The sequence below is a fragment of the Ceratotherium simum genome, chromosome 33 (genome assembly GCF_057802395.1).
Source record: "Ceratotherium simum simum isolate JZ-2026a chromosome 33, ASM5780239v1, whole genome shotgun sequence".
Lineage (NCBI taxonomy): Eukaryota > Metazoa > Chordata > Mammalia > Perissodactyla > Rhinocerotidae > Ceratotherium > Ceratotherium simum.
The window spans coordinates 28,758,206-28,827,236 of NC_141932.1; the positions used below are offsets into that span (position 1 = coordinate 28,758,206).

A 69,031-nucleotide genomic window follows, 5' to 3' on the forward strand; every position below is an offset into this window, starting at 1 on the left:
GCTTCTTCTTGTCATTCAAGTTTTGACTCAAGTATCGCCTCCCAGGGAGCCCCTCCCTGACTCCCTTAGCTAAAGCTCCCCGCCCCTAGCCATTCTCCTCTCCCTCATCACTCTGATTCGTCTTCTTCACGGCCTTTATCAAAAGCTGAAAAGATCCCATTTCCTCATTTGTGTGCTGGTTGAGTGTTGTCTCTGCACAGAATGTCAGCTCCCAAGGGCAGGAATGAGCCTGTCTTGCTCACCACTGTGTTCCCAGTGCCCGGCACAGCACAGAGCGCACAGTGGGTACTCAATAGATGCTTGGGGGGAACTTTGAAAACCCAGTGGGCACTGGGAGTGGACAATGCCAGCCCGCCCAGTGACCCCGTAGCCCACAGGGCTCTCTTGGTGCCATCCTCTCAGCGGCTCCCTGGCCAGGCTTTGGGGCCGGGGCCTCACTGCCCTCACAGCTAGATCCCGGGCTCCGACAGTGCCCAGCTCAAGTTGGCACTGCCCGCTGTTAGCTGAGCAGGTCTCTGCCCCAGCCTCCCCACCTGTAACACGGGCCTGCCTGCCTGGCAGGGGTCCTGGGAAGAGGAGTTGGGATAATGAGTAGATGCCTCCAGCAGAGTTTGGTTCCTCACGGGTGCCCCAGGAGTGTGGACCTCTGAGTCAGCCTCGGGGGCCCAGCTGGAGGGCCTGCAGCATTTCCCAGAGGCTGGGCACGGGGTTCCCGGCAGCCGTCGGCGGGTGACTAAGGCCCTTCCCAGGAGCAGCCGTCCCCACACCCGGGGAAGAGTGGCAGCGGGCACCCGCCTGGCGCTGGGGACCACTTCCTATTTCCAGACTGTCCTGGCTGTGAACACAACGTGCCCAGACAGGCCGGCCCGCCATCCTCCTAAAGGGCTAGAGCCCGGGGCTGGGGGACTGTGGCCTGCGGCTGACCAGGAGCGGGGCCGGGGTCCAACCAGACTCAGGCCTGGGGGCCTCGGGAGAGAAGGGGTCGCTCACCCTCAGCGCCCCACGGGGCTGTGCTAGGCAGGGTCCTCTCAGGAATCCTGAAGGCCTTTGCCAGCTTTGCATGTCCAGGTTCTTACTCCAAAGACCTAGTGGCTGCTACCACCGCCACTGCCGACCCCTGCTGGAGTGAAGCCTGGCGGGCGGTGACTGGCGCCAACAGTGGTGACCCTCGGTGGGCAGTGTTGCCAGTGGGCAGTGAGTGCCCTGCTCTGCCCAGGAGGGCAGGGAGGCCACCCGGGAAGCGCTGCATGAGCCAGAGCCCAGCACCTGCTCCACCTTTTGCAAACCTGTTGCTGCCATTCTGGGCCCCAGCCAGGTAGGGGCAGCAGCCTTGACGCTTCAGAATCCCACTGCCCACTGTGCCTGACCTCTGGGAGGAGCCCCACAGGACCAGTGAACACCACTTCCTCCTGGGAGCCCTCCCCACCAGGGCCCCACTTGCCTTCAGCGCCCCCACCCCCTCCAACTCATTCACAGATGGCCCGTGAGGCATTCACGGGAGCCTTGGGTGTTTTACAACAGAAGAATCTGGCTCCGGCGGTGGAAGGCAGGCAGATACAGTGGGTCAGAGGTCTCCGGGGCCCTGCTCTTCAGGACGGGACCTCTGCCTCAACCAGCTCAGAGGCAGGGGCCCGAGGCTGGCCTGGTCACGGCGTCTGGGAAAGGCTTTCTCTACGCCCTGGAGCGGATGGTGGGTCTTGGCCCAGGCCAGGGGTGACCCCTGTGGGCCAGGCCCCTTGCTCTGGGCACAAGATGTGGGGACCCCTCCCTCTGAACTCCTGTGTTCCAAGCCAGGAGTTCAGCAGGCTGGGGCCCCCAGGCCACCCCAGGTCAGCCATGAAGGGATACGTGGGGAATCAAAGACCGGGGTCTCTTTTGTGCGCACCCACATCCCAGGGGGGTGGAGAGAGATACTTAGCCCTGGAGGGGGCAAGAGGTCCCTCAAGGCAGTCTCAGGGAGGAGACAGCCCCCACTCTGAAGGATACAGGGGGTGCAGACACATCCCCCAGCCCCAGACCTCAGCATCCAGCCACCCACCCCAAAGTGCACCCTAAGCCCCTGACCCCCCAGCCCACAGAACGTCCCCCTAGAAGCCCTGGCCTCCCCTTGGAATTTTCCCATCAGGCATTCAGCCCAGACACCCTGCCCTCCCTGAGCTCCAGGTTCTGCCAAGTGGAGGCTGAGAGCCTCTGGGACTGGGGGAAGGGCTGTGTGGCCCCAGAGCTCCTGCGGGGTGACTTGGCTGGCTCTGTGTGTGTGTGGCGGGGCTGGATGTGTGTGGCAAGTGTGGGCAGGATCAGAGCATGGTCTATGTGTGTCTGTGGGCTATGTCCATGTGTGGCACGTGGTGTCTGTGTGGTTTCTGTGTCTGTGGGTTGTGTCGATGTGGTTCACATGTCAGTGTGTGGTGTGTGTGTCAGTGTGGCATGTGGGTCTGTGTGTAGTATGTAGGTCTGTGTGTGGTGTGTGTGGGTCTGTATGTACGTATGGGTCTGTGTGTGGGTCTTTGTGTATGTGTGGGTCTGTGTGTGGCGTGTAGGTCTGTGTGTATGTGTGGATCTGTGTGGTGGGTCTGTGTGTGATGTGTGGGTCTGTGTGTGGTGTGTGTGGGTCTGTGTGTACATATGGGTCTGTGTGTGGGTCTTTGTGTACGTGTGGGTCTGTGTGTGGCGTGTAGGTCTATGTGTATGTGTGGGTCTGTATAGTGGGTCTGTGTATATGTGTGGGTCTGTGTGTATGTGTGGGTCTGTGTGTGATGTGTGGGTCTGTGTGTGTGTGTGGGTCTGTGTATGATGTGTGGGTCTGTGTGTATGTGTGGGTCTGTGTAGTGGGTCTGTATGTGTGTGTGTGGGTCTGTGTGTATGTGTGGGTCTGTGTGTGATGTGTGGGTCTGTATGTGTGTGTGGGTCTGTGTGTGATGTGTGGGTCTGTGTGTGTGTGTGGGTCTGTGTAGTGGGTCTGTGTGTCTGCGGGTCTGACCATTTGGGCTACGTGGTACAGTGTCTTATGCAGAGTCTGGGACTCCATGGGGAGCACTAGGGGCCCCAGGAGTGTTCACCAGAACTAGGAAGAGCCTGAGTTCCCTGCGCGGCCACAAAGTCCCCAGCCCTTGTGGGGGTTGCAGGGCAGGGCGGGCACATCTCAGGGTCCGGGGCTGTGGTGCTATCTGCACCCTGTCTGTCTCCTTCCCTCCAGATGTTCCCAAAGCCCCAGGGGCCCGGCATGCCTGGGCCACATTTGCCGTCTCTGGCCAGCCAGCCAGACCATGGGCACCTGAGCGGGGAGAGGAGCACAGCCCAGACCCATGACCCGTGCTGCTTGTCTGCTCCTAGAGCAGGATTTCCACTCGGCGGCCTTGGATTCGAGTCCAGCTCCACCTCCCAGGGGCACTGAGTCCCTCCCCTCTCTGAGTCTCAGTTCTCCGGGCCTGGGTGGGGTCCCAGGCACCAGGCTTAGTCCAAGGCAGGCAAAGAGGGGTCGCCCACACACCACTACTACTGTTGTCTTTCTCACCACCTTCTCTAGTCCAGGACCCCAAGGCTGGGTTGACGCAGGCGGTTCCCACCTGACTGGCCCGAGTCCCAGGCAGAGAAGAAACAGGCTCCCCGACAGCACAGAGGACCACCTGGGGGCAGACAAGTGGCCCAGGGCATGGCCGGCCGATGCCAGGTGGGGGAAGTGGGTCTCCGGACCCCCCTGCCCCACCCACTGACCTCAGGGCTTGCTGCCCGCACACCCACCTGCCAGGGCCAGCCCAACCAGTCTCCCGCCCCAGGCCGGTCCCGTCCCTCCTGGCTCCTGAGAAAGGCCCAGGGAGGCAGCCAGGCAGGGCCTGAGGGGCCCCTGCGGTGCCCAGGAACCCCCCCAGGGCCGGCCCTGCCAGAGGCCTGGGTGGAGGCTGACGGAGTCAGGGGCAAAATGAGGACTCCTGGCCCTGCATCAGGCCCACCTAAACCACGTCCCGGCTCCTCCCCTTCCCCACGCTCTGAGCCTCAGCTGCCCCACCTCCAGTCTCCCGCACCTGCCTCTCCCATCTTAGCGGGCAGCCCTGTCCATCCTGCTCCTCTGTTCCTCTCCCCACTCTCTTTCCTCCTCCTCCTCCCCTGCCTGCTTCCTCTCCTGGGGCGGGGTTGGGGGGGGTCTCATTGCTGGACTTTCTGAGCCGTTGTCCCTTCCCCTACTGCAGATCCAGACAGACCCAGGACAGGGCTGCAGGGCCCCACGGCCTCTGAAACACCCATGTGGGGGAGGGCGTCTCCTCTTGGAAGCAGGAGCCAGTGTGGAGACACTCCAGGTGCAAAGGAAGGCAGCCAGGTAAGGGTCACATGGTGAGTGACTGGCAGGTCCTGTTGTCCTGGCCAGACCCTCTGGGGCAGTCTCGGGACAGCGGTGTCTGCCTGGGAGCCCAGGACTCCACAAATTGCATCCCAGGGTGGTTCAAGGCGTGAGGCTGCCAGGGTCCACAGGGGACTTCAAAGGGACAATGGACTAAACACCCTACCCCCCGGGCTGGAGCGGGCTGAGCAGGCAGGACAGGGTGGCCAGAGCAGTGACCTTCCCGGCTGAGACAAAGGGGACAGGGCCCAGGGAGCACACTGAGAGTCCCTTCTGCATTCTGGGGTCAGGGCTGCTGGGACCCAGATTGGTCAGGAGGATGGCTGCAGAGAGGGGACCCACTGGATGGGGAAGACAGGGTCCCTCCATCTGCCAGAGGCTTATGGGATGGTGCCTTGGCTGTGGAGCCAATATGGGCTGTGTGCCATCCCTGGCTGCGCTCCTCCCTGTCCTGGGGGTCCTTCTCAGCCAGGACCACACTGAGGATGGGGGTTTGGAGCCTCAGGCCGCAGGCCTGGTGCAGAGCAATTTGTGGGGGGAGGGGGAATGCCTTCGTTAGCCTTGGAAAGCAGATTGGCAGCCCAGGGTCCCTTCCCTGATTGCTGGACCTCCCAAGGCCTGGGTCCCAGAGGGAGCCTCCAGATCCTTCATGTACGGCCCTTGGCTGCTTGTGACATTCAGCTCCAAGCCCAGCCTCTTCCCCTGCCTGACAGGGCCCCTCACAGAACCGGCAGCCCACCTGCCCTGGGGGCAGCTGCTGACTGCGCCCCGAGTATGGAGTGCAAGGAAGAGGCTGGGCCCTGGAGACTGATGGCCTCACACCCCTTCCCCTCATCACCTGGACTGGAGCCGGGGGTCACCCCTCATCCACCCCAGAGACCAAGGCGAGGATTGGTGGAAAGACCCGTAGGTTCAGAGGTCACAGTGTGTGGCCGGGTTAGAAGTCAAAGATTTGCTGACGGCAGCCTTGGAGGTATTGATCTGGTGGGGGAGGTGACAGAACTCTGTCCCCTGCCAAGGGCTCTGAGCATGGGCTGGTGATCAGCAAGCTGCACTCAGGAGAGCCCACCCCAGAGCAGGCTTCTTGGGATGAGGGGCTAGGGGCTACAGAGCCCCTCTCATGGCCCAGGTAGGGTTGTCATACCACGAGAGCTTTCAGTCATCACCTTGAGCTGATGCTCCAGCGTGCCTGGGCCTGTGTGGCCAGGGGGACAGCAGGGACCAGGAGCCCACGTCTGCAGCCCCCAAAGCCCTCAGGGATTTGCGATGATGGGCCTGGGGGAGTCGGGAACTGAGGCGTAGATAAGCCAACCTCCCCTTCGAGAGGACAGCAGGCTGCGGGCTGGGCTGGCTTCCTGTGGGAGGTGGACAGCTCAGAGGTTCTGACCTGAGCCCGGGTCATCCCAACATGACAGTGACTGTAGCACCTGGAGTCAGGCAGTCCCCCGTCCCACTCTATGCCCAGCTCTCCTCTTTGGGGTGCAGGCACAATCCAGGCTCCCTCCCGCCTCAGAAAGATGCAGTGAGTGAGTCCACCACACTGCCACCCCCAGCCTCTGCCCAGAGCACTCCCAGAGGTGGCCAGGCCCTCCAGCTGCCCCTCACTCTGCCCACACACATCCCCCCACCAGTCCAGGTCGGGGACGAGGCTGGCATGGAGGAGAGGAGCCGCCACAACTGAGAGGGTGGAGAAGGGGCTGCCTGCCCCAGCTGAGCTCACGCCAGACTGGCCCCCGAGGTGTTTCTCCATCCATCCTCGAGGCTGCCTGGGGAGAGTGCGGAGTGTGTGCCAGTGCTTGTGTACATGTGTGTTTGCATGTGTGCTCGTTGGTGCCTGTGTTTGTGTGCACGTGTCATTTGTGTGTGTGTTTATGTGTACCAAGTACATGTGTGAACACGCGCTCATGTGCACTGTGTGATTATGCGGGTGCGTTGTGTGTGTGTGTTTGCATGTACTCGCATGTTTGGCCCGGGGCCCAAGGCTGGGCTGGCCCCCTTCCAGGTGCTGACTGGAGAGACACTCCAGCTGTCCCTTGGAATGGCTCGATCCGGGCTTAGCCAGAAACCCTCACCAGTCCCTATGGCCCCGGGCCTGGCAGCTGTCCTAGAGCTGAGGGCTTCTGATCAGCCCCAGCCAAGCTGGCCGCATGGTCAGAGGGCAGCTCTGTCCACTGGGAGGGCGTGTGGTGGCCCCTGGCTCAGAGGAGGCCCAGGCTTGAGGTCACTGGCACTGAGGCAGAGGCACGTGGCCCACTGGGGTCTGGAGCCCTCCTTGATGCCACCAGGGCCTGGCTGGGGCCTCCTTCTAGCAGCGACCCCTACTGGGAACATCAGGTACTGCAGACTGGCTCTACCAGCCATTATCAGGAAAAGGGTCCCCCTCCCTGCAGTCAGCAGTAGGTATGGTTTTCAAACCATGCTCCAAGGAACACCTGGGGTTCCTTCAGGTCCCTCCAACGGCTCCCAAAAGTTGATGCTCCTAGCTCCCCACCTTCTTCTTCAAAAGAGTATTTGTTTTTAAGTATTGGGCTTTTGAAGACATTTCTCCAAAAATATTTCTAAATCTCTAGGCTAGATTTTGACCTTTCAGCTCTAGGAGTCTGTTTATGAGTACATCTCAGTAAGATCTCTTTTTAGAACAATCCGTTGGGCTTTAACCCCATCATCTCCCACCAGGTATACAATATCACCTTAGGTGGGGTTCTGATATAAATGCCTCTTGGAAACCAGAAGAGGGGATAAGGAGAGATGGAGTCCACTTCAGAGCTGGGCAGCTTTGGGGTGCCCCGGCGCCCAGCCCTTTGGTGAGGGCCGACTTCACGCCCTCCGGTAAAAGAGCACACATGTAAGAGGCTCCCAGGAGAGAGGCTGCCTTTGCTTTGGCACGGGGAGACCTGACAATAGGGCATGCCCACCCAACTGCCCACTGGCTTCTCCCCAGAGGGGCAGGACAGTTATGGCCTGTCTCCCTGCCACATGGTTTCCTGCATCCGCCCCTGTGTCCCCAGTGCCTCCCTGTGACATGTGGGGCACACTGCGATGCCTGCACTCCACACCTTGCAGTATCTGCCTGAGGCTGTTAAAGGCTATTTGCTAGATATAAAACACGATCCACAGGGGCATAGAGCAGGGCCAGAGGTGCTGTGGTCGCTGGCTCTGCTACCCTGACCCTAGCCTGGCCTGCCACATCCAGCCCAGATCGGCCCTAGGAAGCTCCCCATGAGGGCCACCTCCCTGTGATTCCCTCCAGGGGGTGTGACAGGACCCACAGCAGACTCAGCAGAGCACAACAAAGCCTGGGGACCCCTGAGGCACATGGCACCTTGTTCAGGCCTTGGGCTCTGCTCCAGGAGGATGGATGCTAAGGCCCAAGGATGGTTCTGCGGTGGCCAGACGAGGTCAAGAGGGATGGGGACAGCCTTGTCTCACTTGTCCCCATTCACTCGTTTATTCATTCATTCAACAAGGGTTCATTGCTGTGTGCTGGCGCTGTGCCGGGTGGTGTGGCTACATCAGCGAACAAAACAGATCCTTCCGCTCATGGTCTAGTGTGGGTGGTGGGGAAGATGGCGATAAAATTAAACAAGTAAAATATGTAGAATTTCAAATGGTGGTCAGGGAGAAAAGCAGGACAAAGTGGAGAGAAGGTGCTGGGGGAGGGGGTGTGATTTGCCGTGGGATAGTCAGAGACAGCTTCCTGAGAATGTGACGTTTGATGAACCCTGAGGGAGGCGAGGAATAAGCCCTGACGATGTCTGGGAAGAACATTCCAGGCATAGGGAACAGCAAGTACGGAGCCCCTGAGACAGGAGTGTGCCTGCTTTAGGAGCCGTGTGGCTGGAGCCAAGTGGGTGATGAGATGAGCAAGGTTGTGCAGGCTGCACATAAGGTCATTGTCATGGCAACGTCTGTGGATCTACTCGGAAGGGTGCAGAGGCACTGCAGGGTGCTGAGCAGTGGAGAGACTCACCACAGGAACTCTGCTGCCTTTCCCTCTGCCCTACCCCCTCCCACCTTGCTCCCAGAGAGGAGACCCTACCCAGGAATCTGGGAGCTGAGACAGATCAGCCTGCCCTGCCTTGGGGAGCCCTGCACCACTGGGGTAAGGCCCCTCCTGGGGTTTCACCTACTCCTCAGCCCACAGCGATGTGAGGACTGGGTGCCCCACGAACTGTGGCATCCACTCCTTACAACCACAACCAGCCTCAGATAGGACAGGCCCTTCAGCCACATCCCAGCAGGAAGGCTCCACCGCCCTGCAGAGAGGATGGCTCTTAAGGTACTCTCCACATTGAGTGTTCTTGGGGAGAAGGCAACATGGCCCAAGGCCCTTTGTGATCTGTTTCCACCCACCCTCCAATCTTCATCACTGCACCCCATCCACACAGGACTGTGTTTCACTAACAGGTTTGGCTTGTTCCTGCCTCAGGGCCCTTGCACGTACTGTTCCAGCTGCCCTGAGTGCTCTTCCCTCCAGTGTTCACAAAACTGATCTTCCTCTTTACCTGTTCAGAAAGGCCCTCCCTGGGGACCCTCCAAAGCAGCCATTCCTACAGCCCTCCCAGTCCCTCCATGACTTATTTCCTGCATGGCACTCTCTCCATCACAAATTCTCTGGCTCATTTATTTGGTGATTTTCCTATTCTGTGACATTCGGGCTCTGTCGGGTGGAGCCTGGGCGCCTTGTTTGTGGCTGGATCCCCAGCAGGCAGCACTCAGCAGGTCCCCGCCAAGCATCGCATGAGTGACTGCATGGCAGGAGGATGGGGGCTGGGTCTGAGAGAGGCTGGGGAAAGGCTGAAGAAGGACAGGGGCCCGAGTGGGTCTTTGGGACTAACTGCTGAGCTGGACCCGGGTGGGGACCCAAGTGGGCAGGTGTGAGCGGGACCTACCCTCCGTCACCAGGCAGGCAGGCCAGCGCGCAGGTGGAAGTGCTCACCTGGTGGTGCCGCAGGAAGGAGCCCCCTGCAGCAGGGCGCCAGGGCCAGCGAGGGGCCTCGTAGCTGGGGTTGATGCTGCCCCACCACTCACCGGCTCTGACTTCAGCCCGGGTCTGCGTGGGGAGGAGGGGGGGACAGGGAGGCTCCGTGGAGAATGTCTCCTGGATGGGGCAATGACACCCCACCGGCTCCACACAGCTAGTGGACGTTCAGACGCCTTGACAGACCAGGAAGCGCCACCTGCCTGTGGGAGTGGGCACACCTTGGGGGACAAGGGGCTCTGGCCCCTCACCTGGGCCTGGTCTTCTGTCCCGTGGGCTCCTAGTGACACCTAGTGGCCAGCATTGCCTGATGCACTATTTCCCCCATTCTGCAAACTCCCTGCCCAGGGGTGTCCCGGATGCAAGGGCGCCCCTGCGCTAGGTCCCCACCCACTCACGCTCTCACGATCCCCATCTCCTGCGGGATCTCTGGGGCTCACACCCACACGCTCACTCTCACACTCTCGGGGCTCATCCCTCCCACACACAGCGACAGGGCCACACGGGGCCCGTGGGGGGGTCCTTGGGCCCTCTAGGCAGAGGGTCTTTGGTGCCCCACGAGGACCAGCTCCTGCCCTGCAGCCACCACGCTCCATCCCCTGGTGCACACAGGACCAGCTAGCTGGTCCACCCTGAGGACGGAGGCCTAGAGGGAGGGCGCAATGACACCCTGGACCCTCTGCCGCTCTCCTCCCGCTGGGCCTCACAGCTGCAGCTGGTAAAAACCCACCCAGGGCAGAGGCATGAGACCAAGTCAAGAACCAGTAAGAACCAGGAGGTTTCCATCCTGACCAAAAGCTAGAAAGAACCAGCCCGTGGGCAAAGCCCGCACTAATGAGGGTGGTGACTCTTGGGACACCAGGCAGGGGAAAGGGGCCTGGGAGCCAGGCCAGGCCCAGGAGCGGCACGTCCACATTGTCCAAGAGCAACCTCTGCTGAGCCAACAGCCGGGCTGCCTGCGTCACTGAGAGGAGCCGGAGGAACTGGGGAAAAGGCCTGGTAGGCGGGGTGCCCGGACCCTGCCAACTGAGGCATGGGGCACGCATAACCAGTGGCACAGGGCAGTGCCGGGGGCCTGGGACCCCAGACCCAAGGACCCTGAATGGACCAACGTCAAGTATGCCACTGGTATTCCCCAGTAGCCACCAGGAGAGGAAGACAAATGTCACTTTCTCATTTCCCAGTTGGAGGCACTGGGCCTGGCAGGAGCTGACAGAGACAGGAGGTGCTGGTGTCTCTCTTCCCAGGTGGCAGGGTGGCAGGGTCTCTCCCTCGTATGTCCTCCCAGGACCCAGGCCTCCCTCACCGCCATGCACCCCACCCTGTCAGCTTGGAGATGGCCTCATCCACCAGTGCACCCCATCCCCGAACGTCCCACTCGGCCTCTAGTCCCTGCACAGCACAGGGGACGTGTCCCAGAAGCCGGGGCACACACAGGACAGGATGGGGTCTCTGCCAAGGGCTGAAGAGTGGTCAGTTGGGGCAGCTACAGCCGTTCCCTGCCCCTGCCCACAGCCCTTGCCTGCTTGCCTGGCCTGAACCTCCGCCAGGGATGGGCAGGCTTGGGAGTGGATGAAGAGTGAGGTGAAGGCCAGCCCCAAGGAGCCTTGAGCTGCTCCCTCGCCCAGTGCTCCATGTGCCAGGGACACCTTAAGAGCTGGAACTTCAGGCTCCACAGGGCGTAGATGCCAGGGACTGGACTAGACCCTCTAAGGGATCCCCCAGGTAGGAATTAGGGTGCCCTCTGCCTCCCCAGTGCTTCCCCTCAGCCCCAGCTCCACTTTGGATTGGAGCAGGTCTGCCAGGTGAGCACTTTCGGATGGAGAAATTCCAGGGTCCACCTGAAGCCCCTTCCCACATTCCTGTAGGAGAAGGTGGGGCAGAAACTCTGGGCAGGGAGATGAGATTCTGGTCCCTCCCAAGTCGCCCCCTCCAGCGCTGTAACCCACTGCTCTCCCAGGTCTGCCCTTAGCGTGCACCTGCTTCAGTTTGTAGGGGCACTGGAGGCCTCAGGGAATGAAGATAGAATTGAACTGAGTCCCAGCCTCAGCCATGCCACCTTCTTGGAGCCAGACTCTGACGACGCCAGGGGTGGGGTGGGGGCCAGATGAGAAACATGCAAGGCGGATGCTGCCGTGGGGGCTGGGACGCTTGGAAGGAAACGCTAGCCCAGCCCATGCAGGGAAGGGGCTGCGGGGAGGCCTCCCCGGAGAAGGACACTCAGACGGAGAAAGCTCCTCCAGACTAGGGACTCAATTCTAGGGTAACCCAGAGTAAACGACACTGAGGAAGGATAAGACCCCAAGCCACTGGCAAGGGGAGGCAGGAATTAGAGAGAAGCAGGAGGGGTGAGGCGGGCAAGGCTGGAGCACAGGGGCAATGGGGGCCATGGTGGAGATGGGCCAGATGTCCCTGCAGGGGCCAGCGAGGAGGCGGTCCTGGGTCTGAGGGAGAAATCAGGAGAGCAGGTCTCACGCTGTGTGTGGGGAAAGGGCAAGGGAAGGGTCTTCTCAGCGTGGCTGCCCCCACCCCATCAGAGAACCAGGCAGGTGAGAGGCTGTCACCAGCGGCTGTGCTTCTCTCACGGGGTATTGTAGAAATGGCGGGGAACGTGGGGGGTTGTGGTAGTGGGTGCTACAGGCATTGTCGGTGGGGGCCTGGGATGCGAGGGGTGTCCTGCCCAGCAGCAAGTTGTCCTGCGCCCCACACGGTGTCTGAATATTCCACCAGATACACAGATGGGTCCGTGGTTCCCAACTGGGGGTGACTTTGCCCCTTGGGGGCCTTTGACAACGTCTGGAGACATTTCTGATTATCATGACCTGGGTGGGATACTACTGGCATCTAGTGGGTAGAGGCCGGGGATGCTGCCAAACATCCTACAAATCACAGCAGCGTGTCAGCAGTGCCGAGGCTGAGGAATCCTGGCGTCGGTGAAGACCCCGTTGGTAATGATCAGAGTCCGGAACCTACTTCCGTTTTACACGGTTAAAGACAGAATTTCCTAGGGATGTAACAAGCATGAAATCGAGGAGAGATGGAGCCTTGTTTTATTTGGAAATTTACCAAGAGGTGTTTGCCATTTTGGAAAATCGCATCCCAAAGACAGCACTGTGGCTCCAGCAGGATCTGAGCCTGGAAGGGTGCACCGGCCCCGTCTGCGTCCGCGGAAGTGACAGCGGCGACGACTCCACATAACCGGGCTCTGAGTCATCTGTAGGTCGTACTCAAGCATTTTTCAGATCGAATACACATTATGAAGTTATAGATTACCTTCCTTTTATTTCTCCCTTGTTTTATTTATTTATTTTTTCCCCCCAAAGCCCCAGTAGATAGTTGTGTGTCATAGCTGCACATCCTTCTAGTTGCTGCATGTGGGACGTGGCCTCAGCATGGCCGGAGAAGCAGCGCGTCGGTGCGAGCCCGGGATCCGAACCCGGGTCGCCAGCAGCGGAGCGCGCTCACCCAACCACCAAGCCACGGGGCCGGCCCTCTCCCTTGTTTTAAAGTTAGGACATTACATTGATTTTTTAGATTATGACCGTAGGTTATATCATCTATGAATTTTATTTTGGGGTGGTACGAAGACAAGATAAGATTCCTTACAGAAGGGCCGTAAGTCTGATTGGACTGACCAGATTGAGGTGCTCGCAGGAGGTGAGGGGTAGGGAGGAGACAAGGAGGAAGCCCCAGGGTCCTTGCCTGAGCAGCGGAATTGGGGGTCCCCTGGACAAGGGAAGGTAGGGGAGGCCCGGACGTGAAGGCAGACCCGTGGTTAGATGCTGCCTGGGGGACCCTCAGCTTGAGGGGGGCTGGGTCTTGGAGTGGCAACAGTGAGTGAAGACTGCAGACCCATAAATCACCAAGTGCGGGGGAAGGGGCCCTGGAGGGAGTCCCGGGGGCATTGTGGGGGCAGGTGGAGGACAGGAGCCATGGAAGGGACAGAAGCCACCAGGCAGTGGAGTCCAGGGTGACTCAGAGGGCAGGGCTCTGTGGGCAGCCCCCTAAGGGAGGTATGAGGGGTTCTGGGGCACGGTGCGAGCACAGCACGGGCAAACCTCCTCTGACCTATTTGGGGGCTCCCTTAATGACCACAGGCAGCTCTGGGAAGAAGAAGCCCCTGGCCCCACTTGGGCCATGAGGTCGGTCACATCTGGCCATCAGCAGACCTGGGTCTCTGCCCACAAACTGACAGGCCAGGGCGAGTGCCAGGACGGGCCCCAAGGCAGGACAGGGGTGAGGAGCCCCGGGACCAGGTGGCCCGTGCCTCCCAGGGGTTGCAAGTTCAGGATCCGGCCATCCCAGCTCCCCACTTAGCAGCTCATCAACCTGGGCTGATTATTTCCATTCTCTGTGCCTTGGTTTCCCCTCTTTGAAATGCGGAGGTAACACAGTGCTGGACCCTCTCCCATCCTCCCCAAACAGTGCTCCAGTCCCATCCTATGGCCTGGCCAGGCCAGCACCACCAGGCTGGACCCAGGCTTGGCCAGGCTGACTGGGGCCCCCACCTAGGACAGCCTGGAGCTGGCCGAAGCCCTGAGCACCCTCACTCCACACTTCTTCCTCCCTGTAAGATGGGCCCAAGGGAACACACCGTCTTCCTCTTGGGAAAGCATTCCACAGACCTGGTCGTGAGGCCTTTGGTGACGGTGCTTGGTGGGCCCACTGGTGACTCACAGGGGCAGCAGGGCCAGATTCGGACCCTCTTCTGGTGGAGATCTCAGCCAGGACAGCTGGTCTTGCGGCCAGAGAGGCAGTCTCAGGAGGGTGGCCGGGGCTGATGGTGGGGAGACCCTTCTGACACTGAGGCTGCCCCTCATCAGACCCTTCTGAGGGCACCAGGACCCTGCAGGCCCTGTCTGGACAGGGTCGCTGGAGAAGTGGGCCACCATTTCTCCAGAATGGCTCAGCCCCCACAACCCAGGGAAGTCAGATCCCCCGTGCCGCCTCGCCGCCAGCTCTGGCATCAGTCAGCACAGGGTGTGCCCCCCAGGAGGGGGATCTAGGTGTGGGTGAGTGGGGGGGGGCACCCAGAGGGCCATCCTGCCCGGGGCCCGATGCTCAGACTTTCCATGTGGTCACCCAGTGACCTTCAACACACAGTCCCCAGCTGCCGCGGGAGAGAGGACAGACCACGCCCATGGATGACCTCCCGCAGTGTCCCACGAGCCCACGCGCTTTCAGATCCACACAGTATCTCGTGATGTGCAAAGTCTTGTTTTCACATTAAAAGCGTTAGTTAGAAGTACACGCCTAGATTGCGCCAAATTTTGTAACTGGTTTTGACGTCTCTTGGTGTTTTGAGGCTCCGGAGCCTCAGAGGGGCCTGCCTGGGCGCCCAGCCCCGTGGTGCCTGCTCCCCTCCAGTGGCACCCATGCCACCGCCCGCGCCTTTCCCAGGCTTGCCGCCTCCCTGCCTGTCGGGCAGGTGGGGAAGCCGAGCCCACAGGGCCTGCTGGGCCCCTGCCCACTGGGCCGTGGTCGGCCTGCCAGGGCGGCTCCACTCGGCTGTGAGAAAGGCCGGGGCCCATCAGATAAGGCTCTGGGCCCTCCCCACGCCACCGCCACCACAGGAGGCTCGATCGCCTCCTGGTCCCTCCCAGCCCTGCCCCGGGGCAGGTGTGCTGCACGGAATGAATTTCACTACGAGATTGCTCTGGTTTCACTATGAGTCTCCTGACCCAGGCCAGCACCCACGGCCCCCGGGGCCTCCCCTGCCTCTCTCGGGCCAGAAGGCAAGCCTCCCCACTCAGGCAGCAGCAGAAGGGAGCCTGGGCAGGACCCCCCCGCCCTTGGGAAGGACTTCCCTGGCTCCCAGCTGACTCTGGTGGTCCCAGGAAGCCTGGCCTGCTCTCCCCACACGCCTAGGACAGGGTGCAGCGGAGGCCTGGATTCCTTGACATCCGGAGAAGCAAGACACCTGGGTCCAGCCCAGGGAACTGGGCTCAAGGCTGACGGGAGGCTGTCCTCTGGTGGAACTTTTTGGGATTACAGGTATGCCTGAGGCCAGGGCGAGGGTGCCCTCGTCAAGGAGGCTGGCCCCACAGGATTTGGGGCCAGGAAGAGCAAGAGGGAGAGGAGAGCCCAGTTCCACAGCAGAGGCCCAAGCCTCAACTTCTCATGTTCCCTACTGGTCCCTGTTACCCACAGCTCCCTCCACCACTGACAGGCTGCACAGGGCCACGCCCGTAGGGGCCTCAGGGGTGACACAGGAAGATATGGGAGTCCCAAACCCCCCAACAAGTAACCCCACCCCTCCATCTCCCTCTTCTGACAGTGGGCCCAGGAACCCCAGGCCTTGGGGAGCAACGGGAGTGAGTTCAGGCCAGCTCCCCCCAGGACAGGCCAGCTGTGGGCACCAAGGGACCATGTGCCACCGCCACTCCTCCACCTCACAGATGTTAAGTGACTCATCCGGTTGAGAAGTCAGTGGCAGAGCTGGGACTAGAACCTGTATGTCTTGGCTCCCAGGTCAGACACCTGGGAAACTTCATTGAGGACCTACTATGTGCTGGGAGTCAGATGCCTTTGAGGAGCATCTGGCCCAGAGGGGAGAGAACAGCAAGGAGAAGTGGGCACAGGACAGGCACGTCATCCGGTCTGGGGACCAGGATGGCTTCCTGGAGAAGATGCTAACCAGGCTGACTCACGAGGGACAACTGAGCATGGAGGTGTGAGGGGGTGCTGGCCAGGGAGACCGCACGGGCACGGCAAGGTGGGGACCAACATCTGAGCATGCAGAGTCGGGGACAGTGGCTTTAAGGAGAGTGACCGCACATGCCAGTTTGCTTGGACAGCCTGCTGTACACCCGTCATCCTGGTGTAACTATTAATGGCACTCTCTTCTGTTTTCAGAAGGGCCCCGTTTGGATGGCAAGCTTAGTGGCCTCCCTGCTGAAACAGCACTGTGGGGCCGATCCTCAGCCCAGTGGCTACACCCAGCAAGCACAGTTTGGGATGGGGGAGGCAGTGAGATTTGCACTTTGGACCAGTCCTGGAGTGGCGAAGAAGCTGTGTCAGCCTCAAGGAAAGCGTGGTGGTGGAGAGCGGCGGGTGGAAGGGCTTGTGGTATACGGTGGCGACGGGCCGAGGCGGGGGCAGTCGGAGCTCAGGGAGTGGACACGGAACCCTGGGGGGAATGGGGGAGGGCGCTGCGTGATGACACGGCCTTCATATCATCATTCTAGAAGCACCCAATGTGCAGGCTGGGCCCTTAGACCTGGGCGAGGTGGTCCCTGCCATGGACCCCCACACCATGGAGAGCCAGAATGTCACCAGCAGCAAATATAAAGTTTTTTTTTTTAATTTCAGTCTCGTAAAACGTTAATGTTTGATAACTAATTGAACAAAGGTGAATTGTGGGAGAGGGACGGATATAATACAAGGGCCTTCCAGGACAGAGGATGCTGGGCTAACAGCGGCAAGCACGTGTGTGTGCACGCGCGCACGCTCCAGGGGGCAGTCACAGCCTCTGCCCAGGAAACCAGAAAAGGAGATGATGCTTTCATTTAAAGTTGGCTGCCCTAGATCACCAGGGAGAGTGTCCAGGCAGCCCAGTTTCCCCATAACTGTGCTGCCTCTACTCCCTGTTCCATAGTGACGTTTGGAGAGGTGATTAGAATGACCTGGAAATCCCAGGTTGGAAAAGTGAGGTGGAGGAACGGGTGACCAGGCCATCTTCCCTCCCAGGTGTGCGTGCATGCCCAGTGCCCTGGGGCACTGTCCCAACTTCCACCCTGCGCTGCCTTGGTTGACAGTGGCTGTCAGGACTGGCTGGGGAAAGCATGCGCCCCGGGAGTGGGCTGCGGGGCCAGGGTGTGAGTGAGGGCTGGGTCATGGCGGAGGGTCATACCTTCTACGTATTTAGGCATATGGTATGTGGAGCCTTCTTTTGTCCTCCTGCCCTAGGAGTGTGAGGGCTGGACATGAGCAGGGAGTGTCCAGGGAGGGTGCAGAGGAGAAGAGAGAAGAAGGCAAGAAGGGGCAGAGACAGTGTCCAGGGCTGAGAACCCCATGAGACAGAAGCAGAGAGTGGTCCCCAAGAACCATCAACAAAGAGATGCTTGAGGCTTGAACAGGGAGTAGGTTGGGATCAGGATGGTGGAAAGCAAGGAGAAACTGAGGCTGCCGGAGTGGACACCTGGGCTGGACCTGCGGGTAAGAAGGAGAGAAGGCTGAGGCCGGAACAGGTGTGGGGGTGCTGAGCGAGTTCCACACCCATAAGGAGCAGGCGACGAAAGAGCAGGCCCAGAAACCCCCCATGCAGATCCCGTCCCACCCAGGGACCTCGCCCAGGACATAGCTAATGTCGTACTCTTGTTGAAGTGAGTATAATCTACATACAAAAAATTACACAAATCATAAGTGTTCTGTTGGACGAGTTTTCACAAACTGAAAATACTCGTACAACCAGCACTCCGATCAAGAAATGGAAGAAGACCAGCGAGAAATGGAACAGAGACCCCCTTGGGAACCTCCACAGTCCCTACCTCCGCGGGTCACCTCTATCTTGACTTTTAGCATTGTACATTTATTTTGCCTGTTTTAGAACCTCACGTCAATGGAATCATCCCAGAATGCAACATCACATCCAGCTTCATTTGCTCAACATTATGTCTATGAGATTTATCCACGTCATGGCACGGTTCACTTCGTTTGCAGGACAGGCCTCCAGAATTCGAATGTACTCTGATGCATTTATCCGTCCTACTGATAATGGTTATCTGAGTTTCCAGTGTGGGGCTACTATGAAAAATGCTGCTAGGAATAGCATTATAGATGTCTTCTAATGCATTAATATATTTATTTCTGTTGTGTACATACCTGGGGGTGTATCATAGCCTGTGCTCTCCAGAAAGAGTCCAAGGCCAAAGCTTAGGGGGTATCTCTTAATTAGGAGGTGCAATCGCAGGGAATAAAAAGTGAGGGGAAAGGGCGTGAGGCAGGGAAGGCAAGAAAGCCAATGTGAGGATGAGTTTCGGAGCTGGCCACCACTTGGCACCAAAAGCATCCCACTGCTGGGCCTGTGGGCTCCTCGCACAAGAGGCTTTATAATGAATGTGATTTGTGGCAATCCATCTGGAATGAGGAGTGAGGAAGAGTTTATCCACTGGCTCCCATCTGCCATTGTCAAAGAATAGGTCCAAGTGTGTTAAGCCCCCTGCATTTTTGGTTACATGTTCTTGGGTGCCATGTTGGTCCTTCATCATCTCATACCTAGGGGTAGCAGAGAAGCCCTGGGGGATGACGGGAGGTGCCCAGGCCTCCTCACAGCAAGGTGAGGCTAGAGGATCTGAGGTGGTACCAAACAGGTGTCTGATGCAGAATGGAGATGCTGGGCCATTGGGATTTAGAGATACTGCCAAAGGGTTTTCCAAACTGATGGTACCCACATACATTCCTTCCAGCAGAATAGGGGAGTCCCAGGTTGCTCCACATCCTCGCCAACACTGGTGTCTAATTTTCAACGTTCTGGTGAATGTGCAGTGTATCTCATTGTGGTTTTAATTTGCATTTCCCTGATGACTAAGGGGGTTGAACACCTGTTCAGGAGTTTACCAGCCATTTGGACATCCTCTTTTGTGAAGCACCTATTAAAATCTTTTTCCTATTGATTTGTAGTAGTTTTCATATTTTTTAGATCCAAGTCCTTTATCAGATATATGTGTTAAAATAACTTCTCTCACATGTGGCTTACATTTCCCTCTCTTAATCTTGCCTTTTGATTAACAGAAGTGTCTCATCTTAATGGAGTCCAATTTGCCACTTTTTTACCAATAGTGCTTTTCATTTCCTACTTAAGAAAATGAATCTGTTCTCTCCCTTAAGTCTTCTTCTAGCAGCTTAGCTGTTTTACCTTCACATGCACATTTACCTTATTTCACATGCACACCCATGGAATTTGTTTTAGCGTATGGTGGAAGGTAGAGATGAAGAGTCTTTTTTTCTTTCCAATATGGATACTCAATTGATCCAGCACCATTTATTGAAAAGTCTGTCCTTTCTCCACTGCTCTGCGATGTCGACTTTGTGGTGATAAACAACGAGGCCACAGGTGGGTGGGTCTGTTTCTGCATTTTCTGTTTTGTTCCACTGCTTGATTTGTTGATCTTTGCACCAATTCCATAGTCTTCCTAACCTAGTATAAGTCCTGCAGCTTCCTTCTTCTACATATATATTTTAGAATCAGCTTGTCAAGTTCCACCAAAAAAAAAAAAGCGGGGACCGGCCCGTTGGGACAAGCGGTTGGGTGCTCCTGCTCTGCTGCGGCGGCCCGGAGTTCGCCAGTTCGGATCCCGGGCAGGCACCGGTGCACTGCTTCCCAAGCCATGCTGTGGCGGCGTCCCATGTGAAGTGGAGGAAGATGGGCGCAGATGTTAGCCCAGGGCCAGTCTTCTTCAGCAAAAAAAAGAGGAGGATTGCCAGATGTTAGCACAGGGCTGATCTCCCTCACACACACACACACAAAAAATCCAAGCAAGCCACAGCAAAACCCTTTGGGACTTTGATTGTGAGAGCATTGGATCTATAGAGTAATCCTGTAGATCAGTCTGGAGAAAACGAACATCTTTTGTGTGTGTGTGTGTGTGTGTGCACGGAAAGATTCCCCCTGAGCTAACATCTGTTGCCAGTCTTCCTCTTTTTTTTTTTCTCTCCCCAAAGCCCCAGTGCATGGTTGTATATCCTAGTTGTAAGTCTTTCTATTTCTTCTATGAGAGCCGCCACCATAGCATGGCTACTGACAGATGAGTAGTGTGGTTCCACACCCAGGAACCGAACCCTGGTCGCCAAAGTGGTGACAATGCCTAACTTTAACCACTAAGCCATCAGGGCCGGCCCATGGAGAAAACCAACATCTTAAATTCCAATCCATGAACGGGATATATTCCTCAATTAATTTATATCTTTTAAATTTTCTCTCAGTAATGTTTTATAGTTTTCTGTGTAGAAATTGTACACATAATTCACTAGATTTATTTTTAGGTACTTTATTTTTATGCTATTGTAAATTTAATTATCTAATCGTTGGTTGTTGGTATATAGAAATACAATTAGTTTTTTTATATTGAACTTATATGCAGTGACTTTGCTAAATTAGCTAATTAACCTTAAGTTCACTTATAAATTATTTTTTTCAGATTTTCTACCCAATCATGGCATATATAAATGGCAGTTTTATGTCTTCCTTTCCTATCTTCATACCTTTTTACTTCTTTTCAGATTAGCTTCTTTCACTTAGTAACATGCATTTTTATGTTTTCTCCATGTCTTTTCATGGCTTCATAGCTCTCGTCGTTTTCGCACCGAATGTTATTCCATTGTATGGACATACCACAGTCTATTTACCCATTCACCTACTGAAGGACATCTTGGCCACTTCCAAGTTTTGGCAATTATGAATAAAAATGCTATAAACATCCACGTGCAGGTTTCTGTGTAAATATAAGTTTTCAACTCCTTTGGGTAAATAGCAAGGAGCATGATTGCCAGATTGTATGGTAAGAGTATTTCAGTTTTCTAAGAAACTGCCCAACTGTCTTGCAAAGTGACTGGGCCATTTTGCATTCCCACCAGCAACGAACTCGAGTTCCTGTTGCTCCACATCCTCACCAGCATTTGGTGTTGTCAGTGTTTTGGATTTTGGTCATTAAAGTGAAAAGTGCTTTTTCACTTCTTTTTCTTGCCTTATTACACTGGCTAGGACCTCCAGCACAGTGTACAGAGTCGATGAGAGCTAACATTCCTTCTCATTTCCAGTCTCAGTGGAAAAGCATTCAACATTTCACCATTAAGTATGATGTTAGCTAGAGGGTTTTTGTTTGTTGTTGTTTCGTTTCTTGGAGGGTTTGGGTTTGGGTTTGGGTAGATACCTTTATCAGATTGAGGAAGTTCTCTTCTGTGTCTCATTTGCTAAGAGTCTTTTTGTTTGTTTAAATCATGAATGTTGATTTTCTGAATCTATTAAGATCCTATTGTTTTCCTTGTTTTTCTCCGTTAATGTGGGGAATCGTACTGACTGACTCTGAGATGGTAAACCAATCTTACCAACTTTGTGTTCCCATTGGGGTTTGCAGGTTCTAGTTCAATACCACTAAAATGACCTCCTGAGCTGTGGGGCTGGATAACAACATGCAAATTCCATCCTGTGCAGTGCCCTAAAGCCACCCCTTCTCCTCAAACACACACTCCACATTTCAGGTGCCAGGAGAAGCTCACCTTCGCAAACCGCCGGCTCCCGGCCCCTGAGGCTCACGCCAAACTCTGAGCGCTCTGGCCCTGGCTGGACCCTCTCCCAGCAGACGCTAGCGTGGCAAAGGCAAACGGAGTGGGGGGGGGGGGGCTGTCAAACCAGCAGGTCGAGACCCAACCCCCAACCACCCTCGACAATCAGGAGCTCCTGCCGCTTCCCCCCGCCCCCACCGCGCCACTGCCTGCGCGAGGCTCCTTTAAGGGAGCCGGCCGCCGATCGCGTCTCTGGGGCGGGAGGCGGAGGGCGCCAAGAATGCCGGACTCCAGACTCCGACGGGAGCGCGCGGGAGGAAGCTTCGCCGCGGGCCTCCCCCTCCGCGTCTCCGCGGCACGTCCACCCAGGGTCATCCCGCCCCCAACTTCGAAGGTCCCTCCTCGTCCGCCAACCCCCTGCACCGCCACGCTGGCACCTCGGTGCTCCGCCCGCAGCCGGGACCGGACCCCAGCCCCGCCCCACACCCGGTCCGCCCCCGGTCCGCCCCGCGATCGTCGGGCCCGGCGGGGGCCCCTGCAAGAAAAACGAGGGAGAAAGACGGGGCGCCCGGCGGGGCCTCATCCACATGCAGCGGACGGCGCGGCGCGGCGGCCGCCAGGAAAGGACAAAGGCTGTTCCTCCGCCGGCCGCACCGTGCCAGGCTCGCCCCGCCCGCCGCCTTGGTGGCCCCCGACGCGGCCCCCCTTATGTCTGCTCCGCGGGCCGGGGCTGCACAGTCAGGACGACTTCTGGGAGGAGGCAGTCTCCCGGGGCCCTGCACGCCTGACCTCCTCCTGCGGCCGCAGCCCCCTTCTCGGTACCTCCCGGGTAGTTAAGGTGGCCTCCTCTCCTGGAGACCGGCTGGACTGCGCGGTGTCTTTGCCAAAGACGCGAGTTCTAGTCCACTGAGCCTCGACTTTGACCTGTGGCCAGGCGTCTGCAGATGGAACCTGCCGGCCGCAGCCGGTGGGGGGGAGGGGGCAGAGGGCGCGCGGGGGGGGGGGGGCGGAGGGGAGGTTGGGCAGAACTCCTTCCAGGACACCCACAAGGCCATGGGTCCCCTCTGGATGAGGGTTGGGGGCTCCAGAGTCTTCACCCCGACCCTGTCTCCCCAGACCTTTTATGGTAGGTGTTAGGGTCTCCTGATCCCTCAGAGGGGTTCCTGGACGAAGCCCCGCGCCTCCTACAACTATAGCTCACGTCCCACCATCACCATCTGGAAGCCAAAGAGGCATCAGAAAAGGTTTGGGTCTCGGCCCTGGCACTTGCTCTGTGGTCTGCCTTACCTTTCTCTGCCTCCACCTGTGGAATGGACCCAACCTCCACCCCTCTCCCCGCACATACGCACTCGGGGGTCGTGCAAGGATTTAAGGAGTGTGGAAGCTCTGGCACACAGTAGGTCCCAAAATGCACAGACAGCTATTATTTTTGCCCGCTTCCTCAGTCTCCTTGAGGGCAGGGACAGTCTTGCCTTTGAGTTCTGCTCCCCCACGCCCACCCCACGAATGGATGTAACTCAGGCAGCCGGAGGGCCCCTTCCTTCGCTCAACTAGGAAGTTCTGCCTCGGTCTGCCCCAAGTCCTCGCCTTCCTTCCCAGGCCAGGATTGGCAGGCGGGGTCGCGGGGGGGAGTCCCCTTTAAGGAAGGGGAGGGAGGGGGCTGCCGGCCGGCCCTCCTTCCGCCCCTCCCTGGCCCCCGCCACCCTCGGCCGGCCCGGGCCCGGCGCCAGCGCATGCGCCCGCCTGTGGGCGCAGTCCCGCTGCCAGGGCGGCGCGCGCACCGACAGACGGACGGACCGACGGAGCGGCAGCCGGTTGGACAGACCGGACAGCGCAGGAAGCCGGGACGCGGCGGGACAGTGACATGGCCGGCCATACGCAGCAGACGAGCAGGCGCGGGAACCCCGGCCCTGCGCCCTCGGAGCGGGTGGCGCTCAAGAAGGAGATCGGGCTGGTGAGCGCCTGCACCATCATCATCGGTGAGCGGGGCCCGAGGCGCGCGGCGGCCCGGGGCCGCAGGGCCGAAGGCTTGGGGCGCACAGCCACTCTGAACAAGGGGCACCCCTCTCTCCGGGCTCTCCTACGGGTCTTCGACAGTGGGACCATGGGTGAGGGGATGCTCAGGACACCTGCGGTGTCTCCCTTCACACAGCGGCTGCAGGGCTTCTTGTCCCCACCTCCCCAAGCACCCCCGAATTTTTGCGCCTGAGGGAGGTGCGGCTCCCATCCACCGCTAGAATCCTCCTCCTGCCTTTACTTCGCCGTGGAGCTTCGACAGGGCACTTACCCTCAGTTTTCTCATCTACGAAATGGAGATGAGTATGGTCCTGCCTTGAGTGCAGGAGCCTTGCATGCATGAGGGCTGGGCAGGCTGACCCCAGCTGAGGCCCCAAATTCTGGGCTGTGGCTCATACCAAGACCCTACTGTGTGCAGGGTTCAGGTGCCATACAGTGTGGGTGACTTAGTCTTTGAAAGCAGGAGGAATGTGGGTAGACTGGAGAGGTAGAGCCAGCCCAGAGGGGAAATAGGTTCAGAGTAAATAATTACTACCGGGTTTGGTGGCAGGACCCTGGGGGAAGGGGGCTGAGCAGCCAGTGAGTGCGGGGACCAGTGTTGGGGTGGGGAGACCAAGCCTGCAGAAAAGCCAGCTGCTCCCTGGGCTGGGATCCCAATAGGCTCCCCCATCCTATGACTCTCCGGCCCCAGCTTCCTCATCTGAGAGTGAGTCCATGTGTCCTGTCCCCATATGGGCACTTCTGGGTAGGCAGAGGTCTCAGAAGACAGGGAGAACAGTGGTGGGATTTTCCTCCTTCTGTCCCAAGTCATGAACACGGACTCCTCAGGAACTGGCTAACCCAAACCTGTGCCTATGTCCACACCGGGTTCCTCCGAGACCCTCCTGGGAGGGGTCTGTTCCATCCCCCTGTGTCCCAGGAGACATGAGCTGGAGGGGTGAATGACAGGGATCATGACTGCTCTTACTCTACTGCCTGCCTGGCCTTCCCCTCCCCAGCCAGTGGGAGCTGCTTGTGCATCCACTGCCCACCCATCCTTAGATGCCTGGAGATGGAGAAAGCTGGGGGCTCAGGAGGGCAGACCCTGGGGTCTTGACTTTCTCTTCCTCTGCCCCCACAGGGGGAGCTCCTGGGCCAGGTCTAGGGTCTAGCTCTTGGCCATCCGCTGTATTCACCCTGAGAGTTGCCCCAGAACACAGCCCCTGTGCAGGTAGCTCTCCTGTCTCACCCACTTGCCCCTAGAATGGTATCTTCTGGGAACTGGTCCTGATCTGGCCCTCAGACCTTGGCCTAGAGTACCTGTGCTTGACTGTCTGCTGGGAGAAGGGGTGGTTCCAGGGATTTGGCCAGGGTACTGGTGAGAGCTTTGCCCTGGCCCACACCCTCTCCTGGAGCTGTGTCCCCGGGAAGGGGGAGCCCACACATTATGGACGGGCCTTGGGGTCAAGAGGCTGACCACGTCTGGAACCAGCTACACCTGGTACCAGACAGGTGCAGGGAGAGATGCGGCTCTTCCTGGGTTGCTTCAGCTAAGCCCAGCATCCTTGAGCTATATTCCTACTTTGCCTCCTTCCCACATCCCATCCCCCTCAGCTCAGGCAGAGGCTGCTGGCTCCTCTCTCCTCCAAAGAGGGCCCTGGTGGTGGGGGGGGCGTAGAGGAGGCTAGCTCTACCATCACACTCCTTCTCCAGGACACACGCTGTAAGAATTTCCCACGCAGCCCAGCCCTTCCCTCACAGCTCCCCTACCTTTCAGTCATTCTTGCTTTTCCAGGTCCACTGCCTCTTGGCCTCTAGACCTTGAAGGCTGAGCTGGGGTGAGGGGTGACTCGGCTAAGGGTGGCAGACCCAGGAACAGAACCCAGATAACCTGACCCCAGCCCGGGACACTTGGTGGTCCAACACCCCTGCTTGGGGAGCTCTGAAGGGTTACGGCCTGCAGGAGGCTGGCCTGGGCAGGAGATGGACAAGGGGAAACTCAACTCAGACGGAAGGGGGCAGGAGGCGAGGGAGGAGGCAGGTGTGTGCTGAGTCAGGGTCTGCACTGCCCTCCCTGCCTGGTGCCCCGAAGGCCCCCACCCCCTCCCTATGCACTGTTCTGGGGGCCCACCTCCCACATCTTACCCCACCTTCCTGCGCTGGGGAGCCTGCTCAAAGTCAGAAATATCTTCAAAGTCTCATATTTTAGCTTTAAAGATCTTGAGAACTTTATATCCTACTCCATCATCTTTCTTGTTTGTTACCAGCTACTGAATTGTTATCTCCAAAACTTCCAATAGAACCTCCCAGAAGATCCTATAGTTCTCTCCCCTTGTACCCCCTGCCCTGTCCCAGGCTGAGGAGTGGGGCTTTCAGGAATGGAACAAATAGAAGGGCTTTGGGCTGGGATAAGACTCCACCTAAAATGTGTTTAGAACAGCACCTGCTGGCCACAGCAAGCATGATGGGAGGGGAGCAGGCCAGCCTAGAGGAACATGAGCCATGGGGCGAGGCTGTGCAAGACATGGCCACATCCAATATCTATTCAGACCAACACCTCTTTCTACATTATGAAAATGTGTTCTCTCTTTATCTCATTTGATTCTCATGCCCACCTTGCAAGATGGGAATTTTTATACCCATTTTACAGATGTAGAAAGTGAGGTTGGAAGTTAAATGACACTGCTGCAAGTGGTGGACTCGGGATTTGGAACCAGGTGTGGGCTCATCTCCCAACAGTGCCCATCTTCACACTGCTCTGGTGCTGGGCAACATTGGGGCCGGATTCAGAGCCCTTGATGGGGAAGGTTGGGGAGTGAGCCAGGAGCTCATTCACCCAGGATTCACTGAGCTCCCCACTCTACTGGGGATGGATGAACAAACAGATGGACAGAGGGATCTCCCCTGACTCCCCCAGCCCCACCCAAGGCTGTATGTACAGGGTCTCTTGTCCTGACTCGAGGACCTCGGCCAGCTCCCTCTCCCCATCCACACCCAAGGAAGGGACGTGCCTGGGTCTAGCAGAGGGGGAATCACTCTGGGTCTGCTGACCAGGCTGTCCTGTCCTCCACTCTCTCCCTTTGACTCAAGTATCCATCCAGCCCATGCAGGTGTTTGTGGGTCAGGTTCAAGTATGTTCAGGGACTCAGCGGTCTGCTTCATGAACCCTGTCTCCTTAGGAGCCAATCCCTGCTCATTCAGCCGTGGCCAGCTCCCTCTCGGTTGCCTCCAGGGCTGGATGTGGCTGGGCTGCTCAGAGGATGGCTCTCTCCAGAACCCCAGCCCCTCCTCCCCGGGGACCCTGAGGAGACATAAAACCACATAGGAGCTTATCTGTGCCTCACCACAGCCCCAGTTTACAGATGAGGAAACTGAGGACCTGAGGTTTCTCAGGTCAGCCCAGGGTCAGATGATCTTGGTGTGTGCTGGGCCACTGTTGGGGGCCGAGGCAGCTCCGGCTACGAGAGTAGGGGCCTGACAGCACTGGACGAGCTCACTCATCTATTCAACAATTAGGGACTGAACAGTGTCGGGCACTGTTCTAGGTGCTGGAGACACAACAGGGAACAAGATAGATAGTATCCCTATCCTCCTGGAGCTGACACTGCAGCAGGAAGTCAAAGAGCAAACAGGATAAACACGCTGAATGTTCAGCTGACAGGGCAATAAGTGCTTAAGCGAGAAAATTAAAGCAGGAGCGGGGATTGTAGGTAGGAGATGTGTCAGGAGTGGGATGGGGTCCAGTTCGTGCGGGTCTTGAAAGCCACAGTAAGGCTTTTGCCTTTTTCTATTTGGGACATGGGAGCCCTGGGAGGGTTTTGAGCAGAAGGGGGATGGCATGGCATGGGGTGTGATGGCATGGGGTGTGATGGCATGGGATGGGATGGCATCGGATGGCATGGGATGGGATAGCATGGATGGGATGGGATGGGATGGCATGGGATTGGGATGTCATGGAGTGTGATGGCATGGGATGGGATGGTGTGGGGTGTGATGGCATGGGGTGTGATGGCATGGGATGGGATGGCATGGCATGGGATGGGATGTCTGGGGTGGGTTGGCATGGGGTGTGATGGCATGGGATGGCATGGATGGGATGGGATGGCATGGGATGGGATGGGATGGGATGGCATGCCCTGGCATGGCATGGGATGGCATAGGATGGGATGGCATGGGGCTCATTATGGAGAAGAGGCTGTGGGCATCAGGGGCCGAAGCAGGGAGCCTGGTCAGGAAGGTACTTGAGTCACCTGGGTAAGAGACAAAGGTGGCTCAGAGCAGGGTGGTGGCAGTGGAAGTGCTGAGAGGAGGTGCAGTTCTGCGTGTTTGCAAGATAGAGCCAAAGGATTTGTGATGCACTGGGCACGAGGTGTGGGAGAAAGGAGGAGTCAAGGGTGACACGAGGTTTGGGCCTGAGTGTCTGGGAGCACAGTGTGCCATTTATTGATCCAGGAAGACTGCGAGAGGAGCAGGTCCAGGGGAAGGAGGGTGAACATCGAGAACCCCACTTTGAACATGTGAAATTCGAGATGCCCGTTTGTTGAGTTGGATATACAGGTTTAGTTTAGTGGCGCTGTCCGTGCTAGGGATATAAATTTGAGAGTTGCCAGCAGAAGCTGGGGGACTGGGCGAGGTCTCCAAGAGACTGAGCATAGAAAGAAAAGGGCAGAGGCCCCAGAACTGAACCCCAGGCACCCAACATCTAGAAGTCAGGAGAGAGAGGAAGCAACCAGCAGAGGAGTCCAGAAGGAGCAGCCAGCGGGGCGGGAGGAAGGCCAAGAGGCTGAGCGAGGAGGAAGGGATCGACCTGCCAGATGCTGCTGATGAAACAAGTAAGACGTGGCCTGGGGCTGGACTGCTGGATCCAGCAGCGTGGAGCTCATTGGTGGCCTTGATGAGACTCAGCCTGCAGACGGGCGCAGGCGAGGCTGGCTAGGCAAGGCCGGGCTGGGCGGAGTGAGCCAGGCAGAGAGAGCTCCCCACTTCTGCCCATCCCTCTCTCAAAAGGAAGGTGGATTAGGCCAGAGCCGAGCATGTCCTGGAAACATCCCCACTCACCTCCCTGGAGTTCCGTCAACACCTCAGTGGGCCCTTCTGTCCGCCTGGAGGAGTGCCTGACACATGTCACCATAAGGACACTCACGTGCTTGGAGGCACAGGCTTCACCCAGGGTGATGACAGGGTCCCCAAAGCAGGGCTTTGGCTGTTGACCCTAGAGTATTGAGGTCCTCTGGGGATCAGGTCTCCAAAGGCCAGATTGGGTGGCCTGGGGTGTCTCCAAGGTGGATGACAATAGCCCTTCCTGAGGTCTCCGATGTGCCAGGCGGGGTGGGAGCCTGCCCGCATCCCTGCCTCTTCTCCCCATTTTACAGAGCAGTAAAGCTCAGAGAGGTGAAGCACCTTGTCCACAGCCCCCCACCCTGAGGGATCTGGTATTTGAACCCGCATCTGGGGGTTCTCATCTAGTAAACGCCCTGCCTGTGGCTTCAGGAACCTTGGGAACTGATGCTACTTGAAGTTCTTTCCCGGTGGCCTCATGGGCCGTACCCTAATGTGGAGGTGCTAGGACTCATTGCCCAGGACAAGGGAAGGAGGCCTGGCCCATGGCCAGCCCCTGATCAGGCCCAGGAGCCCCGGAGCTGCTCCCTGTCAGGCCAGCAGGCCAGTGTGACAGGAGGGGGCCCCGTCATGGCCATGCTCGCTGAAAGAGGCAGGGATAGACAAGGCGCGTGTAAGATGCCCTAGGCCCTGTGGGCTCCCTGTCCTTTTGGGAAGCTCAGCCCCCTCATCTCAGCAGGCCAGGGCACAGACCCTGCCCTCTGGGAACGCAGAGTCCACCCAGGGTGGCAAATAAAGGAATCAGTTCCTGGCCGTCCTCCAGGTACCATGGGAGTGGGGCAGAGTCCAGGTTAGAGGGGTCAAGGTGGGGCAGGGAGGGCGTCCTGGGGGTGGTGTTACTTCTGAGAGGCCAGTGAGCTGGGGAGAGACCTGCCACAGTGGGGGACAAGGGGCCCTGAGCAGACCGCATTTCCTTGGGCCCCGAGAAAATGTGCAGGCCGTGTCCACCTGCTCAGTGCCTCTGCGCAAGTCAGGGTTGGACCAGCCCTTTGCCGCCCCCTACCCCAGTGGCCCTGGCAGAAGGGGAAACTGAGGCGCTGAAGGGCAGTACTGGCCTGAGGTCACACAGCCAACTCCTGAAAGTTTCTAGGGATGAGAGGCAGTGCCGGCGGCCTGGCCTGACAGGACCTTGCTCCCTCCCCAAATCAGACCTTGCACATTCCCCCACACACACTGAGGGCAGCTGGCTCCTTCCACCGACACGACCTCCAGGGTCCACCCCTGTGACCTCCATGGTCGGCCGCTGCCTCCCAGAAATAGGTCAGCAATACCGCAGCGGCCGGGGGGAACAATGGCCCTTTCTTCGTTCCTCCGCGGAGCCGGGTAAGCCCCATCAGGCCAAACATCTTAATGTGATAAAAGCCACCCAGCTTGGGCTGAGGGAAGAGGGGCAGAAGGAGACTGGAGGGGGGCCTCCGAGTTGGGGGACTCCCATCCTCACCCACCTGCCGAGGAGCTCTGGCCCCGCCAAGGACCTGCAGGGACCAGAGAGAAGCCATCCCTTTTGGATGGATAGGAACACGGAGGCCTCAGAACCCGCATTTCTCCCACCCGCCGTCTGTCTGACAGCTGACTGGGGGCTCAGCAGCATCTCTGGGCCCATCCCACGTTCCCTGGTTCCTGCTCCTCCTCCTCTTCCTCCAGAGGAGGATCCCCCAAGGGCCGGGCTTGTCCACTGCTGTTTCCCAAATAGGGCAGAGCTGACTCTGCTGGGCCTGAACGTGAGGACTGAGAAGGGAGGCCTGAGCCCACCACCACCGGGAGGGCTGGGCAGGCACCCCTGTAGTGCCCCGACAGCTCCAAGGTCCCTTCTCCACACCTCCTATAATCATTCACGTGCTGGAGGCCCCCACCCCTGTCCTCAGCATCCCCTCTCCTCCTTGCCCTCTGCTGCTCACCCAAGCTACGGCCCCTGTTGCTCCTTGCAGAGCCCCACCCAGCCACATGGTGCCTAGAGCAGCCAGCAGACATCAATGGAATTTTCTGCCACCTTCCAGCACAGACCTAGGGCAGATGCTGGAGTTTGTCCAGGCCCAGAGGGAGAGGCCCCCAGCGACCTCAGAGACACCAACTGGCACACGTGGTCCTTTGAGCCACGTCGGCAAGTTCTGCACTGTAGCCTGAGGCCACGTGTTCAAAACAATAGTGCCCCCACCCACCCACGCCCTGCCACCCCCTCCCCGCCCACTCATCCCCCAGATCCCAGGATCAGAGTCTCCAGCTACTGGGCACAGGCTAGTGATGTGTCCCTTTCAGACCCCAACCTCGGAGGACGAGGTGCCAGGTGTGGCTTCCCCAGCGGCTATGCCCTTGAGGCCCTGCCAGGCTGAATTGTGTGGGGTGGTGGGGTCCCCACAGGGTGGGTGGCTCGGGGCTCTGGTTGCCCCCAGCTCCTTCCAAGGCCACCCAGCCCCCGCTGGCTTCCAACCTCACTGGCTTTTGGCAAATCCCACTCCACCAGGTCCTGAGAACAGAGGCTCTGCTGCCGGATAGAGCGACTCACAGGCCCTTTAGAAACCCGACAGCCCACCCAGGCCCTGGACCCCCGTGGCAGATGAGGGAGGCAGCTCCTCTGGCCCGGGAAGCAGGCTGAGGGCACAGCTTACCTCTGGGGACTGGGGGACAGGCATTCCTTCGTCCTTATCTGGATGTATTTAGGGCTCCTGGGATGTGACTGGAAAACCAAGTGGGGATTCGTGGCTGTCCAGACTGGAAATCTGTGTCGGCCGGGGGTGGGGGTGGGGGGAGCACCGTGGACAGAGAATGCATGCAGATTGGCAGCCACAGCTGTGTCCTCATCCAGACCCGCCTGAGGACCTGGCAGGTGGAGCAGGCGGGCTCTGCCCTATGGATGTGCGCTCCCCCCAGGGCCCTGCCGGCGGGCAATCTTATTAGGGGCTGAGCCCTGGGTCCCAGCGGTGTTGCTTTTTTGTTATGTGGCCTGTGGGTTCTGGGATCATTTCCTCTTGGGCAGGCCCTAGTGCAAATCACCAGTGATGTGACCTGATTTATTTGAACAGATGGTGAGACCCAGGTAACCCAGAACATTGCCCTCTTTGCCCTAACTGCCAGGGAGCTCAGGGCGAAGTGGGCACTCAGAGTCTTGTTCATCCTGGGAACCTGCTCTGCAGCCCATGGCTTGGCCCTCTGAGCGCTTCCTATTATTCCACTCCCAGACACCGTGAGTCAACAGAGCCCCCCACACACCCATCCTTCCGAGACTCAGAGTCAACCCCTGGGGCCGCCCGGCAGGCCTTCCGTGCCCACGGCAGATTCTTCTCGCCTCTGAGCCTCAGAAGCCGGGCACCTGCTCTGCTCCTCCTCACAGTCCCCCTCCGGGAGGGCCGAGTGGAGACTGCTGCCCCAGTCATCAGGGCATTGGTACCACTGTGGGCATCGGGCCATTTACTCCATCTGTTTACTCAACAGATACGTATTGAGCACCTACTGTGTCTTGGGGGACCCAGGTGAGTGAGAGCAGGTGAGGTCGCAGACAGTACACACAGAACCACACAAAGGGGGATGCAAAGTAACCTGGATACGGCTGTGGGTGAGCTGAGGGCTTCCCATACAGTATCTCACTGAATCTTCACAATGACCCCATTGTACAGACAGGACTCAAGAGGTGACCTGATGGGGAGAGGTCCCCAGGCCTCCTGAGCCCGGCGGGCTTTCGCACTGTGGCCCTTGGATTAGAGCAGTGGCCCCCAGCAACTGGTCCCCTGTTGGCAACCCTGGGCTGTCCTGAGGGGAGAGGCAGTCTGTGTCCAGACCCCAGACTGGGCCAAGAGGCCCTGCCAGCCGGCCATTCCTTCCATGATGGCTGCTGACCAACCCCAGCCCTGAAAATGCACCAGTTCATCGCTCAGCCCGCTGGCCCTTGCCCAGGACCTGAAACATTTTACAGTGCCAGGAAACAAGGTCTCTTCAGAGTCGGTGTTTGCAGCCTGGGTCTGAGGTCAGGGAGGAGCCCAGAAAGCAGGCAGAGGGAAAGGAGAGATGGAAGGCAAAGAAATGAAGTACAGGGCAGAGTCTGGGGGACCACGGGGCTGTGAGATGGGAAGAGGAGCCCAACTGGCATGGTCAAGGAGGGCTTCATGGAGGAGGTGCCACTCCCTGACTTTGGACTTGGGCCAATGGGAAAGTGGCTGGAGAACGTCATGGTCAAGGTCTTGCTTTAGGAGGCCAGCTGTAGCCAGAGGTTGGAGGGAGGACAGGTGGCTGAAGGCAACAAGACTGGGCCCTGTGGGGATACACAGGGGTGGCTGCCACTTTGCCATCACGCGGGTGGCAGAGCCCCCTCACTTGAGCTTGCTCCACCTCATAGGATAGGTAGGGGGCAGGGGAACTCAGAACGGGACCCATCTCCGGAAGGGTAGCCTGGCTGGATAGACAAGGTGCCACTCCCCATGCCAGCGACTGGGGACAGGGAGAGGATGAGCCCAGAGTGGGACTTGCCAGGTTTAAGGGGCGCTGTGCCATCCACATGCCTTGGGGCCCACCCCGCCTCCTCCTCCAGGGAGCAGCCCAGCTCCCTTCCTCACTGCAGCATCCGGGGCCCCACAGAGAAAGCTAGGCCCCTCAGGGGCCCCTAGACCTGATGCCGCCCCATCTCTCCCCGCACAGGGAACATCATCGGCTCAGGCATCTTCATCTCCCCCAAGGGGGTCCTGGAGCATGCGGGCTCCGTGGGTCTGGCCCTCTTCATCTGGGTCCTGGGTGGGGGCGTCACTGCCCTGGGGTCCCTCTGCTACGCGGAGCTGGGAGTCGCCATCCCCAAGTCTGGCGGGGACTACGCCTATGTCACCGAGATCTTCGGGGGCCTGGCTGGGTGAGTGTGGGGCACCAACGATGGGGGGGACAGCTTTTCCAGAGCAGATGGCCAGTGGGCCCTGGACCTCGGTTTCCTCTTCTGCTTCTCACATCACAGGGAGGTCATGGGGTGGATGGAGGGAAGGGGGTGGGGGTATTAGGCCGCCTTCCAAGGCCAGGCTGGGCAGGACCAATGCCCACCCCACTCCAGCTGGACGTTCCAGCTGGCCCCTTGAGCTCTATGTTTCCTTTTATTTATTTATTTTTTTAATTTCACTTTTCTTTTTTTAAATTTTTATTTATTTATTTTTTCCCCCAAAGCCCCAGAAGATAGTTGTATGTCATAGTTGCACAGCCTTCTAGTTGCTGTATGTGGGACGCGGCCTCAGCATGGCCAGAGAAGCAGTGCGTCGGTGCGCGCCTGGGATCCGAACCTGGGCCGCCAGCAGCGGAGCGCGCGCACTTAACCGCTAAGCCATGGGGCCGGCCCTATGTTTCCTTTTAAATGGAGCCCCCTCTAAGCCCCATTCCCTGCCCAGGCCCTGGTGGGGGCGGGCCCTTACTATCTGAGACCTCTAGACACTGCCAGCATCCAGGCAAGGACCGCTGTGATTTTAGTAAACCCACGTGCCGGGGTGGGGAGCACAACTTTCCTATCCATGCTTTGCAAGAGCTCCCCTTTAAATAGTTCTCGACATCCCTTTATTCACCAGTGAACACTAGCTGAGCACCTACTGTGTGCTGAGGGCCGGGATGCAGTGATAAAAAGATCCATCCTTGGCCTCAAGTTGCTCACAGTGCAGAAGGGAACAGCCCCTCAAATGTGATGAAGACCTAGAGGATCCTTGCTTTGGGGGCGGGGGGCGGGCGGTGTTGGTGCGAGAGGCACCAGCAGCCAAGAGAAGGGGATGCCTGCCACCTAGGGAAGGCTCCCAGGGACAAACCACATTTGCACCCAGGCCTGGAGGAAGGGTGTGGATGGGAGCACGTACAGAGACTGGTGGCAGGGGTGAGCTCAGGTAGCTGTCGGCCGTGGCCAGAGGCCAGGTCAGAGCCATGCTAGAGCCGGGGCTTGTAGGGGGTGGGACAGCCTAGGGGCAGAGGGGGATCAGAGCTATTGCAGTCGTCCATGCTGAGGGCCGGAACAAAGGTACAAGAAGATTCCAGAATCACTTAGGAGCCTAAATCGGGAGGGCATGGTAGGCAGTGTGGCATGAGGGAGAGGTGGGTGCACGGGGGGTGACACCCGCTTTCCCATTGGAGAGGCTCCATAGATGGCAGGTCCTGGCATGGGGAGGGGGAGCTTTTGGGGTGGGGCTTGCCATGTTGATGGGGTCTGTGACAGGTCTGGGGAGATGCTCAGTCAGGTCTGGGTGGGGGTCTGGAGCTCAGAGGAAAAGTCTAGGCTGAAGTATACAAAGTTTGGCTCCGAGGGCTGTGGTCAGGGGCCTTTGGCAGGGTAGCCGTGGATGGGGCCCTGGCAGCGCGTGAACTGACCCTCTGGGTGAGTCCATGGGTGCTCTCCTTTGGGGAGAGGGTCCTCAAAGGGGCCTGGGACCCAAGAAAGCAGAAGAATTATGCTGTGCAGCTGTAGAGGACACTAGGGAAGAAGGTGGGAGGGAGAGGAGAGCCCAAGACTCTACCCCAGGGACCTCCAGCATGGAGGAGGGCAGAGGGGAGCATTCAGCAGGGGAGGAGGGCCATGGAGCCAGGATGTCCCAGAAGCCAAGGGGTTGGGGGATGCAAAGCAAGGGGTAGGAAGCAGGGCTACAGAGAAAGGTGAGGACCAAGAGGAAGCCACTGAGCTTGGTGCCCCAGAGGTCGATGGTGTCCCTGGATGAGGCAGTCCCCACCCTCTAGGGCTAGACGGGGGTTAGGACCACCCCCACAGACAGGCCCTCCCCTAGGTGCAGGCAGAGCCCCCACTCCCATGTGGGCACCCTGCAAAGGTGAGATTCAGACAGAAGGGACATAAATTACTCCCCACCTCCAGCCTGGGCTCTTTGTAAGGTCCGGTCCCTTGGGGCATCTGCAGCCACAGGGCTCTGCTGAGAGCTGCGGCTGGAGCCATGACTGGAGGTCCTGGCACAGCCCACCCCAGCTCAGGAAACAGCCTGTGTCTGGGGGCTAGGTGGCCATTAGAAAGGTGGTTGGTTCCCGAGTCCTTCTCGACACCTACCCAAGGGCAGTCCAGGGCTGTTTGTGCTGAATACTGTCTCTGTTGAAACAGTCCACAAATAGAGCAGAGACCTTGACAAGGTCAGCCCTGCCCCGCTAGACCAAAGCTGGCATCTAGCCTTTGGGTACCAGGGCCCAGGGTGCAGCCCCGCTCCACTCCACACACCCAGGCCGGCTTGGCCGGTGAGGGGGGCGCCAGCTGCCTGTGCCATCGGGCCCTCATTCATTCCAGCTTCCTACTGCTCTGGAGCGCCGTCCTCATCATGTACCCCACGAGCCTGGCCGTCATCTCCATGACCTTCTCTAACTACGTGCTGCAGCCCGTGTTCCCCAACTGCATCCCCCCGGCCACTGCCTCCCGCACGCTCTCCATGGCCTGCCTGAGTGAGTGCCCACCTGGGGGCCAGGCAGGGCCTCTGTCCCCAGAGCGGCCGGACTGCTCCCTGCCCCTGTGTGGGAAGGCTGTGGGGGGATCCCTCCAGCTGCCAGCCCTGCAGGGTGGGCCTCGGGGCTGGGCGTCCTGCACGCCGGCTGCTGCAGGAGCCGCCGTCCGCCCGCCCTTCCTCTGCAGTGCTCCTGACGTGGGTGAACAGCTCCAGCGTGCGCTGGGCCACGCGCATCCAGGACGTCTTCACCGGCGGGAAGCTGCTGGCCCTGTCGCTCATCATCGGCATGGGCTTTCTTCAGATCTTCCAAGGTAGGGCTGAGGTGGGGGCTGTGCCTGGGCTGGAGGGGTGACGCTGACCCTTGACCTCTGGGCCCCCAGGACACTTCGAGGAGCTGAGGCCCAGCAATGCCTTTGACTTCTGGATGACACCCTCCGTGGGTCACCTGGCCCTGGCCTTTCTCCAGGGCTCCTTTGCCTTCAGCGGATGGAACTTCCTCAACTACGTCACTGAGGAGCTGGTTGACCCTCGAAAGTGAGTGGAGCACCCGGCCAGGCCCTGGGAAGGGGCAGAGCGTGATTCTGGGAGAGGCAGCCTCCCTGCACAGACCTGTTGTCACCTGTGGCCACTGCCCCACAGGAATGGCTCTGGAAACACAGCTGAGACTCTTGTGTTCCCACCTGCCTCTGATCTGTGTGGCTGTGGACGAGTCACGGCCCCTTGCCAGGCCTCAGGAACACTGAGTGTCATTGTCCCACTCTAAATGGACCCAGCTATTTGCATTTGGCCAAAAGTGATACATGTGCACACAACATGGTCCCCACAAACGAAGCCATGACTCCATCTGATGCTCAGCCAGGCATCCCGACAGTGAACATTTGCAGCCGGGGCTGGGGCAGGGGCTGATGGGGAGTCCCAGGGGGCCCCTAAGCCTGTGGACTGGGCTCTCAGGGCACTTTTGGGATTTTCAGGGCTGATTTTGGCTGTCTGTAGACAGGGTATGATGTGGCCCCTCCCCCATCTGCCCTTCCTCCCACCAGCGTGTGCCCAGGCTGGGGCGGGGGGTAGGGGGAGACAGATAGCAGTGCTGCCTGCTTCCCTGCCCCAGGGCCCCCCAGCAGGCCAGGAGATGGAGACTCAAAGCTGCTCCCATTGCTGGGTCCCCGGCACCCCCCTCACCCTGGGCCCTGTCCCCCAGCCCCCCGAGGACTGACACTGGCGCACTCCACCACTGCCCCCAGGAACCTACCTCGCGCCATCTTCATCTCCATCCCGCTGGTGACCTTCGTGTACACCTTCACCAACGTCGCCTACTTCACTGCCATGACCCCCCAGGAGCTGCTGGCCTCTAACGCCGTGGCCGTGGTGAGTGGGGCCCCGCTGGGTCCCTGCTGCTGTGCGGCCCCCGCCCAGCCTCACGCACCACCTCTCTTCTGTGCCCCTTCAGACCTTCGGGGAGAAGCTGCTGGGCTACTTTTCTTGGGTCATGCCCGTCTCCGTGGCACTTTCCACTTTCGGAGGGATCAATGGCTACCTGTTCACCTCCTCCAGGTGACCGGACTGGGGAGAGGGTGGTCAGGGTGAGGCCAGGCAGGTGCCCAGGCACAGGAGCAGTGCCGGGGACCAGAGGAAGTGAAATCCTGCCAGGTGGGGCCCACCTGAAGCTGGGATGATGAACTCCCCAGTAATAGATGTCTGATCCCAACTCTGAGGGACAGAAGGCAAGAGAGAGGCAGGCTAGATGAGGGGAAGAACTGCCCACTGGGGCTGCTGGGGCCTGGAGCAGGGGGTCAGAGGCGACAGCTCAAGAGGGACGTCGGGTCTAGAGCTGAGGTCCGGGATCTGGCTGGCGGGGAGGCCTAAGGCAGGGCTCAGGCCCCTTCCCATCCCTGTCCTCACCCCCAGACTGTGCTTCTCTGGAGCCCGGGAGGGGCACCTGCCCAGCCTGCTGGCCATGATCCACGTCAGACACTGCACCCCTATCCCCGCCCTCCTGGTCTGCGTAAGTTAGGGGACCTGGCGGGGTGGGGAGCCGGGGCCCCCAGCAGTGTGGGTAATGGCAGGGGTCAGCCCTGGCCCCGGTGGGCAGCCTGCAGAGGGAGTGGGCAGGGCTGGGTCTCACAACGTCCTGGTCTGAGCGGCAGGCCCAGGGCAGCCGGCAGGGCTGGCAGGAGGCAGGTGGGAGGCCACCCTCAGCCCAGTCCTCTCCCAGTGCGGGGCCACGGCGGTCATCATGCTTGTGGGAGACACGTACACGCTCATCAACTATGTGTCCTTCATCAACTACCTCTGCTACGGAGTCACCATCCTGGGCCTGCTCGTGCTGCGCTGGAGGCGGCCGGCGCTCCACAGGCCCATCAAGGTGAGGCCCCGGGAGCACGGGCTGGCGCACGGGCTGGGAGCTGTCAGAGCCGCCCCTTCTCGTGTGGGCACCAAGGGCAGGCGATGGATGACAGCAACAGGGAGTCCAGGTTTGGCCACGTGCTGGCCCCACTCAGGGCTTTGTGTGCACTGACAAGTTTGGTCCTTGTGACAACCCCATGGCGGGGAGCTTTGAATACTCCCAGTTTACAGGCGGGAACATGAGGCTGAGACACGCTCACGGTCACACGGGATTCCCTGAGCGCGCACAAAACTGAAGACCCTAAAGCGAGCTAAAAGACAAGTCCTCCTGTCTGCATACAAACCCTCCGAGCTGGAGAAGTGCTCAGGGCCCGAAATGTGACACACCAAAGCATCATTGACCTTCGGCCAAGCGCAAGCGGCAGGCCCACACCGTCGCTGTGTGGAGCTCAGAGATACCGAAACTTTGACAAGTCCTCAACCATTTGGCCAACTGGCCATCCATGAGTTGGCTCCAGATGTTGGGCTGCTACCAGAAGGGAGCCCCTCAGGCCTCAGCTCCCAGGACAGGGTGGGAAGCTCCCCGTCCCCCAGGTGGTGAGGCAGGAGAGCCAGGCCGGGTCCTGCACTGTTGGCACTGCCTCTCGCTCTCCCCAGGTGAACCTCCTCATCCCGGTTGCGTACTTGGTCTTCTGGGCCTTCCTGCTAGTCTTCAGCTTCATCTCGGAGCCCATGGTGTGTGGGGTCGGCGTCATCATCATCCTCACGGGGGTGCCCATCTTCTTCCTTGGAGTGTTCTGGAGACGCAAACCAAAGTGTGTGCACAGACTCACAGGTGAGCCGGCAACCTCCCGAGGTGGCGGGGCCTGGGGATGGGACCTTCTTGGGGGCTCGCCCGAGGGCGGGGTCTCCCAGCAGTTGTGGTGGCAGCACAGGACCCAGCCACCACCGAATGCCTCTCCACGATGTGGCCCAAGTGTCCAGGACCCCCCTGCAGAGGGAGCAGCTCCCCGAGGACCTCTGCCCCCCGGGGTCAGACCCCAAGGTCGATCTGTCTGTCTGTTCTCAGAGTCAATGACACGCTGGGGCCAGGAGCTGTGTTTCGTGGTCTACCCCCAGGGCGCCCCCGAGGAGGAGGAAAACGGCCCCTGCCAGCCCTCCCCACTGCCCGCCACAGACAAGCCCTTGAAGACACAATGAGACATTTGTGGAGCCCGAAGCAGCTGTTTCTGTTTACACGTTGTTTATTAAGGAGGTGTTTTTGCAAAAAAGTTTTTTTTTCTCCTGGAAAAAAAGAGATCTGACTCTTAGAGGCCTGTGGTAAGGAAGCCCTGAAGATGTGGACTGGGCTCCCTGTCAGCGCCACCCTGCTAGCTTTCCCTGGAAAGGTCTGTGAATAAAACAGGCTGGAGATGCGCCGGTCTCAGTGAGTCCCGGGCATGGCTCGGCAGGGGCCAGCGCGGGGTGGCCGGGGAAGATGCCCAGCTGCCCCGGAGGAGGCTCTGCCGCTCGGGCCAGGCACTCCCTCCCTCCCTCATGGGGTCCAGAGCCACCCCGGCCCCAAAGGGACATCAGGATTGGGACGTGGCCAGGTGTGCCCCTCCCCAGGCCCCAAGGCCAGCCCGAGGCTCAGCCACACAGGAGAGCCCAGGATTCCCACCCGAAGTGCCTCTCTTCCCATAAATCCCCACGGAGCGAGTGTCAGGACTTCGGAGCCCACGGCCTCACCCTGGTTTACGGGGGAGACTGAGGCCGAGATAGGACGGGATGCACTTGGCCACTGTCAGTTGGTGCCTCGGCCTCTGTCCTGCGAAGGCTGAGCAGCATCTCCCAGGGGCCTCGGCCTGCAGGAAACTCATGGGCTTTCTCTAGCCCGGGCCCACATTCCCAGACCCACCCTCGTGCCTGGGAGATGGACCCCTCAGCCAGAGGGCGAAGGGCACCCGCCTGGCCAGGTCCATGCTGACACTGCAGACATGAGGACGGGGCAGAAGCCTCCTAGCGCAGCTCCTCCAGGGCCTGCTGGGAGAATGGAGGAGGGTTCACTGCCAGCAGAGCACCCACCGTGGAACAGGTCCATGTGCCCACCCACCGCTCTGTTCAGTCTGGGCACAGCCCTGGTGCCCCATGGGGCAAATGAATAGAGAAGCCACAGAAAACACTCCCGAGAGCCCTGCCCCGGCCCTCCCACTTCTCTGGAAATGGATTCCCAGAATGGAGTGGGGGAGGTAGAAGTGGGACCCCAGGGTGCCTGTGTGGACACAGGGGCCCCGCCGTGGGGCTCCTCACTCGGCCCTCCTCCCCCGGTCAAGCCCCCACAGCCCCAGCCTGCCACGCCCACCAGGGGTGAGGGGGTGCCGATGCTGCGAGCTGGCTGGGCTTCTGGGTGGGTCTCCCCGTAAGAAAGAAGGACGCGGAGGCAGGGCAGGAACGACTGTGTATTCCCTGGTTACAAAGCGGGGCTGTGGCGGTCGCCAGCGTGTCCAGCAGGTCAGCACACCAGCAGGGCCTCGTCATCACTGGCCTCCAACGCTGGGGAGCAGGGTGGCGGGGGGCTCCCGCAGATACCCAGTGGCTCTGGCGGGTGGGGGCCTAGGGTGCTGCTGGCCGAGGAGGCCAGAGAGTGAGGGTCCTGGGCCGAGCAGGGCTCCCAAGGCGTGTCCACAGGGGCTGGGCTGTCCACCAGAGTGTCCCTGCAGGCCCTTCTGTCCTTGTCCATTGGCCTGCACTCCGGGTCCCGCAGGCCTGAGGGGGGCAGCTCGGAAGGTCCCACCTCTGGTGCATGGCAGGGGACACTGGGGGGCCTGTCCCCAGCTGCTCTGGGGCTGCCCGTGTCCGTGAGGGGTGCCGGGGGGTCCGGGGCGGCCCCCAGTGCCGGCCGGAGGAGCCCATCGCCCAGCACCGTCTGTGAGGTCCGCGCAGCGGCCAGCAGCGGGATCTGGCCGCGCGGTGCCCGCGGCCGGTGAAAGAGCCGGTTCCACAGGCGGCCGAGGCGGCGGCGGGAGGGCCCGCGGCGGGAGGCATGCCGGCGCATCTGTCGCCGCATGGCCGTGCGCAGGTTCTGTAGCACCGAGACCTGGAGGGCGGGGCGGCGGCTGAGGGGGCAGAGGTCAGCACGACCCCCAAGGGACTCGAGACCCCAAGAGACCAACTTGTCCCCCCACCTGGCCATGACCTCACCTCCCACCTTCCTCGACCCCTGGACCAGCCTGGCCACTCGCCGTCCGCCCTGGCCCCTAGGCCTGCCTGTCTCGGGCCTTCTCTGAGGTCTGGCCGGGAGCCTGGGCCCTGAGGGGCCTCACACCCCCTGGCGCTCACCTGGGAAGCGCTGTAGACGGGAAAGTCCTCCACGGGTGGAATGAGGCCCTGCGCGATGAGCTGCCCGTAGGACGGGGGAGCCTCCCGCCGCACAAACTCAGCCTCTAGGCGCGTCATCTGGGTCTCGAAGGCCCTGGAAGCAATGGGCAGAAGGGCAGCATGGCAGGGACGGCCAGGACCCCACACTGCCCCTGCCCCTCCGCAGGGGCTCAGCAGCAGCACGTGGGCCCTGCCCCTCCAATGGACATCCCGAGATGCCCAGACCCTGCTATTCACGAGACAAGTCTCCGTGTGGACGGCCCGAGTCCCCATTTACAGACCCAAAGCAGTGGGCACAGGGAGCCCAGGGCCTCTCTCCAGGGAAATGAAGAAACCGCGGCTCCTGGCATGCGACCCCAGGCGCCCCGCCCTCCCACCTGTACTCCTGCGTGCGCAGCGAGTAGAGCTTGAAGGCGCAGCCCAGGGCGATGACGAGCAGCAGGCCGCAGACAAGGCTACCGATGAGGGCGGCCGTGATGACCTTGCGGGGAACCGCTGCCAGGCAGCCGTGCTCGTCGCTGCCATCTTGGCAGTCCTCCTGGCCGTCGCAGCGCCACGTCTCAAAAATGCACAGGTTGGTGCCACAGTGGAAGGTGCCAGGCTGGCAGGAGAAGCAGTTCTTCTCGTCGGCGCCGTCGGGGCAGCTCTTCTGGTTGTTGCAGCGGTCGGCAGGCGCGTAGCACAGGCCGCTGCCACCCTCGCAGGGGTACTGGTCAGGCGGGCAGGCGGGGCAGCCCTGCTCATCACGGCCACTGGCGCAGTGCCACCAGCCGTCACAGCGCTGGGGCTCCGAGAAGCAGCCCTGCTCGCCCGGGTCACCCTCATCACCCTCGCCGCTGCTCCCGCACGGCTGCTCCCATGGGAGGCAGTAGCCCTTGACCTGGTAGGTGGCGTTGAAGCCGTGGCCGGCGCTGCGGGCACGGGCGTGGTAGGCCACAGTGAGGCGGCCCTGGGCGGCCTCAAGGCTCACGGGCCGGTGGTTGCTGCGGTAGGAGAGCGTCTGCAGCAGGCGGTCCCCCCGCTCGCCCAGGCCCTCGTACACCTGCACGTAGTCGTCGTAACCCAGCCGCAGCTCCAGCTGCAGCAGCACGCGCCGCGGGTCCTGCGTGTCCACCAGCCACGTGCAGTGGAGGTCTGAGGGCCCGCGGGCCGCTCCAAACAGGTCTGGGGAGGCAAAGGAGCCATAGAAGCTGCCCAGCCGCCGGCCGCACGCCAGGTCGGGGCAGCCAGCCTCATCGGAGCCGTCGCCGCAGTCCTGCGTGCCGTCACAGCGCCGCTCCACAGGCAGGCAGCGCGTGGAGCGCGCTCCGCTGCAGGGGAAGGTGCCCCCAGGGCACAGGCTGCCCGGTGGCTCAGAGGCAGGTGCCGAGCAGTTGCCCTCATCAGAGCCATCGCCACACTCATCCACGGTGTTGCACTGCCAGGGGCCCGGCAGGCACTTGCCGTTGTCACAACGGAACTCGTCTGCCTGGCAAGAGGCCTGGCCCAGCTTCCCTGTGGGGTGAAGAGTGGGGGCAGACGGTCAGAAGAGAGCAGAGCCTCCCTCCAGCTCAGGGCCTGGGGCCAGGAGCGGGCAGGGTGGTTCCTCCATCCCAGTGGGACCTCTGTAGGGCCCGGGAAGAGGCAGGACCTAGGAGAAGGGCCCCTGGCCTCTCCACGGCCACCCAAGAGGCAGAGAGCCCTGGAATGCCAGGGTGGGCTCAGTCCCTGACCTGGGCCGGGGCAAGGGGCAAGCCCTTCACTCTAGCCTCGTCTGTGTATTGGGGTCAGTGCCCTCCAGGGGCTCTGAGGACAGGTCCCAGTGCCACCACTGTGCTCTCGCTGACGGGGCTGCTGCGGGAGACCCTGCAGGGAGCAGGCTGGTGGAAGTGCTGCCCTAGCCTGGGAGCCCACACACACACTCAGTGCTCTGTGGTGGCCCGCCCCGCCCTGCTGCTGGCGTCACCTCGGATGTATGAGAGACGGAAGCCCTGGGCCTGGCCGGAGCTGGAGGCGTCGGAGTGGAAGAAGATCCAGACGTGGTCCCGGGCAGAGATGAATGCGGGCGGGATGGCGGAGCCGCACAGCCGGAAGGCCTCCTGGTGGGGCGGGGCCGCGGGGCCCAGCATGAGCCAGTCCAGGGAGCACTGGTGAGACTCCTCCACGTCAAAGTTGCGGAAGCTGCGGGGGCGGAGAGGCTGCAGACGTGGGCAGGCAGGCAGTGCCCACCTGGCCGAGGACCAGCAGGGAATGGTCGTACCTGAGCTCACCGCGAGGACGGCCGGCCCCACCCAGCCTTGTCTTCCAAACTTCCTGATCCTCCACTCCCAGCCACTTGGTGGGACCCCTGTCACCACCCAGGGGCAGCCCCATTGTAGGGCTGTGAAGACCCCACCCTGTCCCTTCCCGCCCTCTGTCAGCACACGCACAGCACCCCCACCCCAGAGCCAAAGGGGACCGGGAGTCAGGAGCCCCATCGTGGGCAGTTCCCTCCCCTGAGGGAGGGAGGCCCAAGGGTCCAGGTCCCTCCCACGCTGGGTCTGCAGGGGCAGGCGCAGCACAAACTCACGGGCCTGTGCACTGAGAGGAGCTGTGCCCACGGGGCTGGCCTGGGCTGGGGCTGGGTGACAGCATGTCACCTGGGGAGAAAAACTGGCCCTGGACCCCCTGGCCCAGGCTGTCGGATGTGCAGGTCACAGGGCCATGGAGTACTCTAGAAGCCGCCTGTGAGGGTGGAGTCTTTGAGAAGAGCATACCTGAGAGCCAGGGCCCTGTGGCCACAGGGAAATATGGACACCAGGGCAGACCCTGCTGTTGCCGGTCCATCCCGGGCTCTGGAGCTATGGAGTGGCTGCAGGCCTTCTGGGCTTTGGCATTTAGGAGAGTGACTCCCAGCCAAATACCCCCAGGCCACCCCCTGCCAGGGTCCAGCCTCAGTCCCACCACCTAGTCGCCTCACCCCATTTCCCTCTGCATGTCCCCACAGCTCGAGCACCCGGGCCCCTGCCTTCCTGCCGAGACCACCCTGAGGCCCAGGGGAAACCCTGCTCTGGGCTCAGTGCTAGCCTGGCCTCAAGCCACCCCTGCAGGATAGACAGGACACCTCTGCCACCTCAGAGACAGCTGGACTATGCCCACCAGTCCCCAGGGCTCCCCTCCCCGGCAGCCCTCGCAGCCCTCAAGTGCAAGAGGCTCAGGGCAGGACGAGGCCCAGCTCCAAGCAGGCAGCCACAGAGGCCCAGAGAGACCCAGGGAGCTGAGCACACACATGCTAACATGCACACGACTCACACATGTTCACACGTGCACTCACACGCATGCTCTACACATGTACTTGCACACATACCCATCTGTTGACACATGTGCCCTCCACACCTACTCAGACCCGTGCTCACATATGCACACACTTGCACGTGTCCTCTATGCCCGCTCAGATGTGGGCTCATGCACATACACAGGCACACACGTGCTCACACATGTACTCGTGCACAGGCACATCACACACACGCGCACACTCAGCACGTGTAAACCCACCTAGATTCCCTCTGCCACCCCGGGGCCCCCATACCTGATGGTGATCATGTCCCCACGGTCGCCCTGGATGTACCAGCTACAGTTGGTGCCGGGCGGGTAGTTGAGGGGCCAGGCCGGGCTGTAGATGACGCCGCGCCGCTCTGTGTGCTGCTCCAGCTTCCCGCTGCAGGCAGCTGTTGGGAGATAAGGCTCAGAAGCGCTGGCCTCACCACTGGGTGGGAAGTGGCGTGAGGGAGGGGGGCACTAGAGGCCCCCGTGGCTTGAGCACATGTCCTCCCCAGGGAGGGATCAAGGCCAGTCACGGGCCCATGGCAAAGGGCAAGACTACAACTGGAGACTTCATGGGAGTGGTGTGTACGGGGGCCAAGGAGAACCCACGTGGACTCGAGCAGCCCACCCTGTGCCCGGATCCTGTGTCCCATCCCCATCCCCGCAGGGCTGGGAGCGAGCCCACCAACAACTCCCTCGGCACCTCCAGGGTGCAGCCTCTTGGCCTCAGGGCCTCAGCTTAGTGGAGAATTCTGCACCCCCAGGCCCATCAGCCCTGCACAGGCGATCCCACTGGGGTTCCCTGCCTGCCCTCCCTGGGACCTGCCAAACACAGACCTCAGCGCCGGGAGGGGAGGGGCTTTGCCCACCTAACAGATATTTACTGAGGACATACTATGTGCCGAGTGCAAGTATTAGGCCCTTTGAGTAAGACAGGCAAAAGCCCCGCTCTGCGGAGCCCGCAGGCTGCAGGAGCAGCAGACGGACTTCATGCAGATGATCTGCGTGGACTGAAGACTATAGAACAGGCCTGGAGGGAGGGGCCAATGTCCAGACCAGCTGGAAACACAGGCTGGGGCTGATCACAGCTTGTGTGGAATTGGGGTTTTATCCTGAGCATAAGGGGGAAGCCACTGGAGGTAGGTGTGGCAGCCAGATGAGAAAACTACCCCTGCGCTTGGCTGTGCCCACCCCTCACAGTCCCTGCACCCCACTGCCCCGTCTCATCGTCACAACAGACTATGGGGCAGGCGGGGTCCCTTACACAGATGGAGAAACTGAGGCGCAGGGAAACAAGGATGACTTGCCAAGCCCAGTGACTGCACCTCCTTGTTCTCCCCCTGCCTGGCACCTTCACTGTTGCCCCAGAAGCACGGGTCTCTCTGCTTGCTGTCAACAAGACTCTTCAGACCGCACACAGCAGGGCTGCAGAAGGAGAATGACAGCCCTCCGTGCCCGTGGAGGTCCGGGTGACCCAACACTGTGACTATCAGGGAGTCAGTAACCCCCAGCGACAGCTCACAAGAGCGTCAGAGGACTAGGAGAGAAACACACACCCTTGACCCTAAAGCAAGGTGGCCACCCTCAGGTCGCCATCAGAGCCCCAACAGTCATCGGGTCATCGAGGTACCAGCCAGGCCTCTCCACTCAGCACTCACCCTGAGCCTCAGATTTCTCCCCCATAAAACAGGAGCATGTGCTCTGCTCGCAGCCCAGGAGGGAAAGGACTAGAGTGGCAGCCAGGGCCCGAGCAACGTGTTCACTCTGACGGGCGAGGCCACCGGCTTTGTGGACCTCACAGGGGCCCTGGGTGCTGACCTGGGGATGCCCTGGGAGGTATGCGGTTATGAAACCCAGAGGAGGCTTCTCCTCCCGGAGGGTGCTGGGTCGGGGGTTCACAGGCAGGGAGGGCCCAGCACGGTTGGGGGGCATCGTCCCCTGTGTCAGGTCTAAGCACACATTACACCCGGAGTCAGGAGGCTCCGTCAGCTGGGGTGGGGACCACCCCTTTTCCCCAGTACCCTCAGCCCGCAGGACAGGGCCTGGGCAAAGCAAAACCTACCCCAGCCCGGAGGCCTTCCCTAGGGGACGGAGCCCTCAGAGGCCTGGCTCCTCACCCACACTGATCACGGGAAGCCAGGCCTGCAGGGACCTCTGTCTGTCTTTCAGGGATCGGGAGGCCTGTCTCCCCAGACCACCAGATAAGTCAGGAGCAGATGACGGGACAGCTGCCAGCCTGGCTCTGCCTCTCAATAAAGCCCTGACAACACACCCCCCCGAAACAGCCTCACCCCTGAGCGCCCCCACAGCTGCCCCAGAAACCCCCACATCGGGGGCAGCAGTGTCACCCGGTTACTGTTGGCTCTTCTCCAGAGAGGGCCCCGAGACTGTGGTGTCTGCAGCCGTCAGCCTGGCCCATGCAGAGTGAACATGGAGAGGAGGGACACAGGGTCCATGCAGGGAGCCGGGAGCTCTGGGCGTGGCCTCTTGACCGGGTACCGCTTGGCTGTGGGCCTGGGGGCACCACCAGCTCAGACAACCAGCCCCAGGCCTCTCTGTGACAGCAGGCCTCACCCCACCCCAGCATCATGCAGGACCCAGGCCCAGGAGGGGGAAAGGGCCTCATGAATCGGGTCCTGGGGCTCACACCGCCAGACACACCCACCATCCTGGGCCTCAGCTTTCCATCAGTAAAGTGGAGTCAGTGAGTGCCGCTTGTCTCAGAGGGCAGCTGGGAAATCTGAGGAGAGCAGCCGTCTCCAGGCAGACGTCACGTGATGGGGGGCTATGCCCTAGGGAAGGCGAGGGTCCTGACGGGGTGTGTGATGATGGGCGGGCAGTGAGGGGAGCTGAGAGGACTGCGTGTTTGGGGAGATACTGATGCAGGAGAGAGGGTTTTGCGGGTGTTTGCGGGCAGTCAGAGAGCACTGTCTGAGCTTTAACTGGGCGTGACCCGAAGATTCCCTCAGCCCCTAGGCTGAGGTGGCCGCTCGAGTGGGCAGGGATGACTGAGCACTTTCAGACCAGCCCTTCTTTCCTGGCCCTAAGAGCCGTCAGATACCCCGGAGAGGGCCCGAGCAAGGCTCATGAAGCACAATCTGCAGATCCGGTTTCCAGAGGCGATCGATACGCCGGACAACCTGCCTAGTGTAACCGGATGACGGGGAGCCAGGAGCCCCACTTGGGGGAAGCTGCCGAGTGAGTGGAGAACAGCCTAAAGACCGCGCCCAGGCTGCCCTCCCCAGGTTACATGGGCTGCATGGCAGAGCCGGCGGAGCCCAGAGTCCAGGATGCAGGAAGTGGGTCATCTGACCCAGTTGGTGCCTGACAACCTGGGGCAGGACGGGGGCTGAGGGACAAAACCTGTGAGGTCTCTGGGCAGCCCAGCTGGGCCCCCAAGAGTGTCTGAGCCCAGTGAGGGCTGGGAGGGGGCAGGGGGCACAGTTATGGTGCAGGCTCCTCACAGTAGGAATTGCCCAGAAAACTCTGAAAATGCAAAACCATGGAGTCTTGGGCGGGGGACACCCCAGGCAGCTAGAAGCTGGTCTCCACTTCTCTTAGCAATGCAGGAGGGATCAGAGCTAGGGCTCCAGACCACCACCTGTGGCCACACGGGCTGTGCATGCAGCTCAGGACACTGGGGGCGCCATGCACAGCCACCTTGATGTGATTAGTGGCCCCTGGAGTTGGGCGACGTGGACCCCATTGCGGCCTGAGGTCTCGATAGCTAAGAACGCCCAAAGGTGTGGACCTGGATGGCTGTTGTTCTCTCCCTGGCTCTGTGAGTGATCCTTGTCCCTGGAGCATCACTTCTCTACACCTGAGACACATGCATGTGGCAGGCACATTTGGGGCAACATGCTCCCCCATCACACCAGCAGGAGGGCTAGCCTGGGGCTCACGTTCATTAAGATGTGACCCCCTACGCCCTCCACCCCAACACTCTCCACTACGGCCACAGACACCTCACCCAAGCAGAGCCAGTCAGTCTTCTCCTGGAGATTGAGATGGGGAGACTGGGTAGTTAGCTGTGGGGACCAGGACTCTAGGCAGGGCTGGGGCTGGCTCAATGCTGAGCAAGGCAGGGCCCTGGGTTAGGGGAGTCAGCAGAGGAGGCTAGGCTGCAGGGAGCAGGAGCTGGTGTGCAGGGAGACTGAGGCCATGTTGGCAAGACCGGCCCATGAAAGTAGCTTCTGTGGACCCAGGCCCTCCCCATCCCCGTGACCTTGCCAACAGAGATCCCTCTCCTGGAGCCAGCTTCAGTGGGTTTCTGCTGCAAGCCGGGCCCTGAGCAGGACTAGAAGTCCCAGTCCCTCCTGCCCCTCCATGCAGCACAGCAGGCAGCAAACAAGTCAGAGCCCCCCAGACTGCGGACCGCACACCCTCCCCAGCTCCCTGAGGCCCTTCTCAGATGTCTCCTGGTGGCACCAATGGCCACAGGGTCCCAGGCTTATGCATTCGCCAATCCCTGGCAGCCCCTCAGCAAAGAGCAAAGACTCTGATGGCCTCAGCTGCCCCTCCCGCTCCCGACAGTCTTTGCTGTGCTCGGCACTAGGCCTGAACACAAAGATGGCCAGTGGATGGACGGACCCACTGCGACAGGCAGGAGGCAGGAGTGGTTCTAACCGTGTGTCTTAGATTCTGTATGTCTATTTGGCAACCACTAATCACCGGGCGAAACTCTCAGCCAATTGCTGATCTCTCTCCTGCACACCAGCTTGCCTGGAACTGGTCCTTCCCGGGCAGGCCGGCTGATCCACAGCTGAGACCCCACCCACCTTCTTACCTACCTCACACACAAGCCAGTATTTCCCTACAGCCCAAAGCCGGCTGGAATTATTCACAGTAGCCAGTCCTAAGCTGTTTCCCTGTCCTGTCTTGCCTTTCCGCCAGAAACCCCAGCAAAGGCTCTGGCCCAGGCCTTCCTCTCCCTCCTGCGTCTGCCTCACCAAACCTGTAGTCCCCTGTGGCCCCGTGTGGTGTGGTGTGTCTCCTCCTCTTAAGACACAAGTAACAAATTCTTCTGTCAATGGCACTGGCCTCTGTGTCATCACTCAGTCATACCTTTATAAATTAAACCCCAGGTATCATTTTAAAACAGGCAGGCATCTTATGGCTCCTCATGGCCCTCGGGGAACCCCACAGCCTACAGGAGGCACAATCTGTCAATTGTACCAGGCCTGTGACAGTTTGCGAGTGGTATCAAGCCAGCACGTGCCAAGGCCGCGCTGAGCACCATTCCTCGTTAGCCCATTCAACCCTGATAACCAGGCTTTGAGGTCGGTCCTGTTACTGCACCCATTTTACAGAAGAGGAAACTAAGACTCAGCAAGGTGTGAGCTTGCCCAAGGCCAGACAGCTCCATTGTGAAGCAGAAAAGATGCACAAGGATTGAGAGTGAAAGAGGCCAGGGACCTCAGGGTGGACAGGCCTTCAGGTGGCTCAGAGGTCACTGAACCAGAGGGACAGGGAGGAGGGGAGGAAGGAGAGAAGCATCTTACTTACCCAAGGCAGGAACCGCGCTGCTGAGCCGCCCAGTGAGGACGATGTTCACTGTGGGAGACACGAAGGGGGTTCAGTGGGGGGCAGTGGCTCTTAGGGGCCTCAGGACCCCTCCCCCACCCCCACAGCTGAAAAGAGCAGTGTGCAAGCCTGCACCAGACCATGCTTGCTGCCCCCCATGCCTGGGAACTCTAACTCACTTGGAGGGGGTGTTTCTGTTTCCTGTCGAGCTTGGGAACCTCGAGCCTGGACCACCCATCAGAGAACGGCCCTGGCTCAGCCAGGTGGGGGCCCTGCCTGTCAAGGGGGATCCTACCACCTTGAAGGGCTTCCTTTGAGGGGCCTTGCCAACCGCCTCGTCCACCACGAGGAAGGAAGGGAAGCCGTGCTGATGACCCCGTGTGACAGGCACGCACAGAGAGCAGGGCTCGGGGCGCTTCCTCTCACTGGGCCATGCTGACCTTGAGAAGGGAGGCAAGGAACTCTCCTGCCACTCACCCCTCGAGTACCCACAGCCGTGGGGTTTGTCCTTTGCCTTCACCTCCTGCCTTCCTACGGGGGTTACAGGACCAGGAGGAAGATATGGGCAGAGCCCACTTCCAGGAGTACAAGGTGCCCCCTTCCTCCAACATCAGGAGGCCAAGGGAGGCAGAGAGCATCTCTGTGGGGCTCAGCCCTGACCTGGTGAGGCAGCAGGGGCACTGCCCCCTCTCAGGACACCCAGGCTCTGCTGGGCAGAGCCCATGCCACATCTGGGCAGAGAGGACCTTGGGGAAGCCAAAGGGCCTGTCCCCCTGCCCTGCTCACCTGGGAAGCCCAGCCCCCAGCAGCTCAGAGGCCGGAGCCCATGACCACTAACAGACCGGGGAGCGGGTGCTCTGGGGTCCCGTCCCTTGTTTAGACCAGCTCACACAGCTGAGGCAGGGGCCTTGCCCCAGCTCCCTGATTCTTGGGGGGCTGAGGAGGGTGCAGCCTAAAATGGACAAGTTTCTTTATTCTTTGTCATTTCAGTGGCTTCAGCAAACCTACGGGTTACAGCACCTTCACTGGTGACAATATAAGGGTGTCCCCTAAAGATCCCCAGCTCAGATAATGGTCTCTCTCCTTTATTATGGTAAATAAAGAAGCCATGTGAGTTGAAGACTTAACTCCTTCCTTCCCCTCTCCTCCACACAGGGCCCTGGAAAGATGGGCAGACAACTCCTGGGTAGAGTAGGTGCCCCTCTTGCCCAGGTGCGGGCCCTGGCCAGGTCCCTGGGCCTCCCCAGACACACCACCCTGGGCTGAAGAGGCCTGCCCCGCTGGCTCTGAGAAGACACAAAGGGAAGACAGGAGTCCTTCTCCCCGCCGCCGCCTCCTAGCCGGCATCCTGAGTCCCGGCTCGGCTCCGGCTAGCACCCGCCCCCACCCCAACTCCGGGCAGGAAACAGTTCCTCTTCTTCAGGGGGCAGCTGGCCCTGCCTTTGTCCGTAGCTCCGGAGGCCCCGATCGCCGCCGGGCTAAGCGCGGGCAGGCCAGGCGGAAAGCCGCTGCCTGCCACCCCCGCCGCCGGCACCGGCGGGCCGCCCTGCTCACGGCTCGCCCCGGGCTCCAGGCGCTCTTCCGAGCCGGCCGGCAGCCGGGGCTCCGCTGCCAGAGTCGCCCTCCCGGGCCTAGGACCCCAGCAGGCCGGGGTGCGGGGGACGTCGTCTCCGCGGCCTCGGCCGGAGCTCCCGCAGCGCCGACTCCGGGAAGCCCGGCTGCAGGGGGAGGAGCGCGGCGGGCGGGGGTCCGGGCAGGGCGGCGCGGAGCTGCGGGCGGGGACCCCGACCCCGCCGGGCCTGCGCGGCCCACTCACCCAGGCAGACGACGGCGAGCTGCGCCCGGGCGCCCGGCGCCCCCTCCGGGCCCGCGCCCGCCCGCTTCTCCATGCCGGGGCCCCGCGGGCGCCGCCTCCTGCCCCCCGGCTCGGGCTCCGGCTCCCGCGGCGGCGGCTCCGGCGGCGTCTTTGTGAGGCGGCGGTGCAGGCCCGCAGCGCGCGGGGCCACATCGGCCGCGGCGTCACGGGCCCCGCGGGCTCAGCGGCGGCCGCCAGGAGGACCCCCGCCCGCCGCTGCCCCCGCGCCCCGGGCGCCGCGCCGCGGCCGGCCCGTGCCCGGGGCCCCGGCGCGCCCATGCCCCGCGGCGCGCAGCCCGCCCGGCCCCGGCGCCCCTCGGCCACCCCGCGCCGCGCCCAGCCCTCCCGGCCGGTGCCGCCGATCGTGCGTCGGTGGGTCTGTCGGTCCTCCCGCCCGGCCCCTCGCCCGCCCGGAGCCTGGAGGCCGCGCCGCGCCAGCCACGTGACGCACCCGCCGAGCCGCAGTGGCGCTGGCAGGGCGGGCGGAGGCGGCGGGGGCCGGCCGGGGCGCGCGCCCCGCCTTGGGTGCTGGACAGCTCCGCGCCCGCGGCCCCTGTCCAGTCCGCGCCCTCCGACCCTGGAGCCTGGCGCTCGGGGCGGGCCGAGCACCCAGGGCCCCGGTCAGCGCTCGCCTGGCCTCCTCCCGGGCCCACGAACTGGTGCCTCCCGGAGACTGGCTGTGCTGGGAGGGGAGGCGAGGGGGGACTCGTAAAAGATGGCAGAGAAAGGCGCTCCGCAGAGCTGCTTAGGGGACCTGAGGGCAGGACAGTCGTGGTGGCGCCGGGCTAAGGCCTGTCTTCCGCGTGAGGTGTTCCTGCCCCTCCCACCTGCCCCCCTCATTTGCCACAGCCCAGTGGCCCTGTCATATCCCTAAGCTGAATCCCTCTGTGCAGGGCAAGGCATTTGAGGGGATATTGGTGAACACTCTAAGAGGCCTCTGGAAACCCACCCCTCCCAGGGACCCCTGAGCCCACCCAGTCATCCCGGCAGGCACTGGGAAATGGAGAGGGGGCCTGATTTTCAGGCCTCGGCAGCCACCTGGGAGAGCTGTCAACCAGAGGCTGAGTTCAGAAGAGGCGGAAACCGGAGGAGACGTGGAGAACAGAACGGTTGAGGAGGCCATTGAGGGTCAAGCAGGGTCAACCCTCCTTCCTTGAGACTGATGGGAAATCAGAGGTCCCCAAAGGTTCCCTGGCATGGAGACTTGGTATGCGCTGCCCACCCACCTGAGCTGAGGCTCAAGACCCCTTTTCAATCCCCCCCTTTGATAGTCTCCTTTTAGGGGAGAAGGTAGAGAGAAACTGATACTATGTTAGAGAAAGCTGTGGACAGAGTAACTCACTCACTTTCACTGTGCAGGCTACTGGATTTTAATTTTAAAAATTGGGAAAAATGTCTTTTACTTTTCCTGGTTTTTCTTGTTCTTTCTCTTCTAATTCCTTTGGTGATTTTTCCAAAGCAGACTTCTTCTTGGGAGCTGTATTAAAAGATTTAAAAATCAAATAACAAGACAAATGACTCATTTATGGCAAAGACCACTAGCCTGCTGTAATCAGTTTCAGAATTTCCTCAGACTGCTGACTGCCCGTGTAATGGGCATTTGTACATGACAAAAAGGTTCCACAGAAGTAGGGACACTGGTAGGGAAGGTCTACAGTTTTGTTTTCACTTGAGGATGCTTTCCACTTCATGGAAATTTTGCAGCATACAGCTTGCAAAATGTAAATGCAAGCTGTATAAGGAATCCAGGGTTGAGACCAATGTCATGGGCCGTCCTGTTGGAGCCTGAGGTGACAGGAAAACTGTGAGCCCCTGTATGCACTTAATCAAGATACCCTCCCATACTTTGAACCAAGTGGAAAAGGTTAACAAAAGTTCTACGATTATAGAACATGACCATATATTAAGCTCCAAGTTGCCCAATCTGTTCACACATTGCCAACCCTCACAAAGCCACACAGCAGGGGACAGCCAACCTACCCCAGAACCTAGGTGGGTTGGAAACAATGGATCCCATTGCACAATAGTGCAGGGTCATAAAACTAACAACCACTATCACCTATCTTTGTTTAAACTTTTGATATTTTGTTCATCATGGATTTCCTTGCATTTACTTTGATTTTTTAAAATATGATTTATCTTGATTACTGAATTTTTTGGCACAAATCTCCTCCATGCCCATATTGAGACCTGGCTATCCGACGTGCCATTTCCAGTCTAGTGCCACAGTGGTCTAGTGCCGTCTAGAGGCTGCTGCCCCAGGCAGGCGCTTCACTGGGGGTCCCCAGTGTAGCCCTGGCCCAGTCCTCTCCCCAGCCGGTCTCAATACTTCTGGAGCGGTTCCTGGCAGCCCAGGCTCTGCTGCAGGACTCGACATCCTGGCTGCAGTTGCCTGGTCCCCTCTGCCCCTGCAACTTTTTAACAAACATCCTATGTCAACTCCGGTTCTATCCAGGAAGTTTCTGTCCATCAAAACCCAAAGTCTTCCAACTAGTGGAGAATTTAGTACTGGAAAGAGGATGAGGCAAGTAATAGGCCCCAAGAACCTGCAGACTGGCTGGGACAGGCAAGGAAGCAGCAGGGCAGAGGGGCACAGGCAAGGGATTAAAGTTCTCCTGGTGGGAGGCTGGCCTTCCTGGTTAGGAGGCAGCAGAGCTGCTGTCTTTCACACGTGTCTCCTGGGATTCGGACTGTGGGCCACGGGGGCCTTCAGCAATCTCCTCCGGGAATGAGGAGAAGGAGGCAAGCAGAGGGAGAGGGAAGGGGCACGGAGGCATCCCACATAAACCCCTGTCCAGAACAATGGGGTCACTGCCATTGCCCACTCACCGGCCGCATGCCCCAAGGCCCCTCGGGACACGGAGGAAGCCACTGCCACTGGAGAGTTCTCCACATTCCCCTCCATCATTTGCCCACATGCAGATGCAAACTCAAGCCTACTTATCCACCTGGTTGCCGGACACTACACAGATGCCAAATTGGAAGGTAATTATCTTTTTTGGTTTCAAATAGTTAGAATTTATATTTGAGAATCAAAAGCCAAAAGTGGCTTTGGCAAGTAAAACTGAAACCACCTGGGCCAGGTTTCCTGCAGGTGCCTTCTGGGATGGCAAACCCTCCTTGTTCAGACTGAACTCTAGACCAGACTCCTCCTACTCCTTCCTACTGCCTTCCCTGCCGTGCCCAGCGCAGCTCATGGCCACATCATTTACTGCGTCAATAATCTCTACTCCAACCCGCCCACAGTGTATCTCAAATCTGCCCTCTTCTCTCCACCACCACAGCAACCTCCCTGGTCCCAGCCACCATCTCCTCTCTCTTGGATGTCCACAGAAGCCTCCTATGTGGTCCCCTGCCTCCCCATCAACAACTCACATGTTTAACACACAAAGTGGATCATGCCCCTGCAGAAAATGCTCCAGAACAGACTTCAAAGTTTTTAGCCTGAGCTTTGTGATCCTGTGGGACTAGCCTTGCCGACCACCCTCTCCAAGCCCCCATTTCCACCCAGCTCCTTCTGGTCTCAGAACGTTTACACTCTTCCCAGAGTGAATTTCTATTCTTCCTCTGTTCTTCCTGGAGAACAGCCAAGATGCAGATGCAGAGAGCATTTGGAGGGATGCTCTCAGCCCTGTGAGCAGCTCCTCTAGCACGTAGACGTACCAACTGACCTCCACGTCTCCAGGGTCCCCTTGGAGAGGAGCCCTCCAAGCTCCCAAGGCCAGCTACCTACTCGAGTCGGTGGGGAGAGGACCATTCTGTCTGCATCTCTGACCCAGTCTCTCCTTGGACAGAAACCATCCTTGGGTGCTTTATAAGGTCCCTGCTGGGACCCCAGCAGAGGAGACTCACAGTACAGTGACTTCTAAATGGCTATTCTGCTCTCATATACATTAAAATCCATGTTTCTCTAACGACATTTTAAAATCTGCCATTTAGATAGAAACTAACATGAAAACCTATGACTGCGGGATTTCTGAATGGTAGCTAATGTTGTACAACTTTGAAATAAGATGGTGGAAGGACAGGAAAGGGAGGTAAGAAGAGAAAAAATAGCTTTCAAGAAAGGGAGTTAAGGTTTATTTGAATTAAAAATACTAAAATATCAAAACCACAATGAGATCAAAACCACTTTACATCCATTAGGATGGCTATTATAAAAAAAATAAAACAGAAAATAATGAGTGTTGGTGAGAATGTGGAGAAGTTGGAACCCTTGTACACTGCTGATGGGAAGGGAAAATGGTGCAGCTGCTGAGGAAAACAGTTTGGCAGTTTCTCAAAAGGTTAAACATAGAATTACCGTGTGACCCAGCAATTGTACTTCTGGGTGTATACTCAAAAGAATTGAAAGCAGGGTCTGGAAGAGTTAGTTGTACATCCATGTTCATAAAAGTATTATGCACAATACTAACCAAAAGGTGGAAGCAACCCAAGTGCCCATCAGTGGATGAATGGATAAAATGTGGTATATCCATTCAATGGAATATTATTCAGCCTTAAAAAGGAAGGCTATTCTTACACAGGCTACAATGTGGATGAACCTTGAGGAGATCATGTTAAGTGGGATAAGTCAGTCATGAAAGGACAAATAGTGTGTGATTCCACTTACCTGAGGTACCTAGAGGAAACAAATTCATACAGACAGAGAGTAGAAGGGTGGTTGCCAGGGGCTGGAGGGAGGAGCTAATGGGCAGTTATTGCTTAATAGGTACAGAGTTTCACTTTGGAAAAATGAAAGAGTTCTGGAGATAGATGGTGGCAATGGTTACGCAACAATGTGAATGTACTTAATGCCACTGAACCGCACTCTTAAAAATGGTTAAAATAATAAATTTTGTGTAATGTGTATTTCACCACAATAAAAAAAAAATACTAAAAATAAACTGGCAAAATTCAGTGTTGTCACATTTCCACCTGAATTCTGTGGGGTGAGGCAGCCAGCCTGGGTTGCTGCTTCGGATTTAGCATGGCTTCCCAGCATCTCTGCCCCCCTAGAGCCTTGGTCTGCAGGGAAGCGGGGGAGAGCAAGGCTCAGAGCTGAGCGCCTGCCCCAGCATGTGAGACGCCCAGGCACCGCCCGCCACAGCCCACTCATCCAGTCCTGCCACTTCTGCAGGCACATCTGCGGTGAGGGGCTCCCTGTGGCCAAGCACATCCAGCCATAGACACTCTCCAAGCCGTAGCTGGTTCTGACAACTTTTTTTTTTTTTTAAAGATTTTATTTACTTATTTTTCCCCCCAAAGCCCCAGTAGATAGTTGTATGTCATAGCTGCACATCTTTCTGGTTGCTGTATGTGGGACTCGGCCTCAGGATGGACGGAGAAGTGGTGCCTCGGTGCGCGCCCGGGATCCAAACCCGGGCCACCAGCATCGGAGCGCGTGCACTTAACCACCAAGCCACGGGGCCGGCCCATGGTTCTGACAACTTTAATAGACCAGCGGCAGTAAAATCATCTCACCTTCAGTATGGAGCAGTAATTTTAAAATTATAGGCCTGGAACAGCGATAGCAAGTATGTCGTAAAAGCACTATTCAAAAAAAAAAAAAAAAGGCTTTTATTGCAATAAAAATGTTAGTGCCAGGTCATCCCCTTGGTTTACGTAACCCTCTCCACAGTAATTCTGAGCGACGAGTACACTTCCAATTTTCAATCAAAAAGCCCCCCTCGGCCTTGCTGAAGCACTCAGAAGGGCCCCGAAACAATAATCATTGTGTATTGATTTGGGGGAGAATCAATCCAGTTCGGTCCACCTCACTAAATTATTAATGGAGCAAAGCGCACGAGAACCCCCAGGGGGGTTAACAGATAAGGCTTGCTTTTAACCCTGTTGCTGCCACGGAAATCAAGGTGACTGGGTGAGAGAGCCTGAGGCCAGAGGCACACGTGCAGCGGGGAAACCCAAGGCCGGAGGGATGGGTCAGGAAAGCCACTGGGACAAGCCCTCACGTCCCCGAGGAGTGTCTCCTTCATGACCCAGATGGCTCAGAGGGGAGGCCAAGCCCACTTCCGGCACCAGCGGGAGATGAAAGTAGCCCGCTGAGGGGCTCCAGGTGGCTCCCCGTTAGAGCTCCTAGGAATCCCCAGGGGTCACAGGGGGCTAGCGCAGAGCTACCCACTGGCCACGGCTCGGAGGGCCCCTCCAGTGAACCTTTATTAGGGACTTAACTGTCGTATTTAAATCAACTTTTTAAATTTTACTTAAGTATTTCTACTTGAAAAGGAAATTTTATGTCATTATTTTGAATGTAAATCCAGATCTCTAGCCATAAATAGGTGACCATAAACATAAGCATGACCAAAAGAAAACATCGTACATTTTGTTGCCTGTAATCTCTCTTTCTCTCTGTCTCTGTCTGTCTGTCTGTCTTTCTCTCTGTTAATGTCCACCAGGGAGATTTAGGAAGTAGTCTAGAGCATTCAAGGCAACCTAGCATCAAAACGGAGACTTTCTCTTCAATCGAAGAGAAACACTGGAGGAGAATTGAAGAGAGAATAACATCCTTGCGTTGTGGTTCAGTAATATTTACTGCAAGATGTGACGGTCCTGATCCGGACCATCCCAGCCCCACTGGAAGTCACTCAAGCATCCCAGAAGCAGGAAACCCAGCATGATTATGTACTGAGACTGTGGAGTCAACCTGCGGAGGATTCAGCCCGGCTCCCCTACTCAGTCCCCATGTGAGCAGGTTTCAGAACTTTTATGAGCCTTGGCCCTGTAAACGGGGGTCCGATGGTCCTGGCTTCACTAGGTCATGGTAAGAACTGAAAGTGTTAATACCTGTACAGCACTTACAGCAGTGTCTGACACAGTAAGCACTTGGTAGATACTAGCCGCTGTCCGACTGCCCCCCTCCAGGAAAACTCCTATTCAGTCTTCAGAACCCAGGCCAGCTCTCCTGTCTCTGCCCTCCTAGAGGGAGATAAAACTCCCTCCCACCTTGCTGCTCCTTCTGCACCTTGAACAGTCTTCTGGGGCTGCACACATCATCCTCTTGTAATTTACAGGCTCATTTTCATGGCTGTCCATGTCCTTAGGTGGTCAGCTCCTTCCTAGAGGCATTAACATGCCTTTTACATCCCCATCATCCAGGGCAGCTCTGCTCACACCTATGCAGTAGGTGATCAGCAGGAGTTTACTGACTTGAGTTGAAGCAGCTGACAGCGAGGCTCAGACTGTCTACAGAAATACCATTCTTTCATCGTGTCTCCAATCTCTCATTCTGTAAGTCCCAACCTGTGGAAAGGAGTCCCACTCAGCATCCCTTAGAATCAGGCATCGCCCCCAGGGAGTCCTGCCGTACCCCATTCTCCCTCCCTAACCCAGCCTGAGTTCCCTGCAAACACTTCCTCCTCTTCATTTTTACACTTCCGCTACATACTATGTACCCAGGACCAATGTATCACATTGTTTTGTGAGCTTTAAACTTTAAGTGGTAACATATTGCTTGTATCCTCCGACAACTTTTTTCACCCCATGTTATGTCTTCCAATTTTATCCACGTTGATATGCAAAGATCCACGTCATTCACCCGGCAGCCGTGAAAATACACGGCTCCCGGGCCACGCCTCCCGCATGCTGCTCCCACCCCGCTGCTAAGGCACGGCAGGGGTGCTAATGCCAGTCCACTGCTGGGAGATGGGGACTCCTCTAACGAGCAACGTTGACTCAAGGATTCCCCATCAGCCCGGCCAGACCTTTCTTGAAAACATGCTGCAGCGCCAGCCTCTTCCCACCCAGTCGCCGGTCACAGGGTCAGGTCTGCGGCAGGCCTGGAGGCTGTCCCTGTTTCTCAGGCTCCCTCCCCGCTATTGTTCATGCATTTCCCTGGTAAATGTCTCACAGATCTAACCCCATCGTAGCGTCTGCTTCTCAAAGTACCCAAACTAATGCAATTCCTTTTAACTTATTATTGTTCTATCATATACAGAATGCCGCCACTTATGCCTGCATTCCATACTGAGGGACGTTCTGATTGTTTTAGTGTTTTGTTGTTGCCAGTGATGCTGACACGTGATGGTTTCTGAGTCACGGGGATGCACAACTGGGCTTCTCCCCTTAGCTCGCCATCAGGGTATTGGTGGTCCACAACAGCCCCCAGTGATCCCAGACTCCTGGCAGTCATGCACTTATGTACCCCCCTCCCCTCGAGTGTGGGCTGGACCTAGTGATTCTCTTCTATGAATAGCAAAAGTGATGGATGTCATTTCCAAGTTTAGGTTACAAAAAATCATGGCCTCCATCTTGGGCTGCGCCCCCCCCGCCCTCCCACACGCACACACTTGCTCACTCCGAGGGACCGAATCCCACCAACCGTCACTGCATGCTCTTGGAAGAGGTGAGGACAGCACCATCACCAAGCTGGGCACACCCGTCAGAGCTTGACTCCACAGTGCCCCCACATTCCTCCTTCCTTCCTCCAAATACATTTGAACGCTCGTCATGCGCCAGGCAACATGTAGGCTTAATAATACAGCGATGGAGGAGAGGACCAGGACTCAGCTTGAGGACTGTTATGGGATGAATTGTGTCCTGCCCAAAATTCAGGTGTTGAAGCCCTCACCCCCAGTACCTCAGAATGTGACCGTCATTGGAGATAGGGTCTTTCAGAGGCAACTAGGTTAGACTGAGACCATGAGGATGGGCCCTGATCCAATCTGACTGGTGTCCTTATAAGCAGAGGAGGTTTGGACAGAGATGCGTGACACTGTGAGGAGGCAGCCGTCTGCAAGCCGAGGAGAGAAGCCTCAGGAGAAACCAAATCTGCCAACACCTTGATCTCACCTTGATCTCGAACTTCTAGCCTCCAGAGCTGTGAGAGAATAAGTTTCCGTTGTTGAGCTGTGCACCCCCCCGGCCCCCCCACATCTGTGGTCTTTTGTTAGGGCAGCTCTAGCTGAGTAATACAAGGGCTAACACAGAGGTGACTCTAAACATGCAGGGAAGTAAGAGAGCACAACACCCTCAGGTAAAGAGAAGTGCACTAGAAAAAATAAAACACGGGATTAGGATGGGGTGACCTCAGGTGGCCTTGCAGAGGGATGCACAAGGTGGCCAAGGCCTGCAGAGGTGGCCTTCAAGCTGAGAAGTGAATAACAAGGAGGCTCAAGCAAAGGTTTGGAGACAGGTGGTTGCAGGCAGAGGGAACAGCTTGTGCAAAGGCCCTGAGCTCTGGAAGATAACTGCTGAGTGGACAGGTGCGGGGCTTAGACGGTTCTCCCTTCCTGCTCCCACGCCTCAGTTTCCTTTTAAGGACGCTCTGCCCCGCGCCATTGCGAGAAGTCTAGAGGTCTATTAGTCGACACTGTCTCCTGCTCCCTGCAAGCATTGACATGCACGTGACCAAAATCAGCCAGTCACCACCTCTCTCAGGCCCTGGTTCCAGAGCAGGGAGGTGAGGTGGGGACAGGGAGTTTGGCGGCTGGTTCTTGGAACCGCTCCTTGTTCTGCCAGTGCCAAGCAGGTGCCCAGCCTTGCTGCCATGGGTTCCATGAACTGCCCCCAGAACATCCTCTCCCTCCCTGACAAACTCCCCCAGCGGCTAGAACGGGCGGTGGTGCCCACCGTGGGTATGAGAGGTCTGCAGGGGCCAGGACTGATGTTCTACCAGAAAACGTGGCAGGACCCACGCTAAGTCTGTCCCGTCTCTTGTGGGGAAGTCTGGGGTGGGGGTGGAAGGGGAAGGGGGGCAAGAATTGCACATTTGCTTCTAAGGGAAAATCTGACAGACAGAAACACTTGAGGGAGGGTGTGGGGGGTGGGTTCCAAGTCTACATAATAACATTTTTAAATTTTAAATGGAAACAGAGGTATTCAATGAATCCACAGCTCACTGGCTGGCCAAGATGGGCTCACAGAATATAAAAGTAATGTACACTCGTTGTAAAGAAAACAAAGATCAAGCACATAGAGAATAACACTGTTATTCTGGCAAATATTCTTCCAGCTGCTTTTTAAAAAAATTGTTCTGGGGCTGGCCCAGTGGCATAGTGGTGAAGTTCACGCGCTCCGCTTTGGCTGCACGGGGTTCATGGGCTCGGATCCTCGGCAAGGACCTATGCACTGTTCATCAAGCCATGCTGAGGCAGCGTCTCACATACAGCAACTAGAAGGATGTGCAACTATGACATACAACTATGTACTGGGGCTTTGGGGAGAAAAAAGGACGAAGATTGGCAACAGATGTTAGCTCAGGGCCAAACTTCCTCAAAAAAAATATTTAAAAAAAGTGTACTGTTGTAAAATATACATAACATAAAATTTACCATTTTTAAGTGTACCATTCAGGGGCATTAAGTACCTTCACACTGTTGTGCAGGCATCACCACCATCCATCTCTAGGACTTGTTCATTTTCCCAAACTGAAACTCTGTACCCATGAAACAATAACTCCTTGTTCTCCCCTCCCCACGGCCCCCGGCAACCGCCGTTCTGTCTTCCGTCTCTGCGAATTTGACTCTAGGTACTTCACATAAGTGGAACCACGCAATCTTTGTCCCTTTGTAACTGGCCAGACTACTTTTTTAAACATGCATACAGATTTTTCACAGAAATGTAATCACAATAAGCACCGTTTCATGATGCTTTCACTTGGCAATATACCAAAGACGTGTCTCCACACCACATGTGAGGTCCTGCACCCTCCTTCTCAGCGCCTGCCCTGGCCCCCAGGGAGAGCCAAGCACGTCATTTTCGTCTAACCCATTCCTGCTGGCGGAAATTAGGTTGTTTCTGGTCTCTCTGCTGAGTAATCTTCAGTAGATGACCTCAGTCTTCATCCTTAAAGACCCAATAAAGGGATCCTGTCGGGTCTTTAACACGAGTGCCTGGAGGTACAGTTTCTGAGCCAGAGGGAGCCGTTTACACACTCATGCACATCGCCAGATTGCGCCTAGAAGGTGGGATATAAAAAGTGCTTGCTTTCTCCGCGACTCTGGGGACCATCATCAGCCTTTATATAATATTTTCTTCTGTGGCTGGAGGAAAAAAATCTCACTGCTTCAATTTGCATTTACTCAATTGAACATCTTTTCTTATGTTTATTGGCCGTTTGCCTTTCTTCCTTTGTGAATTGCCTATTCCTACCTTTTATGACTTTTTCAAGAAAAAAAAATATTCGGAAATAGAGAGGAATGTACACTACCCTGAGGAACAAGACCAAATAAAAGTGTGTCTCCTTAAGCCTCTCAGAAGGGCACATTTGTCAACAGAAGTTTTTCAATATGTGAATTGTTAGCATCATAGCAGCTGATGTGATCAGCGCCAAGAATCTTATAGGTCTCCTTCCAGCTCCTAAATCTCAGAAAACAAAGAAAAAAGCAAGCTATTTAGCATTGGAAATACAAATTTACATTCTCTCTGCTAGCTGAAGCCAAGATCAACTTAACATCATCCTTGGCACCTAGCGAACTGCGTGTAGCAGGAGGTTGCCAAGATCCTGGGGGTTGGCCTTCTTCCACTTGAATCACTATATTGTCAACAAAGGAAATTGTGCAAAAAACAAGGTAGTAACGTTTGTTTTCCCCAGAGAACAAGCATCAGAAATGTCCATCCCAAAAGTTAATTCAACTATTTATTTAAATAACGTTCTATGCCACTTGGAAAACCAAGAGACATGTTCTTTTCATTTTTCTTTTTTTCATTTCTATAACTAAAGAGGAGAAAACAATCCCAGTTTCCTTGTCAGCAAAAGCCAAAGTCTAATCTGATTTGATCTAAAGTGCGGCCACAGGTAGCCATGAAGTAGTCAAGTTCGGGTGGCAGGGAGAACACGGGCACACTCAGAACCACTGTGAACTCAGGGCGCTCAGTCAAGTCTGGTTGTAACCATAATGATGACGACAACAATAATAATAACAGCTCTCAAGAGAATTGTAACAGCTTCAAGGCAACAAGTTTGCTTTCTGCTCCTGGGGAGGCAAAAATCCCAAATCATTATCCCCATTGTCGTTGCCACTCTTGGATATATCTCAGCCCAAAATTCAGATCACCTCAGGCAAGTCTTGGTGTCCCTCCTGACAACAGCCTTGTGCTAGCTGTCCTTTGAGCACCCTCTCCATGCAAGATCCCTGCACGCAGGAAGTCAGAGAGGATTTCCCTCACTTTATGAAAGACGGAAGTGAGGAGCAGCGTGGCATGGCTCAGCCACAGGGGCCCGGCACTCAGACTGAGGAGGAGGAGGCCAAGGGAGGGCAAGGGACAGGTGACATGGAACAACTCTCCTCTCTAGAAGAAAACGTAAGTTATCCAAGGAGAGACATTTAAGCATTAGAACACTTCCAGTTGCAAGTAATGAAAACCTGATTCAACTTTTCCTAAGGGACTCTGGCCTGGGATGTGTCCCAGAGCTCAGGACAGGAATGCAGAGAGAAACGTGGGAGCTTGGGTCTCTCATCCTAGCCCCTCTCCCTGTGCTTGCTATGTTCTTTTCCCCAGCATCTTCTGTTTCCTGCAACAACATGGCGCCCCACCACCACCACCATCACCCACAGCACCTGGGTCTGAACATTACAGGAGATGCACCCAAGTTCCAAATTCTATGGAATGGCTCTGATTGGCCCAGCCTAGCCAGGTGCTCTCCTGTGTGGGCCTTCCTGGGTCAGGCGCCCAGCTGTCGTCAAGGGCTAGGGTTGTCTTGTCTTGAAGCCCCTGGGAATTGGCATCAAGCAAGAGCCATTCCTAGATATTCCTGTAGTGTCATGCAACTTGCCATGAACTTCTGAATCAAAAAGTTTTGGTGTCAACACAAGTTTTCAATTTACTTGGGTAAATACCTAGGAGCAGGATTGCTGGACTGTATGGTAAGAGTATGTTCAACTTTACAAGAAGCTACCAAAGCTCACTCAGGGAGAAACAGATAAAGTGAATAGTGCTATATCTATTACACAAATTGAATTTGTAATGAAAATCTTCTGACAAAGAAATCTTCATGGCTAGATGGTTTCATTCTTGACTTCTACCAAACAATTAAGGAAGAAATCATATCAATTCTACACAACCTTTTCAGGAAAATAAAACAGGAGGGAAACTTCCCAACTCACTATATGGGCCAGATTTATTCTGATACCAAAACCAGAGAAAGCCTTTACAAGAAAAGAAAACTACAGACCAATGTGCCAAGTGAACATAGACACAAAATTCCTCAACGAAATATTAGCAAACTTAATCCAGCAATATATTAAAAGGATAATACAGTTATGCTCCACATAACAACACTTTGGTCAACAACAGACTGCATATATGACAGTGATCCCATAAGATTTGTACCATATAGCCTAGGTGTGTAGCAGGCTATACCATCTAGGTTTGTGTAAGTACACTCTATGATGTTCACACCATGACAAAATCACCTAACAACACATTTCTTAGACTGTATCCCCATCATTAAGCAACACATGACTGTATATGACAACTAAATCAAGTTTATCCCAGGAATGCAAGGCTGTTCAACACTGGAAAATCAGTCCATGTAATCTGTCAAAAATCCATAGATCTGTACACCACATGGAGTGAATTTTACTGTATGCAAATTTTTAGAAATCACTCAGAATGTCAGAGGGATCCAAGATGGGATGCCCACTGTGACAAATGAATCTGTGTACAAATGGATGGCTTAACCACACTGAAACTGATGAGGAAGAAAGGAGCTAAGACAGAGTCTTGACTAGATACTGTAAGACTAAAGAGAAAAAGAACTGTACATAAACTGTGCTCTAAGTGGTAAATTTGTTTCTCAAACAGATACAGGCTATGAATTCTGAAACTATTACATGTATAGTAGAGGTGAACAAATAAGTAAATGTATTGAAGATAATGAGAGAGACAGGTTTTTCATCGACTGAGAAAGAAGTTACAGAAAAAGCAAGGGGGAATGCTAAAATGAACACTGTGGCACTGGATTAGAGTCAGAAATATCAGCCTGAACTCATTTGTTAAAGTATGTATCTACACAGACAGAGATACAGATATGTGTGTGGGTGCTTAGAATACATACACAAAATTCCCCAGCTCTGTCTGCTGAGAGGGCCTAGAGGCAGTGACACCCCAGCAGCAATGAGCACACCCAGCATCCAGATCTTGATTTCTAATATTCTAATATAAGGTTCTCTAAAATAAGAAACCAGGGATCCTTGGGGAAGAGGTTGATTCTAGGGCTGGGACAGAGAATATACAGATGAGCTGGCAGAGACCGAAAATAATAAAGTGCTAAAAAAAACACAAAAAAACCCACAAAACTTGTATGGTATTCTCCCCAAAATCCATAATCTCAGTCTAATTATGAGAAAACGTCAGACAAATCCAAATTGAGGGACATTCCACCAAACACCTGAGCAGTGCTCTTCAAAAGTGTCAAAGTCATGAAAGACAAAGTCACGAAGCTGTCACCTAGTGGGGGAGGGTAAGGAGACATGAAGACTACATGCAATGTGGGATCCCAGACTGGATCCTGGAACCAAAAATGGACATGAGTGAAAACAAGGGAAATCCGAGTAAAGTCTGTAGTTTAGTTACTAGTATTACACCAGTGTTAATTTCTTTGTTTTGATAAACATATGGTGATTATGTAATATGTTCATATTAGGGAGCTGACCAAAGAGTACATGGGAACTCTCTATGCTATTTTTGCAACTCTTCTGTAAGTCTAAAATTATTTCAAATAAAAAGATTTTTTAACACCGCAAATAGAAACCACTACACACTTATTAGAATGGCTAAAATAAAAACGTTGGTGATATCAAGTGCTGGGGAAGCTGCCGAGCGATTTGAATTCTCAGACATCACTGGTGGGAATGCAAAATGCTATAGGCATTGTGAAAACAGTGTGCAGTTTCTTATAAAGATTAACCTACACTATGCTATGACCAGCAATCCCACCCGTAGGTATTTCCCCTAGAGAAATAAAAACTTATGTTCACACAAAAATCTGTATGTGAATATTTATAGCAATTTTATTCATAATGGCACCGAACTGGAAATAACCCAAATCTCCTTCAAGAAGATAAACAAACTCTGATACATCCAAACAATGGAATTCCACTCAGCAGAAAACAAAGAACAAACTCCTGATACACATACACAACGTGGATGAAAGAAACCAGACTCAAAGGCTACCTACTGTAGGAGTCCATTTGTATGGCACTCTCTAACAGGCAAAACGCTAGGGATGGAGAGTAGATCAGCGGTCTCCAGAGGCTGGGATCTGTGGAAGGGTTAACTACAAGGGAGATTTTTGGGGTGATGAAACTGTTCTTTATGGTAATTGTGGTGTTGGTTACATGACTCTATGCATTTGTCAAAACGATACACCAGAAAGAGTGAATTTTATTATATGTAAATTATTTTTTAATTAAATTTTAAAATTTAGTCCAGTATATATAAAGCCAAGCTCTCGACACCTCATCCCAGCCTCCTCCCTACCTTTCCAGAGGTAATCACTGAAATGAATTTAATATCTACCTTTCTGACCCTAAAGAAATTTTTTGGACCTGTATGTGGATATGTGTATCCATAGAAAATACACCATTTGAGTTTGATTTCGTTTTTGTTTTAATCATAATAAACACTATCATATTGCATGTATCTTCCTTCCTCTAGTTTTTTGCACTCAGCAATCAAGGAGATTTTCAGAGGGCCCTTCAGAAGGTCTCTTGAGTCATTCAGCAGCAGATGCTAATGTGTGGGCAGGATCACGAGCGGACACTGTGGGCTTCACCCTCCCAGCCCTCCCTCCCCTCCTCCCGGTAACAGCATCTCTACTGTCTTTGGGCCCTGGCGGGCCTCATGCTCAGCCCAGGGGTGAGTGGAGCTGATCAGCTCTCCCCACCCCCCAGACTCAGGGACTGCCCTGTGATCCAGACCTGAGCCAATCACTGCACATCTTATATTCCTTCCCCTGGTCTCAGAGATCATGTCCAGGAAAGGCCTGAGGCCCAACGCTGGCTCACAAGGCTCAGCCAAGATTTCAGAGCAGCGAGCTGGTGGGGCAGCAGGATGTCAGTGTGGAGCCACCAGCAGCCAACTCCCCTCCTGCCTGAACCGGAGGCAACCCCAAAGGAAGCAGAGCCAAGAGATGGAGAATGCGTGGGTCCTGAAGGCATAGCTGGAGACTCTGGAGTCACCCCAACCAGAAGTCAGCGCCTGCCTTGGACCTCCCAGTGTCAGGAGCCAAGGAAGCTCTCTTTTTCTCAGTCGAAGGAGTCCTAAGGAGCACGGAGGCCCGTGCACCAGCCACAGGGCTCAGGACCGGTGTCTGCTGCAAGTGACTTGTTCCCACCCAAGGGGTCACCTCCCTTCCCCTCAGGGCTTCGGTCCCACGGCTGCTCTCGAGCCCTCCCTGTGCCTTGACACCTTCTCCTTCGATCGGACCCGTCTCCAAAGGGCACTGATGAAAATGCCAGGAAACACAACCCAGCACGTTTTGGGACACGTTTTGTTTACACCCACTTTACCTGTCAGAATCTGTTGGCCTCCAGTCAAGAACTGGAACCTGCATTTGCTGTTCTGTTCTATCATGTTGCATGGTTAGTTTTTGGTGGTGGAAGTAGTTTTAAAGAATTATACTATTGCGTCAACTGCAGTGGCCTAGTGGTTAAGTTCAGCGCCCTCTGCTTCAGTGGTCTGGGTTTGGTTCCTGGGCGTGG

General features: G+C 57.4%; 2 protein-coding genes across 7 annotated transcripts; one reads left to right on the forward strand and one right to left on the reverse strand.

Annotated features, from left to right (window-relative positions):
- The first annotated feature begins 23,334 nt into the window (after positions 1-23,334).
- Positions 23,335-39,787, forward strand: SLC7A10 (solute carrier family 7 member 10). 2 transcript variants are annotated; one of them, XM_014794786.2, is made up of 11 exons: positions 23,335-23,518; positions 33,279-33,483; positions 35,875-36,026; positions 36,214-36,339; positions 36,409-36,562; positions 37,270-37,393; positions 37,476-37,579; positions 37,934-38,030; positions 38,241-38,390; positions 39,029-39,206; positions 39,441-39,623. In XM_014794786.2, the coding sequence occupies exons 1-11, from the start codon at positions 23,404-23,406 to the stop codon at positions 39,569-39,571; spliced, it is 1,536 nt and encodes a 511-aa protein (XP_014650272.1). In that variant the 5' UTR covers positions 23,335-23,403; the 3' UTR covers positions 39,572-39,623. The 2 variants fall into 2 exon arrangements, with proteins under 2 accessions (XP_014650272.1, XP_087277967.1); XM_087421841.1 differs by lacking the exon at positions 37,476-37,579 and having other exon boundaries at positions 39,441-39,787.
- On the reverse strand, positions 39,598-52,562 carry LRP3 (LDL receptor related protein 3). 5 transcript variants are annotated; one of them, XR_015549520.1, is made up of 8 exons: positions 52,350-52,562; positions 50,516-50,563; positions 45,276-45,414; positions 43,674-43,888; positions 42,106-43,222; positions 41,690-41,822; positions 40,713-41,447; positions 39,598-40,390 (listed from the first exon to the last, which is right to left on the reverse strand). XR_015549520.1 is itself a non-coding variant. In XM_087421839.1 (8 exons), coding segments are annotated over exons 2-8 (2,238 nt in total). In that variant the 5' UTR covers positions 50,714-51,819; positions 52,350-52,426; the 3' UTR covers positions 39,598-40,862. The 5 variants fall into 5 exon arrangements, 4 of the variants coding, with proteins under 4 accessions (XP_087277965.1, XP_087277963.1, XP_087277966.1 ...); XM_087421839.1 differs by adding an exon at positions 50,713-51,819 and having other exon boundaries at positions 39,598-41,447; positions 52,350-52,426; XM_087421837.1 differs by having other exon boundaries at positions 39,598-41,447.
- Between the last annotated feature and the right edge of the window lie 16,469 nt (positions 52,563-69,031).

Excerpts from the sequence above, each read along its gene's own strand:
- SLC7A10 (XM_087421841.1), top strand. The coding sequence starts at position 23,404 with ATGGCCGGCCATACGCAGCAGACGAGCAGGCGCGGGAACCCCGGCCCT. Across the intron at positions 23,519-33,278 it reads CGCCTGCACCATCATCATCG|GGAACATCATCGGCTCAGGC; the intron begins GTGAGCGGGGCC and ends CTCCCCGCACAG. Across the intron at positions 33,484-35,874 it reads ATCTTCGGGGGCCTGGCTGG|CTTCCTACTGCTCTGGAGCG; the intron begins GTGAGTGTGGGG and ends CATTCATTCCAG.
- LRP3 (XM_087421837.1), bottom strand. The coding sequence starts at position 52,422 with ATGGAGAAGCGGGCGGGCGCGGGCCCGGAGGGGGCGCCGGGCGCCCGG. Across the intron at positions 50,564-52,349 it reads GCTCGCCGTCGTCTGCCTGG|TGAACATCGTCCTCACTGGG; the intron begins GTGAGTGGGCCG and ends TGTCTCCCACAG. Across the intron at positions 43,223-43,673 it reads CCGTCTCTCATACATCCGAG|GGAAGCTGGGCCAGGCCTCT; the intron begins GTGACGCCAGCA and ends TTCACCCCACAG.